This window comes from Adiantum capillus-veneris, chromosome 27, assembly GCF_014529385.1.
Source record: "Adiantum capillus-veneris isolate H3 chromosome 27, ASM1452938v2, whole genome shotgun sequence".
Lineage (NCBI taxonomy): Eukaryota > Viridiplantae > Streptophyta > Polypodiopsida > Polypodiales > Pteridaceae > Adiantum > Adiantum capillus-veneris.
The window spans coordinates 126,604,729-126,676,817 of record NC_140957.1 but is presented as its reverse complement, the minus strand read 5'-3'; the positions used below and the strand labels follow the sequence as shown (position 1 = coordinate 126,676,817).

The 72,089-nt window shown below is 43.1% G+C and overlaps 1 protein-coding gene across 1 annotated transcript; it reads left to right on the top strand.

The window, feature by feature from the left end:
• The first annotated feature begins 30,227 nt into the window (after window positions 1-30,227).
• LOC147422727 (uncharacterized) lies at window positions 30,228-66,600 on the top strand. Its single transcript, XM_086502909.1, has 6 exons — window positions 30,228-30,666; window positions 30,781-30,913; window positions 62,351-62,454; window positions 62,974-63,145; window positions 63,403-63,540; window positions 63,981-66,600. Exons 1-6 carry the CDS (start codon window positions 30,626-30,628, stop codon window positions 66,333-66,335), a joined length of 2,943 nt encoding a protein of 980 aa, XP_086359035.1. The 5' UTR covers window positions 30,228-30,625; the 3' UTR covers window positions 66,336-66,600.
• Window positions 66,601-72,089: the final 5,489 nt, after the last annotated feature.

The window sequence follows — 72,089 nt, the reverse complement described above, 5'->3', positions numbered from 1 at the left end:
ATGGATTGTGATTTTGGTACCTTGTCGGATTGCGACAAGACTTGGTAGGATAATGCCCCTAGGTGTCCTAGACCTCCTCCTAAAGTTTCGTTCCATTTTGAGTCTGTTCGAGTGCTGAAATGGCGTGATGACCTAGAGCTGTGAGAAAGGACGTAGGAAGATTTCCCTAATCATTGAGTGTTGGTTTGCTTGTAGAGTTATTGTGTTTGCTTGTTAAGGTTCACTTCTTGAGATTGACAATCTCAAAGAGTCTCCCTGCCCCACCCGAGTCACTTCCCAGAGTATTGACATTATGTTAGTACCACAAAGCTATGATGCCACGTGCCGTCGTGGTGACCCGCTAACATTGGCATTGTTGCCGAGGATATGATCCTTAGATGGTGAGTGACTTAGTGCGTATTTAGAGTGTTCTTTTATGAAGATTTGTCTTCCATTCCATTTACACTTAGCAATGAAGCAGCTAGACACGGGGTTTAGTGCTTGGTAGAGTCTAGAAGTCGAGTACTTGCTAGATCTATTCTTGATAGGTGAAGAGGGTTGTGAGTGAGATAGCCAAAAGCATTTCATTCTTTGATTTTCTCTTTGCTTTCAAAGCGCTGTTCTATTTTTCGTTTTGACTTTATTTTGTACCGTTTTGTTTGTTTTTATTTCATGTTTCATTTCAGTACTTAGGAGCAGGGTAAGCAAAAACTACCACCATCAAATTTGGGCTAAAAGATTGAGGAAAAAAAGGGTGAAAACCATGTTTTGGCCGAAATGACCATAACTCTGAAATTCCGAAAATTTGATGGTAGAGACCTCAAAAGTGATCCAAATTCAAAAATAAAAACAAACCAAACTTTAGAGCAAAGATGGTTAACTTATCCTCAACCAGAAGTGGAAACGAAGCGTTTGGAAATGTGTAAACACCTCATTGAAACAGCCCAGGCGTTGATGGAACCCAAGATGGTTAGAACCCCAGAACAAGAAGTGTTGATTCACAAAGAGCGAGAAAAACTAAAAATCAATGAACCAAAACAAGTGAACGAACCCAGGCCGAGTGGTGCAAAACACGACTGATAACGCTAAGTTAATGACGATAATGCGAATTCCAGAAGTTGAAGAACAATGGCCACAACACTTATGGAAAACCATTAGAAACAGAAAGAATGGAAGTGCGACATTACAGTCTGCTCCAATTCTTGAGATTAACCTGGATAACGGATTTTATCCAGCCGATATACAATCGCTGTATGGGGATGCGGGAACGGAGCTTTCGGTGGAAAGCAAAGCCCAATCCTTGAAAACCCTGCCTTCATTTATAGGTGAACATGAGGCACAATCGAAGATAAGGTTAGTTCCATCCCAGATGAGAACTATTCCACATATGGTTGACTCAAAAAGTCTTCAAGAGATGCTGTAGACACCTATAACATGCACAATTACGCTGTTCGAACTCTTGAAAGTCAGACCACACTTATGGGAAGACATGGGGAAACATTTGAAGCACAAAGGAGTAAAGATTCCTCTTCCGACAAACCCTACGGGAGAAGAAAACAAACGAGAAGGTCAACCCAAAGCCCAATCAATGCCCATAAACAAGGTCGGAGATTACTGTGAAGGTGAGGAGGGTAATACAACCTTACCTATTGAATATCAGGATATAAAAACGATAGCTATCCTGGACAGTGGAGCGGGAGTGGCGATTGCTACAAAGCAAATCTGGGAGAATGGGACCGTCCAGCTCTCAGGAAAACGAGAATGAAACTATAACTCGCAGATGGGTATGTAGAGAGACCATTGGGAATCCTGGACCAAATAGTTGTAACTTCGTGTGGAATTAACTATGAGCACACCTTTGCTGTGGTGGATTTCGGGAAAACGAACAACTTTGATATTATTTTGGGACGACCATTTATGCGTCAACTCAAAATGATACAAGATTGGGGGTACGACCAAATCTACCTAAGGCAAGAAGACCTAATAACGAAAATCAACATGAAGGATCACAGCTATAGAGACGCTGCACAAACACCAATGCAAAAACTCAATTCAACCACTGTAAATGAAAAAGAAATACCTGCATGGATGCAAACGAAAGCGCATGTCTGGATGTGTGGAGCATCTGATTGTGGCGACATAATCAAAGAGGAATGCGTTTTGGAAAGATCCGTAGAAGACGAGGCGTATTTTCCAGAACCCTTCCCGGAACATTTATTTGAGCCATTTGGGTCGACTCAAATATTGTCAACCTTGGACGTATGTGTTAACGAGTGCACACCTACAAACTTTTGTGACGAAGAAGGATACGACCTAGTAACATTGCAAATGGCTAGCGTCATCCTTGAGTCACGATCGGAGAGCGAGGAACAAAAAGAACCACCATGTGAGACCGAGTGTAAAAGAATCATTGATGAGATATCTGTAGTGAACGATAGGAATCGAACAGAGGAGGAATTCACGGATTCACTAAGGTGTGACCTTCCATCACTGGACGATGAAATCCAACTGATAGATCAAGTGCATCAGAGACGAATAGGAAATACAGGTCGAGGCAGGACAGGTTTTACGAGTTTCCTAACCAAAAACCTAGTCGACAGGAGCGGTATAAGTCCAAGAGAACGAGAAAATCGAGGGCGAATAATCATAATCTGATGCCTCTTATCAATGACAGAACGGGATATCTAAATCTTGTCAAAGCTGATGATTGTGTCAAAGACGAGGTCACTAGCCGGTTTATCAAAACTAAACCGCGAAAGAACAACAAGAAGAACAGACACGAAAAGCAAACAACTAAGTCGCAGGAAAGGGGGACAACAGGGTCTGGAGTGACCAAAACAGAGAGGAAAATGGAATACAATAAACTCAAGCGAACCCTCAGAGACATATGGACGATTGACTTTGAAACAAATGAGGACACGAATTCTGACAAGATGGATGCACCATCCCATTATAAGAAGTATACCATACAAGATAGGAAAATCATAGTGCAACAACCAATGAGGGAATTAAAGGAACCGGGTACATCGTACGACGGTCCTGAGAAAGCCAAATGAATAGATCTAGCAGAGCCAGGAGAAGATCCAAAACCTGCATATATTGCCACGGATCTTACTGAAGAAGAGGAAAAGCTTTTGGTAGCTACTCTTAAACAGTATAGAGATGTGTTTGCATGGTCATACAAAGATCTTAAGGGTGTGGATCCAAGTATCTATCAACACACAATACCCCTTAAGAATGATGCCAAACCCAGCAGACAACGTCCCTATACTTACAATGAAACGTTTGCGAAAAAGATCAAGGAGGAGATAGATAAACTTAAGGAAGCAGAGTTTATTTACAAAATTGAGCACACCGATTGGGTTTCACCGATTGTGGTGGTCCCGAAGAAAAATGAAAAGTTAATAGTGTGTGTCAATCTCAAGAAAGTAAACGCTGCTACGATTCGGGACAACTATCCCCTACCCATTACTGATCATGTAATAGAAAGGGTGGCAGGCAAAGAGGCTTATAGCTTCTTAGATGGCTTTTCGGGTTACAACCAACTCGCGATAAAGCTAGAGGATCAGCATAAAATGGCTTTCGCAATTGAATGGGGTATTTTTGCATTCTGGGTAATGGCTTTTGGCTTAACAAATGCACCAGCCACATTTCAGAGGCTGATGGGTCATGCTTTTAAAGAATATCTAAGACAGTTCTTAGAAATTTACATGGATAACGTGTGCGTTCACTCTCTTGTAAGATTGGAGCACATAGAGCACTTGACCAAGGTATTCGAAAAATGCATACTGTATCAAATTTGCCTGAATCCAGAAAAATGTGTCTTCATGGTAAGACAGGGCAAAATATTCGAACATATAGTGTCCAAAAATGGTATTTCGACAGACATGGAGAATATCAGCGTCATTGTTGATCTACCACGACCAGTAAAGGCGAAAGAGGTACAGGCATTTATGGGCCATTGTGGATATTATCGCAGATTTATCTACTCATACGCTATAATTGTAAAACCGTTGTACGCGCTGATAACTAAATTTGAGTGGATGGATGAGTGCGAGAGAGCTTTTCAAAATTTGAACAGAGATTAATTTTTGCTCCAATTTTGAAGGCTCCGAATTTGGAGAAGATATTTCACATCCACGTAGATGCATTAGCGTATGCAATAGGATGCATACTTGCACAACCTGGAGAGAACAACATGGATTTTCCAATAAGTTACTCCAGTAGACAACTGAACAATGCAGAGAAGAATTACACGACAATTGAGAGGGAGGGATTGGGTATGGTCTATGCGGTGAAAAAGATTAGACACTACTTACTTTTCAATAAATTTGTATTCTTCGTTGATCACCAAGCACTGTTGTACTTAGTGAACAAACCGTGCAGTACGGGGAGAATTGTTCGATGGTTCATCATACTGCTTGAGTTTGACTTCACGGTAGTAGTCAAGAAAGGAACTACACACCAAAGAGCGGATCATTTATCTAGAATGATGCATGGAGAAAACCCTGTAGGAGTTGATGATGATTTGCCAGATGCATATCTTTTCAACATAGAAATGGTTCCAAGATGGAGCAAGGATATAATTTCTTTGCTGACTATCATTGGATTGAAGGTGACAACCAACTACCATTGCAGCATCTAGATCATTGGTAATGTTGGCGGGCAGGCTATACAAACAGGGATCGGATCAAATCCTTAGGCTTTGTGTTGAGTCGAGCGAACGGATATTGTACCTAAACCAAGCTCATGTACAAACAACGGGGATTCACAATGGGCATGCACAAATGTATCAAAGATTGATGAGAATGGGTGTGTATTGGCCAAAAATGCGACATAGTGTTCATATGCATGTCAAATCTTGTGTTAAATGCACGCTTCAAAAGCCATTAGAGCACGCGACTCTATTCAGATTATCTGTCGCACCCCGATGGAGTAACTACATTGTTGAATACCTCACCACCAGGATACTGTCTGAGGGGATGAGTAGATCACGAATCAAAACGATCGTGAAAGAGGCAGAAAACTATGTATTGATTGAGGACACTCTTTACAAGAGGAGAAAAGACAATCAATTGAGAATGCGCGCGACTGAAGAGGAATACATTCCTATCTTAGAGCAAGCACACGGTGGACAAGCTGGTGGATATTTCTCGGCTGACAAAACGGCCAAGGAAATTCTTATTGCAGGCATATGGTGGCCTACACTATTCATGGACGCTGAAGAGTTTGTGAAACGATGTGACGATTGCCAGAAAACAAAAATTCCTAGAGCACGAGAAGATATGTCCTTGAGGCCAATGATGGGGGCAAGAGCGTTTGCGAAATGGGGAATAGATTTTGTCGGACGGATAGCGCCTCCGGGATATAAAACGCACGCTCAATACATTATTGTGGCAACATATTATCTAACAAAATGGGTGGAAGCTAAAGCAACAACCAAACATGATGCAAAACCGATAGCACAATTTTTGTATGAGAACATTTTCACCATATATGGCTTACCAATTGAGCTAGTGAGTGATAGAGGAACTCACTTCATCAATGAGGTGATCGAATTCCTATTGGATGAATTCATGGTAATTCACATCCGCTCCTTATCACCCACAAGCGAACGGCCAAGCCGAAAGTACGAATAAGATTTTGGTGACCATTCTCACCAAAATTGTTGGAGAATCGAGAGCTGACTGGGATCAAAAGCTGCATTCAGCCTTATGGGCATATAGAGTAGCTTACAAAACGTCAATCGGAACGACTCCGTTCAACATGGTTTATGGAATTCAAGCGATTTTGCCACTTGAATTCCTTATCCCCACTCTCTGAGTCGCTAAACAATTAGAATGGACGGGCCATGAATTATCCAATCAGGTGGATGTCCTGGAAAAAATGGATGAAACTAGATTGAGAGCCGTTGCATCAATCTACGTGCAAAAATGAAACATGAAATCATTCTTTGATTAACATGTTATCAGCAAGGAATTTTCTACTGGGGATTACGTCTTAATGTATACCCTGAAACAACATTCCCGGAAACTCAAAAAGCGAGGAAATGGACCCTATGTGATTCATGACATATCATCTAGCGGTTCCATTAAACTTGCGACATTAGAGGGAGAGGAAATGCCTAGCTGGATTAGTGGTTGCAGATTAAAGAAATACAACATACCACTCACCACAGAGATGCTTGCCAAAATACACGTTGCGAAGGAGCACAAGAACAAAGCAAAGGAAACAAAAGCTCAAGCGCAGGAGGAGGCCAAAGTCTGGATTTTAAATCGAAAACAAACCTTACAACAACAAAGACTTCCTCAACTAGCGAATACGGCTCAAATTCCCTTGTCTATAATTCAAACTGATGAGCAATGGGAAACAGGAATCGATGTTCGCATCAATGTCAGACTCTCGCATGGCAGATATCAACGAGCATTGATTGACACAGGAGCAAGAGTCAATGCGGTCAACTTCTCCACTTACAGGATGCTTACAGATGAACCCCTCTTGCAATCCACACGTTATCTACAAGCAGCAAACGGTGCAACAATACCAACATTGGGGATAGTAAACTTACCAATCAATCTTGATGGAAATAGTTGTCCTCATCAATTTTTCGTAATGAAAGACGGAGAAATCAGAGAATCAATATGCTTGGGAGTTCCATGGATGAGAACATACAATGCAGTCACTGAATGGTCGGAACATGCGTTAAGGTACACACACGACTCTAACGTGTACATGACTCCATTTGCCAAAACAGATCACTCGTGGCCGAGCATCCCCATCGACAAAAAGCAACCGGCTAATCAGCCAAATACACCACAAAAGGTTATTCAAAAAGTATGGATAAAGAAAAGATTGCGGACCAACAAACCGAGCAAGATATGGCTAGCTAAGGACAAACTCCAGACAGCAGCAACATCATCTCAAAGACCTTCAAAAGTTACTCCAAAGTGGAAATGGCAACCAAAAATGGAGAAAACTAAAGATTCGGCGACAGAGCTCGAAAGCAAACCCAAAACTCAAAACAAGAAGCCTGAACTTCCCAAATGGCACTGGAAACCTATGCAAACTAAAGCAGAAAATGTAAAGATGCAACAAACCGCATATAGATGGGTTCCAAAAATAGTTACCATCACAACACCCACAATCAAGGAAAGAGCAATTCGACTGCAAGCTCTTCTGTTCCATAAACAACTACCCTCACCATCAAAAGCCACTGAAAAATACATTCAGTTCTTGCATCTTGCACAGCACATTGTTACCCAACGCATTTTCTCAAACATCAGAATAGGGCCACATTACACGGCCATGCATAGACACAGATTCCAAAACCCATGCACATGCACCCAACCTTCGTCCGGGACGACTCAGACAAGGAAGGGGGGAGTAATTGATGAATCTAGAAACAGTCAGGGCCATTAAGGGGTCCAACGTGTATGTATGTACATAATGTGTGTGTTTTTTCATTATTTAGAGTTCAGTTTCGAACATATTCGATCAAAACCTGGCAATTTTAGCGTTTTTGTATCATCCGACCAGCATAATAATGAGCTGTAATGACAAAATCTGGAGCATTGGGATGCTTCTAGAGAAAATATATGCTTAAGGGTGAGTATAATAATTTTGGCTAATTTTTGCCAGTTAATAAGTATTTTCAATTTATTATGTTTGATTTTCGTTAATAAAAAATCAAAAATTAAAAAAATCTCGCTCACAAGTGTCGGAATCAAGTTTTGGAAGCAAACGCCGAAGTATAATGATAAGGTTATCAAGCATGGAAGATATGAAGCTAATCGGAAGATGTCGAATCTCAACCGTAATAATCATGACTACATTTCGCCAAAATCGCATCAAATGGTCATACGACGCCGGAACGACAAGCGGTTCGACCCATAGATGGTATGCAGATTATATCGAGATCAAAGGTGAGGAAAACCAGCCCTAAGTCACAAAAATCTCAGGAAGATATAGGCCAGGTAGGCCAAACTCTAGCTCATTGTTCATTTTCACCTTTTGAGAGAGAAGGAGAGAGCTTTTTGAAGTAGAGCGAGCTGCCATGTTTCTACCGCGTACGGACGGTCGGAGCCAACATTTCACACCAGATTTCACAGGTATGTTCCTTATCAAGTAAAGATCAAGTCTATTACGCATGCAAGCGCGAATCTTTGCACAAATGGGCGAAGGGATCAAATCAAAGTCGGATTGGGTCAAAGAGGTCAAGAGCCCTTAGAGGCATCCAAACAAAACTTTTTTCAGGCACAGAACACATCAATGTGCTCCCCACAAGGTCAGGAACAAAGCCATATGGTCAAATCACAATTTGGTGGTGGTACACCGATCGCGATCGGTGTACCTCACTGACAAAAACTGGGACAGAACATGCAAAACACCTCCCCTCAACCTCGCCTACAATCTGCTGGTGTCAAAATCAATTTTGGCCTCCATGGTACGATCGCGATCGGTGCCCCTAGATGCAGGTTTTGCAACTTTTGATTTGGCCCAGGCTTGGAACTCCATTAAAAGTACACTCTCTTGAATTTTCAAGGAAAATGCACAAATTTTGCTCATGGAATGGGCCTAATTTGTCAAACACAACAGAAAAGGGAAAATTTGACCTACAACTACCAAAATCCGGTTGAAAATAATGTTGGATGGTCTGAAAGGTACACTTGTCCGACTAAGGGTCAGAACAGTTGTAGAAAACCTCGAATGGATCTCAGAATCTCCTACAAGTACAGATATAGTCATTTCAGTCTCGAATGATACCACCAAGATGGAATTGGAGCCGAGCCAATGCCAAAAACCAAAAGGTCACTTAGGGATATTCAAGCATCACATGGATATCCAAGAAATGCCTGAAAAATGCACAAATCTGGAAAACCTCCTAAGACAGGGTATAAAGTGCCTGATAAAGTCAAAATCAGACAATGGAGTAGGCTGATGGTAGCAGAACCTCGTGGAAACAGTGGAAGCTCTAAAACTAACTTCAACTAACTCCAGGATCCAACCAAAGTTCATCAGGAAAACCCAATATGGTTAGACTTAGTAAAATATGGTCAAACAGTGAAAAATTGCGCTAATTTGTTCATTTTAAGTCCAAACTTGGAAAGAAATCATCAATGGGCTAGGCAAGCATAGAGGTTCATGACCATCTAGTTTTCACCAAAAAATACCCAGAACACCGATCGCGATCGGTGTACCTCAGCACTAGATTTGGACAAAAACCTATCAGATCCCTTGTATACATCTTGTCCAGGTCACCAACCTAGTTTCAAGCCATTTGGACATCAAAAACTCATAAAAAGTTAGAGTCTAGTCCAAAACTCCCTTGTAACCCAGAATTGGGACCTATAAACTCAAAAGTGGTTCAAATGAAACACAGAGTGGACCAAAATGACCCTCCAACTATCAGCAACCCACTCATGTGATCAAATCTAATCTTGGCCTCTGTACTACGATCGCGATCGGTGTACCTCAGCTCCAGAATTGGCTCAAATTTTTATCAGTCATAGCTCTAGTCTTCCTAGTCCCACTGGTGAAATATGGACAAGAATGGATGAAATTTGTTCAAGTTGTTATCAATTTTAACTTTTGAACTGTTTTTTGCTAAAAGTCTAAATGTGATTGATTGCGAAGGAAAATCCTGACAGCTTGTGATTCTCCTGACACAGAATGCCTCGCCAAAAGAAAGAAAGGCAGTGGACAGCAGCACCATATGAAGTGGAGGAGCTCGCTACAAATGAAAAGGCTCACATCTTGGATGAAATACTTGCTCAAATCCCTGCCCACATATTCATCTCGAAGTTTAAGGATGCGGATGATGACTTGGTAAAGACAACTATCATGCCACGAGAGATATGGAAACTCCACCGAAGGCCGGAGGTAATAGAGGCAGTGCGAGCTGTACACTTGGAACAATTTTTCAAATTACAACCATGGGGAACAGATTACATGAGGGCCCACGAGCTCATGAGCTCGATACAATATGATGGGCAGGCAATGCTCATGGACAAGGATGGATCGAAGGTGAAAGTAAAGATCACGAAGGAAATCATCAACGAAGCTTTACATTTCCTCCCTGGGCAACACGATTTGCTGGCGAATACAAAGTCACTAGACAATGAGAAGGCATTCGTCAAAGCAAAGGGAAACAAATACAAATACAGTGACATGATATACAGAGAGCTGGAATTGCCGATGCGATTGATCTCCCAGCATTTCAGAGTACATAAGCCTCCTCGCTACACCTAGCCAATCCTGCACATTGCCGTAGTCATGGCTCTAGCGACGGCCAAAAATAGAACCATTCGCTGCGACTATGGTTCTTACATTTTGGAAAACCTGATTGAAGCAAATCTAAAAAGCTCGGCAAAAAACAAAAGCTACATGAATGCAAGGCCGATGCTAACCAGAATAGCATACCAGGATTTGGGAATGATCGAAGATTTGCCAGCTACCAGTTCTCAAACGGCCCTGATCCAAAAAGCTAAGCTAGTTGCTCATTCTATAAGGACGACCCCTGGCGCGACATCATCGCGCTCAGCAAAGGCCACCAACAAAAGCTCGAGTGATGAAGAAAATCCAGAGACAGATGATGAAGGAAAATCTCAAGAGTCGAAAGACAAAGGGCCATCAGAGTTTGAAGAAAGCGAGGAGGAAGACTCCACAAAGCCGCTCGAGAGGAAAAGAGGGGAGAGAAGTGCATTACCCCAATCGGACCTGCAAAAAGCATATGTGGAAGCTCAAAAAAGAGTCAAGGAAAGAAGAACAAAGTTAAGGGCTGATAGACAGGCTAGAGCGGCTGCAACACAACAGGCACAAAAAAGAAGATTCGAAAGGGAGAGGCAAGAAACAATAGATAATGCAACTCACATACGCGCGGAGAAGCAGAGGTTAGAAGCAGAGGAAAAGGCTGTGGAAGTGGACATCTCTTCGCAGTCCACTGAAGGAACGAAAGAGAAAGACGCTGTTGATGAAGCAAACCAGGCAGAGCAATTAAAGGAGATCCAAAGAGAAAGGAATCTGGAAGCGCGACGGGCGGCGGATCTCACCCGCCAAAGAATCATCATAATTTTAAAGAAAAGAAAAGCGGAAGCATCTGCTTCGCAACAAGGGGAAAAGACTTCAAAAAAGAGGCATGTACGACAAGAATCAAGCCCACCTCCTCCCTCGCCCAAATCGCCGCCTCCCTCGCCAAAATCTCCTCCTCCTCCCCCTTTCCCATCGAACAAAAAATAGCCAACTCCTCCCCCTTCAACCTCTCAAAAGGAGTTTATACCTCCTACAAAAGCATTCGGATACCATGAAGCCTACCAAGCAATGGCTGGTTTTAATTACAAGAAAAATCTAAGGGAATTAGAACGACAATTCCAGTGTCAGCACGTGGTGCTAAGTGAAAAGGAAAGGCAGGTACAAGAGGCCCAACAAAAGCAAGCATTTGGGCAAAAGGAGTTAGAAAGCCTGAGGGCGCAACTAGAACGCATTACGAAGGAGAGAGACCTTGAGCGAGGGGAATCCCAAAGTCCGAGCAAGTCTTTCCGAGCTAATGCAAAATCAAGCAACATCTACCAAAGCAGCTTGAATATATCCACATTGTAAAATTGATGAAGCTCATGATAAAGCAAGAAAGAATGGCCATGCACTGTGACTAGCATCGCATATTTTTGCATCAGCCACCACCAGATAGAGGTCAACTATGTGCACAATATAGGTGACAATGTCTAGTTGCCATTACCTTCTTATCTTTGATAGGTCCATATGTACTAAAATTTGTTTGCATCCATCCTCATCAAAGTAAGGATGTGGCTATAGCCTACTAGTTAAAGTATGATGAGTTTGGCATAGTTGCCAAAGCCCCTAGTTCTACTATGCTCACAGCTACAAAGCCCGGGATCATAATTGATGCATAGTTATTTGAAAAGTAACTGAAAACCATGCATCATGTGACCATGCTCTTATGGTGGTCTACTGTAATAGCATACCCTCATGATCAAGGGACATGCTTCAATTAATTGAAGGAATAATTTTTTCCCCAAATTGAAGCTACTCTAAAGCTAACTGACACTAGAGGGAAAATTTAAAGACTAATAAAGGTTTAATACAAGAGCAACATCAAGTCATTGCTAGACTTAAGTAGTGTAGGCTCCTTTTCGCCACTCAAAAAAGCTAAACTCTAACGTGTCCTCTCTCTCTCTCTCTCTCTCTCTCTCTCTCTCTCTCTCTCTCTCTCTCTCTCTCTCTCTCTCTCATATATGTAGTGAAAGACTCAAATGCGATTTGCATTGACGACAGAAAGAAACATGAGAGTATGAATGTAGAAGCCCTCTAAAAAAAATTTCTTGAAAAATCTAGCTTCCTTCTTGTATTTTGTTATGGTCTTGCCACATACACACCTGCAATAAGAGCAGCTTCAATACTAAGTCAATAATGCACCAATAGGTTTTCCTTCTTGCACACTTCCTCTAACAATAGCTTCTCCTTGGGCTCTCTAACGAGCTTCCAAATCACAACACCATCTTTGACGAGCTTCCTGATTGTTCTGCCACATGAAAGTGACTTGGCCATGGAAATCTTGTTGACCTCATATATTGGGATTGAGCCATGCTTTACGTTTCATGCATTTGAGAATGCTGGCCATGAGACACTTTTGTAGCTTGAGAGATCCATGGTCTTCAACCAGGGAGACACCCATCAGTCGTCTACAATGAGAGCCTCTCTCTCTCTCTCTCTCTCTCTCTCTCTCTCTCTCTCTCTCTCTCTCTCTCTCTCTCTCTCTCTCTCTCTCTCTCTCTCTCTCTCTCTCTCTCTCTCTCTCTCTCTCTCTCTCTCGCGCTATAAGATGGTCGAGAGAGGAGGAGGTGAGAAATGGCGTTTCCTGCACAAAGGGAGATATTCGCCTTTGAGCTTCCTGGATAGATGGTTCTGTTGATGGAGAAAGAACAAGCTGAAAGGTAGAGAAAATAGTACCCACATCTCTTCACTGAGCAAATAATGATGTTTTGCATCACTTTAGATGTGTTTGAATGCTACTTACGACATGCTTTGGTTGTTATGCAGGAAAGTTTGGATCCTGTCCTGCCAATGCTCCACTCTTTGAGCTACTTCAGCCCATAAAGCTGTGTCAAGGGACGACACAGGCAAGGAGGGGAGAATGTTAGCAGCAAGCTAACACGGATATCATTTTTCGGAGTTCTCATTGTAAAACACTTATTAATTTGATAAATTGGGAATATTGTAGCTCCTAATTTCTCAGATAAACTCTGTAATTAATGAGCCGGGGCTACAAGCTTCCAGATTGTATCAACCTGTCATTACCCATCTTTGGTAGAACTCCCAGATTATTAGTTTTGACCACCAAAAACCTTGGCTAAGGTATAAAAGCCAACTTTTGTAAGTTATTTTTAAGTTTTGGATAATGAAATACACAACGTGAGCTAACGGCGCTCACTCCTCTCCTTCTCGTGCTTCCTACTCCCTCCCCGGTTGTCACATTGCAGTCGCATTTGTTGCATTGCAACCGCAGGTAAGAGCTCTACGCATTGACGTAAGTAGTTCACAGTATTTCATAGTGTTTGGCATCACCGACCTGCGGCCTAATTTCATCATAACTAGGAATTTACACTTTCAAATCAAAAACTAAGCATAGGTGGGGTATTGGGGCATCATTTGCTAAGCATTTAGACGCATTCTGGGTCGAAAACGATTAGGTCAAAAATCCACTGTTGTTAATAATCGCGATTTTGGAACTTGACCTAAAGTGGGGTTTGGACCATGTGTGCTTAGGTCTTATAAACATATCCTAGAAGTTTCGTTACGTTTGGATGTCATTTGATGCTGTAAAGGATGTGATTTGTTTGGCGATGAGCGATTGGCTTTTGGTGATTTCAATCACTTGAGTGTAGGATGCGAGTTGTTAGTTGTTTTCCGAGAGATTGACAACCTCTTGTAGCCTCTATGCACTAGCCGAGTCAGCTTCATCCCATGGATTGACAATTTAATCGTGGTTCTCACTAATACTGCAATAAGATAGGATGGTGAGGTTAGGCATGCATCCCACACACACACACACACACACACACACACACACACACACACACACACACACACACACACACAGAGAGAGAGAGAGAGAGAGGTGGACCAAGCTTGAGAGGGGGTATACTCTCCCACACACACACACATTCTCTCATGGTGTGGAGTACAAAGTGCAAGAGCTCCATCTCCTTCTCTAAGCTTGTTGAGAAATTGAGAGCCTATACCAATAATCTTGGGTATGGAATGAAAATCCAACCAAGAGCCATGCTTCATGCTTAATCTTGCCATCTTCTTCATCTTCATTACTATGTTATTAGACGATGCTAAGCAAGAAGAGTGATGATAAGTGAGGAACTATTTTTTTCTCCTATGAATGATTCTTCTTCCTCTTCCCTACCCTCATTCCCCGCTAGCTCTCTCCACCTTTGAAGGTGTTTGAGGCCTTGGGACTGAGGCTTGGGATAGTTAATGCTTTTTTCAAAGTTTATGTTATGCTCGTGATGCATGAAGCTTTCCATCTTCATAGCATCACCAAGGTCACAAGGAACACAAAGATTGTATTGTACCAAGTCTCTCTTGATGAGAGAATCTATAATACAAATGCCTTTTGGGAGTGGCTGCAAGTAAATCCGGTCCTCAACTATTGTCATGTACTCTAATACTCTCTCTCTTGCAAAAGTGTTGTTCATGCCAAGTTAATTAAGTACTATGTTCATGTTGCTACCATCAATTAAATTCACCCTATATGTTCTCAAAGTGATCTCACAAAAATTCTCACTTTGATTCTCTTAATTATGCTATTCTCAAAGTTCATAGGCCATTTTCATTACAAAACACCTAGTGTGGAAAACGTGTATGAAGACAGGCTGGAAATTATAGGTCATCGATTCTCAACTTACTTAGGACTAAAGTGTAGTTTAACTCATCGTGAATGCAATGACATAAAGCAAACAAAAACAGATACACGGTTAGAGAGAAAACTCACTTCGAAGCTTGAGGGAGAGCTCTTTGCGAAGAGACCAAAATCGTGCAAGCTTGACATTGAAGCGTAGCTCTCGTCGTTGCTAACGTGATGGTGTAGTCGCCTTCAAAATGTAGCTTCTGTAGTGTGTGTAGAGAGTAGAAGAAGATTTCACTCACTCTCTCACACAAAATACACAATCACCACTACAAGAGGTTGTGTGCTCTTGTGACGCTGTTAGCGACGGAAATACACTGGGTTTTTATAACCCCCGGCGTCGCTAAAACCATCGCTAATAGAGTCTCTACGAGAGCGTCGCTATATGCGTCGCTATATAGAGACGCTCATAGCGACGCATATAGCGACGCATATAGAGACGGTTATAGCGACGTTTAAACAGAAGTCTATAGCGACGCTCATAGCAACGCTACAGAGCCATAAATAGCAACAGTTATAGCGACGCCCGAGAGAATTTTTTTTTGGTGACAGGGCATTGAATGCCCTGCCACCCATCAACCATATTGTACTTGATTCACTTTTTAAAAAAAGTGCAAGGGTAGATAATAGACCCAAAATAGTCACCCACAAGACGCATTGTTTGCAAAATTGACAAGCGTAAAATTGACAATTGTACACATCATAGGCAAAATGAATTGATTGGCAAATGTAATAATGACAATTGTACAACATCATAGGCATAAATAATTGATTGGCAAAATGAACTGCGGTGACAAATGTAATAATATATATGGTTCAAAAAGACGTATAAAATCCGTCTCATGATACATAAGCTATGAGAAACCCTAAACTAATGCTATCTAGCTACGGCTAAACTGACGTCGTCTAGTCAGACATCTCATCGCGTCCAAGCGGCGTATCTGTCGGATTCTGCAAAAAAAGACAATAAGACAGCTTTCAGTAAGTATAAACATATAACGACATTTATAAAACAATACAAAAAATAGAAAAGAGTAAACCCTAATACTAACCATACCGCCACGAGAACTGAGAATGTCCATCAGGGCGTTTAAGCCCTTCCTGCCTGCGTACTCGCGCTCGTACGGTGTGGGATCACGTCCTGTCATCGACCACTGTCAAAACATACAAAGATTTCATTATGTTAGAATTAAAAAACTCATAAACCCTAAACTATCGAACATAAAGAGCAATGCAAAAACACTTACAAAATCGGCCTCAAATGATGCCCATCCACCGCTCCCCAAGTGGTGCGAGCTCCCTGCCTCTACTCGCGCTCTGGCTGCATCCTTTTGTTGCTTCCACTTGTCGGGATTCTTGCGCGCTGCTTTCTTCGCATTCTTCCAATCTTCTTTGGCCAGCCAATCTGGCCTGTTCCACCCATGCTTGATTGCTTTTTGCACTTCGGAACGCTTGTGTTTGCAGTATTCGCGCATTCGAATCTTCATCAGGTCTTCATTGAAGCACTGATCTCGTGTTGGAACGCAAAACTCATCATGAAGTATGCTGATGACTCTGTTTTTTAAATCACTTCCTACTTCACTCCATTTGTTTAGTATGTAGTGTCTAAACAGCTGAGAGCAAAGACCACGCATGCGCGAGATCACCTTCTTGCCGTCATCATCCATGATGATGCCGCCGCTGAAGTCGACAGAGTAAGGCAAGCCCTCTGGCCGGTGACGCGTGAACCTGGGTGTCCCGGTAGGGGTCTCTAGCGGCGTGTCGATGGGGGTACGGACGTCAGGTGTCTCCACTGGCGTCTGGGCCCCGAAGCGAGGAGTGTCGAGCGGGGTGGCTCCTGGCGGAGTAGGTAGAGGTGTGTAGCTGCTAGGAACAGCCAGCCGTGCAAAACCTTGCGTAGATGGCGATGATGTGGCTGGTGTGGGGGCAGGCAAAGAAGGGGAGGGTAAAGAGCCTCGTCGAACACGAGGCGGTGTGGAGGCATCGGTGGCAGAATCCCCACAACAACCGCCACCACCACCACTAGAGCGCCGGTGTCTAGACGAGTGTGAAGCTCGTCTCATCGACGCCGAAGCTTCGGAGCGTGCCGAATGCTCCGAAAGAGAGGGAGATGCGGATGGAGTAGGAACGCGCGATGATGCGCCAGAGCGATGACGCTCCACGTACCACTGTCTCTGCTGCGGTGACAAAGAAGAAAGAAACTCCTCATCATCCATACCTTCATTAAACACACGAATATTTAAAGTTAATATTGAATGAATAGAGTAGACAATGACGCAAAGACCATTAAATACAATGACGTAATGACGCATATAAATACAATGACGCAATGAATTGAGTGATAGAAGAGGCAAGTCGAAAAATCAGAATTTTCAATCAAAAGATGTGAGCGCGAGTAGAAAAGAGCGTTATACACCATGGAAGGTACTTAGAGAGCCAGAGCTTTTACAACACGGAGCAAAATTGTTCAAATACAATATTTGTGGCTTTAAGAGATCTCTCTCTCATCCTCGCATAACTCAGCATAACTTCCTATATCTATATAGAGCTCTCCGTTTAAACACATATCCTCTGTTTCATTTTGTAGCTCCTCTGCATGCACCCCATATAGAGTAGTAGCATCTTGATGCTCGTCTGGCGCCACCGCAGCGGCTTCTAATTGAGCATCTTCTCTGATCTCCTCCATTGATGCCGTTGTGATTGGCACATGGTAGCCTTCATACGTCCTTGCACTACGAGGGGCTACCTCTATGACGTAACACCAGTTTCATGTAGACTTTGTAGGATGAAATATTACCTGCCAGAGCCACATAACTTACATGAGAGCTTTCAAGCACATAACTTGTAAAAGAGGGATGTTAACTATTTACATACTTACTTGTTCACAATGCTCGGGTAGTACGAAAGTGTCTCTTAGGTCAGTCCATTTCTTAGTAGAATCCACCTCAAGAAAACCAGACTCTCCTCTACGCAGAGTCGACCATTGCACCATTGCACGTCGAACAAGTCGACACAAAATCCTCTGTAATCGATCCTCAAAATCTCTTGCAGCGTGCCGAAGTAAGTGAGTTCCGCCACCACAGGATCTGCATCAGAGGAACGTCGTCGACTAGACTGTTCAAATTTTGCCATGATTCCACAATCTTGAGTAAAACGCTTTTTGTCGATTCGTTCCACCCTAAAATGTCGACCTTTACACCATGCTGCTGTGTATGACTTATACTACAACGAACAAAGATTATGAGTGGCCGTTCAAACGTTTAGAAATAAAGTCACTAGCTAGTCGTACATTGCAAACTTACCTTGGTCGCGCAACCCCGAGAGTACTCCCACTCTTCCTCAGTCACTTCGTCACCGCATTGTTGTGCGCTTTTCAATTGGTTGTGCAACCATCTTAAGCTCATGAAGGTTGGTAGGCTCTCCAGAACCGTCGGATAGTGCATCGGTGATCGTCTTCCCCGTCTCCACTCGATTCGTGCCCTTTGTCGCTCTTGCTTTGCATCCTCATATTGTGAAATCCACTTTTGCATCACTGGATTGTGAAGCATGCAAAATTGGTTGATTTTAGCCTCTAGATCTTCCGTCATCTTCTTCTCAACACCGAGATTGCACATGACAATCCCAGATATGCGCTCATCATCTATGGTTCGCCATAGCGTGTCCCATGCTTTATCAAATCCGTCTATCCACTCTCCAATGTACACTAGGGACTCTGATACCAACCAACCTTCTGCCATGCTACCCTCCGGACGTGCCTTTTGACGCACATATCCCTTAAGCGTTTTCATGAAACGTTCTAAGAAGAACATCCATCTGGAATGAACTGTGCCAGCTATTTCCACCTCATCAACTATGTGAACAAGAAGATGCACCTGAATGGTTAGCATGGTAGTAGGAAAATGTTTCTCAAACATGCACAGAAGCTCTGCAGCATTTAGTTTGGCGAATGGTATGGAGTCTACGTTGATCTCCTTTTGTGAGATCCATTTCACCAGCTTTGCAAGTTTGTAGATTGTGTTACGGATGTCGAGAGACAAACATCCCTCAATGGCAACCGGTAAAATAAACTGTAAAGTATGTGCAGCAATGATATTAAAGTCCACATTTTATGCAATGATATTAAAGTCCACTATGAACGTACCTGACACATTTTATGCCAATCGTGTGACTTCAAACCGGTAAGCTTTCCTTCTTTAGTAAAACACGTTCGGAGCGAGTGCATTACGCCAGTGGGGGTCCGCAAAGATCGAATGGTCTCTTTTACTTTGTGTTCTTGGGCTACTGTGAAAATCCATGGTGCTTTAGGGAGTTTTATCAATCCATCAGACGCTATTTGCGGCCAATATTGCTCCATACGATCCACATTTCTAAGGTCAACTCTGGCTCCCAAAGTATCTTTCTTGCCGGTCAGATGGTCCCATAGTAGATTACCCACATTCTTGAATATGTGCATTGGATCGAGCAAGTGATTGATCATGAGTCGGGGCCAGTATGGTAACTCGTACCATAGAGATAGTCTCTTCATCCTTGGAGGCAATCCGTCATCGCACATCTCCTTCTGCTCTAACCATGCTTGTGCAGACATCCTTGGTGGCTCTCTTCCCAAAAAGCCGTCGCGTAACACATGATTCTCTGGAAGATACGCTTGATGACCTTCGTAGATTTGCTTCTTCAGTGAGGGCGCCCTACGTGCATTCAGTATAGGTCCACATGTGACACATGCTCTGTATCCGCTTGTTTGAAGCCCTGCATGTATACACATGATAATAGATCAACTATGGGAAAAAACAAGATTTACAGTGTCTGAGTGAGGAGTGTCAATAGATCACCTGAGCATTCTGTTAGCCCGTGATAGTCATGCATGGTCCACATTAGAATGCCTCTGATCAAAGCATTCCGTCGTCCTGTGTGTCGGCTCATATCCACCACCTCTATGCCAATCCACAATTGTTGTAGCTCTTCCAATAGTGGACGAAGATACACATCCATATTCCCCACTTTATATCGCCCTGGCACAATCAAGCTTAGCCATAGGTGCCCCTTGTTCGTAGTCAACCACGAGGGAATGTTGTAGTTGACGATGACAACGGGCCATACACTGTAAGATGTTGATCTTTGACCAAATGGATTTATGCCATCCATAGCCAGGCCTAAGCGCAAATTTCGAGCTTCCCTGGCAAAATCCAACCATGTTCCATCTATATGTTTCCAGGCTGCACAATCTGCAGGAATTCGTAGCACACCATCCGAAGATTTATTCTCCTCATGCCATGATGCTAGGGCGGCCATGGACTTACATTCGAAGAAATGCTTGATGCGAGGAAGCAGAGGAAAATGTCGCAAAACCTTTTGTGGAATTTTTGTCCCGTGGAGATCTACTCGATATCTTTCGGAATCACATTTCGGACACTTCTCCATGTCTATGTATTCCCCTCTGAAAAGAATGCAGTCATTAGGACAAGCGTGGATAGAATTGTAATCCATCCCCAAGTTTCGCAAAATCTTTCTTGCTTCATCTCGGGAATCTGGCATCACATTGTCAGCTGGTAGTATGTGCTCTTTAAGCAATCTACACAACATAAAAATACGATACAGTCGTGTAAAAATCTATCAGATCATTATACATTTAGAGTTTTATTAAAGTAAAGTAATTGTAATAGATCACCTGAAAAGCGCTGTGACGCTAGTGTCACTCCATCCAAACTTTGCCTGCATGTTGAGAAGAACCAGGAGTGCTTTCAATCTAGACATACGTGCTCCATTATACAATGGCGTATCGGCTTCACTTTTCATATCATCATAGATAAGCCTTTCTGAATCCATGATCGTCTCGATCATTTCATCAATCTCGGGCTCAAACATTGCCTCGTTGGGAATGTGCTCTGCATGATCATCCCCCGAGCTGTCAGAGCCTACATCTTGTGGCCTCACATATACTGCTTGACCAAAGCGCCTGCGAACACGTCTATTGGGTTGCAAGATTGTTGCTTGTTGGCCAGCGTCAGAATCCGACGAGTTATAATTGGCAACAACTCGATCTATAATAGATGGATCGAACTCTCCAAATTCGCGAACGTGCTGCAAAGAAACACGTCTTGTCCGTCGCATAGCATGCTTGCATTGATTACAAGGACATAAGACCCTCATTGAGAGATAGGTGTTTTGGTTGGACAGTCCCACATCCTCGTCACTACTCATAATGAGGATAAAAATCTTATAACCTGGACAACAAATTTAATATTCTATTGGCATTCTTTGTCTTATCTCTCTCTCTCTCTCTCTCTCTCTCTCTCTCTCTCTCTCTCTCTCTCTCTCTTTACCTCACATTCTCTAGTCATGTCCAATCCCCGCACACCTCGGTCTAGAGGTGCACGGAGATCAAAACCACCGGGTTATAATCTCGTCTTTATTGGTCAATACCTATATTTGTGGGTACAAGAAATCTACAGACCCACGTCTACATGATACTGCATGTAGTGGACAAAATCCCTTTGCCTCTTCTCTAGTTGTAGCACTTCACAGCATCTTAACATCTTTTCACAGTAGATCTTTTCACTGTTCGTCTAACTCTAAACCCTAAACCATAAGTAATTCTTGCGTGGACTCGATCTAACGTAAATAAGCGTAAATCTAAATAAACGTAAATCTAACTAAAAATAAACCTAAATCTAATTTAACGTAAGTCTACATCTAACCTAATCTTTAACGTCTTTTGGGATAGTTTCCTACGACGTTAAAACTCTCTTCTTCTTGTGTGTGTGTGTGTGTGTGTGTGTGTGTGTGTGTGTGTGTGGGTAAACCTAAATAAACCTAAGTCTAATCTAATATAACATAAATCTAAATCTAACGTAAATTATGTTATATTAAAAACAAAGAACTAAACTAACAGGGATTATAAGAACCTTAAAACTGATTTAACACATAATTTTTCACATAACTCGGCAAGAGTTGGCATTCTCATCGCTAAAGATGTGAGATTTAACTTCCGGCGGTGACGCTGCCTCATCTCCATCCACATCTGACGACAACAATTGGCCCTTTAGACCGTTCTTGCTCTTGTTACTAACTTTGAAGTTGCTGTTGAATGACTAGAGGTTGTCTAGATGGTCATTGTGTCGGGGATGTAGTGACTCTTGCCGCCCTGAAGATCCACCTTCTTCCCTATCTTCTAAAGACATTTCACCAGTTCTTTTGGATCGACGGAGCCCACCATGAGTGAAGGCAGCAATACCCTATAGTCCATTGAGGGCTTTCTTCACCCGCTTCATGCAGGCATCGCAGTCTATGGAGACCTAAATCTAATCTAATATAACGTAAATCTAAATCTAGCGTAAATAAACGTAAATCTATTTAAAAATAAACATAAATCTAATCTAATTTAACTTAAATAAACCTAAATCTAATTTAACGTAAGTCTACATCTAACCTAATCTTTAACGTCTTTTAGGATAGTTTCCTACGATACGACGTTATAACTCTCTTCTTCTTGTGTGTGTGCGCGTGTGTGGATGTGTGTGCCAATAAAAAGAGATAAATGGTATAACCTTTCTATCACCCATGCCAAGTATGATAGATTGGTTATGCCATTTCCCTCTTGAATAATAGGTCTTGAGTTCAACTCCTCGTCGGCTAGATCTTTAGGTCTTTTAATTTTAATTAGTTTCCTACGACGTTAAATTAGTTTCTCTCTTTTTCTCTCTCAATGTGTGTGCGTTTTTTTGTTTATGCATGTTTTCTCTCTCTTTTCCTCTCTCAATGTGTGCGTTTTTTGTTTATGCATGTTCTCTCTCTCTTTTCCTCTCTCAATGTGTGCGTTTTTTGTTTATGCATGCTCTCTCTCTCTTTTCCTCTCTCAATGTGTGTGTGAATTCTTTGTTTATGTATGTGTGTGTGCGTTTTTGTTTATGTTTGTACTCTCTCTCTCTCTCTCTCTCTCTCTCTCTCTCTCAAAAACACTATGAATGTGTGTGTGAGAGAGAGAGAGGGACAGAGAAAGATGGGAAGGGAACATGAGAGTGAGGAGAGGGAAGAAGCATACCTGGCTCTCCTTCCTCTCCTCGTGTGTGTGTGTGTGTGTGTGTGTGTGTGTGTGTGTGGAGAAGAAAGAGAGAGAGAGAGAGAGAGAGAGAGAGAGCGTTACCTGCTCCTTGCTTGAGGGCGCTGAAAAACTCAGATCTGAGATCTGAGTTTTTAGGCGCTCTCTGTTATTTTTTTAGCCCAGTCGGCGTCGCTATAAGCGTCGCTATGAGCGTCGCAAATTTACAAGTAAATTTGCGACGCTTATAGCGACGCTCATAGCGACGCCGGGATTTTTTTTTTTGAGCGTCGTTGTGTGAGCGTCGCTAATATGAATAGCCTCTTGTAGTGCACGGAACGCTTAGTTGAGCTCAAAAAGATAATTAATTCAAAAGTTGTTCTTAGGGTTACAAAAATTGGCTTATATACCTCAGCTTTGGAGGTACTACCTCATCAAAATTACCTCCTACTTTCTACCATGGGTTTCGCAGATCCGCATATGTAATAATTTACAGTTTGGAAACTCGATTGAGTCTCGAAAAATAGTTACAATTGAGTCCGTCAAATTAAACAATACAAAAAATGGTGTAGCTTTCTCGTGTTCAGTTGTCAACACTCCTCATTGTGTAAGCCCTACCTCACTTGGTTTGGAGTGAGGAGGAAGTACCCCAATCCTTCATGGATTTTGGTGAAACATAAAAATGATCATAAAAAATTTAATCTTTATTCTATCAGTGACCCATGAGTTCTCCCATTGTAAAGCTCTTCACCAATGGATCCATGCGATAAATCCGAAATATCTATGACACACTCCATCACTACCATTCTTCTATGCTTGAAGGATAGAGGTATGTAATAAGGATAGTAACACAAAACAAACACAAAAAATATGACAATCTTAGGAGTAGAGAACCACCAACAAGCTGAAGAAAAGTGGAAATAATCTAGTGTGTAAATATGAACCACTTATAGCTAGCTCTGTGCAGAGCAAGATTTAAGCTCTTGGGACGGAGGTGAAGCTCCTTCTGTATGTAAACATGGTGCATTAAAACCTTCTTCACTGTCTACTTTTCTCCAACAAGTCTGAAGTCTTTCACTCTTCCTTTGCATGACAAGAATGGATTTGTGGGTGAGTCTTTTCTTCTCCTACTTTGTTGCATTATAAGTTGACTACCCTTGGTTACGGATATTGGGATCCACTGGTTGTGCTCGTTTAATGTGATCTAAGTAGTGATGTTTTCAATGGATGTGCTAGGGCATTTAGATCGGGTGGATTGCTTTGCTTGAGGAGAATAGGATGCACAATAGATGAAGGTGAAGAGAGGACAGTAGGAAGAGGAGGGAGAAGGAGGTGGTGAGACAAAGAGAGAAGTGAAAATAGGAAGAAAAAGAAGGCCATGAGAAGATTCAAAAGAACTTTTGGGTCAGTGAAAAAGACCTTCTTGAGGTGAAAGAAGGCTGTGAGAATATTCAAAAGAACTTTTGGATAAGTGACAAAGACCTTCTCGAGGTAAAAGAACCAAGTTACATCAACTTGTGGCTCAAAAGAAATCATTTTAGAAAATCAAAAGCAATTTTCAAAAAGAAAATTCCATAACGGAAGCCCTTCTCTCATTGGATTAGAGCACTCTCTCTCTCTCTCTCTCTCTCTCTCTCTCTCTCTCTCTCTATATATATATATATATATATATATATATATATATATATATATATATAAATAAAAAAAAGAGCCCTCAAAAATTCCTTAATGTGTGAATGTGGTGCACACACAATGCTTCAAGCTTCCTCACATGTGTTGTGCAATTGTCAACGGCTGCATTTCCACGCTATTGGAGTGATACTCCCTTGCTTTAATTTTGTGAAGTTTCAGCGTTGCCTACCCATTGAAAATATGAAATTCCACCTTGCAATTCATGTACGTTAATTTTCTGTTGAAATCCATCACTACCTTTGTTGTAGATCTTGCCTGATTTACCCATGTCACTCCAAAGCTTTGCAAGCCACTAATTTTTCACACAACCTGTAAACACTCCATATTTGAAAACTCCAAGGTACCCCCTTTTGCTAAGGTTAAGCCATTTTTCAAGCTTTCTTGCCTCAATCGTCTAATGTGTGGGGGGAGGGAAACGAGGTTGGGGAATCATCATCCCACCCGGATCTGATACGAGTTGTGAGGGGCAGTGTGCGCATGAGTGCATGCGAGAGTGCAAGTGGAAGAAGGAGAAAGAAGAGAAGACGGAGATGGGGGAAACACCACACTGTAGAAGGAGAGTGCGTGTGAGAGTGCAAGTGCAGGAAGGAGGAAGAAGAGAAGACAGAGATGGGGGAAACACCACACTCTAGAAGGAGAGTGTGTGTATTGTTTATTGAAGATCAAATTAATTAGTGTTAGTGTGTATTAGAGCAAGAACATTAAGTAGGGTAACCAAAGTAGGGAAGTGAAGGAAGAGATACTCAATGGAAATTTATTCATGGAGAGCAACAAAAGTGTAGAGTATTCTCAAGGGAATCTTGGAGAAGGAAAATCAAGGGTGAAGCAAACATAGAGCGGGGTTCAAGCGGAGGAAAACTTTTACATTCGACATTATCAATAGATGCTTCTTCCAAGAAGCCAAGCAGAGGCATTAAGGGGAGAATTAAGTAGTAAAACTCAAAGAAAAATAACATTTAGTGCTTGAGAAGAAGTCAGAGAAGGGATTCAACATAGTACCCTAAGTGTTCAAGGGTATTCAAAGTTAGGGTAGGGATTCAAGGATGAGCAAATATTCAAGCAAGTGATATCCTCGTAGTGTTGAAAGTTGTACAAGTTTTGTTTTAATAAAGCACAATGTTTAAGGATTTCAAAGTGTAGTGTTGAAAGTTGTACAAGTTTTGTCCTAATAAAGCACAATGTTTTAAGGATTTCAAAGTGCAAAGTGTTGCATGTCAATGTATTTTGGTCAATTTCTTTCTCTCAAGTTCACATAGCCAAAGGCTTGACTAAAGTAACACAGCTTTTTTTTACAATATATTATGTCTCTGCCACAACCAAAAAAAAGAAAATTGAGGATGCCTTCGTAGATTCTCTCGCTCTGCCTCTGTTGATTAGAGCTTCTAGCTCTTTTCTATTTTTGGTGTTGACTCTATGTGTGTGTGTGTGTGTGTGTGCACGCGTGCGCGCGCTACAAATAGGAGCACAAAGAGCCCTGCAAAACACTAAAAACAACATAGTGCGATCATTAAACCGACAAAGCTGCATACCTGGAAAATACCATGAACAAAAATAGAAGTCGTACGCGAAGTGAAAGAGATAGAGCACATGGGAGAGTGAGAGAGCACATGTAGACGCACCTCCTAGAGCGGAGTACTACGTCGGCACGAAGAGAGAAGAAAGACAAAAGCACTGGGTGCAATCTCTCACCGTGCAAGAGTGAGCATTTCCCTCTTGCACGTATTTACTTATAGATTTCTTGAATGCTAAAAAATGAGTACAAACTGGCCGATCGGTCATAAATGGCCAAAGCTCATATAGAACACTTAAATAATAAAATGTACATAAAATATATATCCGTTCACATAGGCCTAGCTCTGTCAAGCCTTTTCCACCTGTCAACTGTAGTAAATACCTAAATATCAATTCCATTACATATCTCTCCATTAGAAAGAAATTGTCCTCAGTTGCAATGATAAGAATCTGCAAACCATACTTGTCAAAAACGGTGAGTAGTATGATGTGTCAAAAATATTGCATAGTAAAAGAAAAATTTATGAAACTAAACAATATTGCTTATGCTTGTCGTCATCCACATACTGCCTATTCTAGTGTCCCATACCACTAGGATAAGTAGTATATGTCATACCCTGCTGAATCAAGATATCACTGGTCACACTCATTATTCAATAATCAATTCTCATCAATCTCAAGTTCAATTCCATAAATACTAGCACGACAAAAAATCATCATATACCGAATCCAAATCCAATGTCAAATCCAAATATGTGCCACAAAATCATACTTAGGATAGTGGTGGCCAGCCACTACAGCATGATGTTGTGATCGGTGTTGCCTAATCGACAAATCTACACCAATAAGATGTGCTGCCTAAATCAGTGAATCTGCATGGACAAGTGGTGTTGCCTAAATCAGCAAATCTACACCACGATGAGCATTGACACACTGCCTAAATCGGAAAATATGTGTGCATGTGGCCAATGGACAATACAAGACATAAAAGAGAAAAAAATTCACTATCTATTTGACACCACTTTGGAGTATACCAAATCACTTACAAATTGTTTGTTCATTAGTGCGAAGTATCGTAGCTCGTGGGAGTATCTACATAGCTTAATGTCAAATATTCTCAGTAAAAACTCCATTTAGTGCGGAGTTTAAGCCTCCATATGAGAAATGGCTAGGTTCATAGCTCGAGAAATAAGAAATCAAGGAGATATTGGATGTACGTACCTGGATGGTATATTGCATTTGAAAATATATATATACCAATGTGTGCATGTGGAGAGAGGCACAAGTAAGAGAAAGCTGCAGTTGTAAAACTTACACCAAAGTATAGTTAACAAATCCAAAATGTGTTAAGTTTGTGTTAATAATTGGACATGAAATAAAAGAATATTTTGCCTATCCAGAATTTGATTCGATAGAAGTGTTTGATTGTGCATTTAAAGCGTACAATCTTGGCACCTTGACTTGACAATGGCAATGTTAAAAAAAGTTTATACTGGAACACAAATAAAAGCTATCCATAGCCTTGTTGAAACTGAAATGTGAGACAACTTAGCAAGAAGAAAAACTCTGCAGTTCTAACTTAATAGCATAGATAAAGTAGAGTCACAAACAAAAAATGTAGAAACCAGATCTGATTTGAGTGTATACAATGGAATTGATTGCTCCAACAAATTATGAACAACGTAAAATTAATTTGATCATAGTTGCTCTTTTCTAGAAGTTTCCATTTATGATAGGTATTCCGAGCTAGACATAAAATTATGTAAGGGAATGGAGATTTTGTGTGCATCAAGAAAATTCCTTGCAAAGCCACATACTTAAGCTTCTTGTTTAAACTTGTAGTAGGTAGTATGGGAGTCTGCAACTTGTACAAATGACCTAAACTACGCTAAACAATGCCTTAAAAGTTAGATAATGCAGAACACACGAGGTATAGCCCTGTCATTCAAAATTAGGGCGAAGTAAATGTCTAATTAGCTTGAGTAAAAGAAGAAGGATCCATCAAATAGAGATTCTGGTTTACGCATTGTTACCATATACATGTGGTAGTGATGTGTGTCGACACACTAGGACTGTCGGGGCATTTTTCCCTCTTTAGGAGGTTTTTCCCCCGTGCATTGTATATATGCCCATCACTCTAGGACTATCTATCTTTCCATTGCACACTAAGTAATATACTCTCTGTTGTCTACCTTGAGCTTCCTTCATCTTCTCCAAGTTGTGTGCATTTCCCTGCAACCCTAATTCCAAGAATTGGTATCAGAGCAAGTCATGTCCTCCTGGGCTAAGTCGCTAGCGTCGCCAGAACACCCCTTTCTCATTTTGATACGGTCTCTCTGTAGATATCTACTACTTATACTATATTATTATTATTTACAATAAACTTATTATGAAACCTATTCTACTTGCGTAAGATTTGCCACATGTGCTCCTTTAATCCTCGTATTTTTAATCTTTTTATAATTAAATTCTAAAATAATCTTCAAAAGAACTAGTCACTTCCCTTAATCAAGGGGGTCCATTAGTTGAGTCCCATAACATTCACACTTATAACAAAAACAGAAAGAAGAAAGGAATTGAAGATTAAGAAAAACATCTTGTTAATGATATTAGAAAGAGACTTAACTTTTGTAGTATGATCATCATAACTCTCTTTGCCATTATGATTCTTGCTTTGCCAAGAGCGTTTGTACTAGCTTTGATACCACTGCTACAAACGGGAGCGCAGAGAGCCTTGCAAAACACTAAAAACAACAGACTACAACCATTAAACCGACAAAGATGCATACCTGGCAAATACTGTGAGCACAAAGAACAGAGAGATAGAGCGCGTGAGAGAGCATGTGCAAACACACCTCCTAGAGTGGAGTGCTATGTCGGCACAGCGAGAGAAGAGGGAAGAGGAGAGAAGAAAGATAGAAGCACTGGGTGCAATCTCCCCCCGTGCAAGAGTGAGCATTTCCCTCTTGCACGTATTTACCTATAGATTTCTTGATGCTAAAAAATGAGTATAAACTGGCTGGCCGGTCATAAATGGCCAAAGCTCATAAAGAACACTTGAATAATAAAGTGCACATAAAATATATATCCGTTTGCATAGGCTTAGCTCGGTCAAGCCTTTTCCACTTGTCAGTCGCAGTAAATACCAAAATATCAATTCCATTATACTCTCTCTTTCTCTCTCTCTCTCTCTCTCTCTCTCTCTCTCTTCTAGAAGGAGGTGACTGCTTAGTGGTTATTTATAATTATAAACATAAAGTAAGTCGTCTCACATCCACAAAGATCTTACTTACTTGAAATAAAAAAAGGGTAAGTATGCTCATTTAGCGAGAAGAAAGGGTTGATTTCTCATTGGTTGGTACATTTTGCAAGCTCCTTCTGGTTGGTTACCACCCCACATCTCGAACCCACGTCGATCGAGTGTTCGAGAAAAATCATTTTGGCAACCTGACACAATTCCTTTTTATCGATTTTCCAAGAGGAAATTTTTGAGACTTAAATATAATTTTAACCATTTTAACACTTTTTTTTGCACAAAATCTAAGTAGATTTTTTCCTTTTAATCTCCCTTTGAACTGGCAATTTTGAAGTTCAAAGGGGCACGAACGTCAGCTGAGACACATTTTTCTCGAACACTCCACCTCCTCAACGCTCGTAGCAAGCCATGTGCTCTAACCATCACGTTTGCATGCATTCATTGGAATATAGCGGATTTGAGTGTGTCATATTGTAACTACGAGCCCCATTGATGCCATTTGAAGTGGCCCAATGTTGAGGGAGTGAGACCCGGCTCTTAAGTAAAAATGCGTGTAAACTTCGAAGAGAGCATGTGTAAAGTGAGAGCCCACAGATTACGGCAGGAAAGCAACTAGAACGGCAGGACCGAGCAGGTTCATCTTCACGTAGGTAGTACCTATGTGGAAGAGATATCACATGGCGCAGTCTTGTTGGCTTTTTCCTTTGCAGGCCCAGCTTGGAGCGCGGCAAATAGCCCTCACTTACGCTAGCGCACACGCACATTCTCTGAATCTCTCTCTCTCTCTCTCTCTCTCTCTCTCTCACACACACACACACACACACACACACACACACACACAGTGACGGGCGCATCGCGGATAAGCGGAAAAGCAAAAAGCTGATGCGCTTTTCCCATCCGGTCAATCCACGCAACCAGTTGCTGATGAGCGTCCGCTTGTGAGGAGGACTCGTCCTTGAAGAGTCAAAATCTGAGGACGGGGCCGACGCGTATATACCTTGATCGGAATTTGTCCTTCTCTGCTCCTTCCTCCATAGCCGCCCTTATTGTCCTCGTAGTCAGGTTTTTTCCCCTTTGTTTTCTCAAGTGAAAAGAACCCCACTCTCTTTCCCTGCTGCTTCTCGCTTGTGAAGCACGTACTCATTAGTTCCAAGAGCTCAGCTCATCTTTCTGACAAGAGTATTATCGGGCTCCTGCTGCATTGGCAGAAGGGGCACTTCAAATGAGCCCTTTTGGAAAGAAGAGCTTTGATGCTTCCAAATGGTAATCCCCCCCCCCCCCCCCCCCCCCCCCCCCCCCCCCCCCCTTTCCCGCTCTTTCCGAGAGTGACAGAGAGAGATTGGTTTCTATTCTCATATTGGCGTGCTGTGTTATCAGTGTGTCGTTGCTTGAGGTCACTCAGAAACGTATTGGAATTCTTAGAAAGAAGCGATCCATCATTGCCAAACAATCGCGAGCTGATGTTGCCAAACTGCTCGAGAGAGGCCAAGATGCTAATGCGGCCGCACGGGTACTCTCTCTCTCTCTCTCTCTCTCTCTCACACACACACACACACACACACACACACACACACACACACACACACACACACACACACACACACGTACACATGTCAATTTTGCAACATTAGGATAGGAACGAATCAGGCAGATCAAACCAGATAGGAATCATGAAATAGATAATCTTTTCATGGAAGCTGATTCAACGAGGTTCCTGCACTTTAGAGGATGCAGGTAGCATTCCCTCATCCACTGGAGATTTCAGTGTTTTGGCCATAACGTGTTTACTTTGATCGGATCAGATTCGGAGGAATTTTTCATAGAATGAGATTTTTGAGTTTCTTCAATGTCACTACGATCAGTTTTCTCATTAGTGCTCAACGCCCCTTGTCCATGTAAGATGTGGTGGCCTGCCATGAAATCATACTCTTCTACGGTGGTTGTTATGCCACCTCTCTCTCTCTTCTTCTTCTTCTTCTCTCTACCAATTTGAGAGTTTGGTGTGTTTCTTTTCTCTGTGCAATATAATTAGACATGTCTTCTATAATTTAAATTTTGGCCACCCTATCCTTCAATTATGCGAGTATGTGCCTATCAAGCTAACTTTTTCAAGCATAGTGATTGGTGCTCTAAGAACTAATGGATGAGGAGATGGTGTGCATGTTGCATGGGGTGTCTTGGTGTTTTAGATGAATTTGGGCTTGCTCTTGGATTGATCTACCTTTTGCGCTGTTAAATTATAGAGCAGTGCCACCGGCCTGTGTGAACATAGGGAGTGGAGGTAGTGAGATATGTAAGTCTGCGGCAGGGCTCGTCTGAGCCCAGCCTTCGTCTAAAAACCACTAAACCACTTATGGGTGTCGTTTTTAGATCTAATTTGGTGGGAGTACGCAGAAGCGATTGCAGCAACGCGCACACCACCTCCTCTCTAGTGCAGCTGCTACCCCTCTTAATCACGATGTTAGGGTGGCGGCCCATGTACAGATATCTGTTATGGAAAATTTATTGTGTTTTGGTAAATTTATTGAGAGGATGAATTACGCATCGCATGCGGATGTGCCCCGTTTTTATTACGCTAGTCATTTTATCTATTTGACTTATTAAGTTAACTGGGTTGGGTCAGGCAACTTTTTTATGGGAAGTATATGAGAGCCGTGGGACTATCACTTGTATCCATCTCGTTAGAGTTAATTGGAGCAAATCTCAAGAATGTCTTTGGCTTGCGATTCTGGGCGAAGGTGTAGCAAAGGAGATCATGTGGGAAAGAAGAAGGCAACAAAGGCCTAAATGTTTTGTCTTGGTGGCCCTTAGGTCTTAAGACACCTTTTGGTGAACTGGACTTGAGACCACTCAAAACAATGTCACGACCAAGAGACAAGAATTTGTCTTGCTTGCAGCTTGGTCTACAGAGGGTATTTTTGACCCAAATTTGAAATATGGAATTTAGTCGAGTATGTCTATAGGCTCATCCGGCACTCTCTTGCATAAATGGTTTGTAAATGCATTTGACTGGTGTTGTTACAATTTGGTGGGCATATGGCAACACCACATGTAGGTGAAACCGGCCTGTTCAATCCAAAAAGGGCGGTAGACTTTACTTCAAACCTTGATTTAGCTTTCACCCATTATTAGTCGTCTATTTTACCTGTACTTTCAAGACATAACACGGGGGAAAGGGATACAGGCTGCTAGATTGCACCTGTATGAGTAGACCGACACCAGATTGGCCCCTAACTTAGGCGCCCCTTTCGGTATTTCTTTATTGTTCAACAGAGGGAATAAACGTTGTGGATCCCTACAAGCTGCCCCGCACAAACTCGGCTGAATTTCCACTGTTCCGGCTTGATTTCGGCAGCATGACTGTACTAGGACCCTTCACAGTCAGTATTCCCACGCATTGAGTGACCTTTCCCGACGCATACGGGCACTTTGCAAGACCTGGCGAGAATCTGCAGAACGCTGAATTCTCTGTTTTCAGCCCCGAAAATGCGCCAGATCGCCTGTACAGCGGTCCCCTTGCGTCCCTGAACCTCCTGGGGGTATTAGGGTCCGTTTAGGGCCAAAATCCTAAACCTGCAAAAATACACAGCAGGCTGTAATTCACTGTTTCGGGCTCCGTTTCGCGTGCCGGTCGCATCCGTAGCAAGTCCTCGAGCTCCCGCACCTGTAGGGCTACTTGCCCTTTGAATCGGACGAGATTTCTGGCGTGAAACCTCTCCGAATTCACCTGTACCTGCGGGGGGATTAGTCGCTAGCTAATCCAGTACCTGTGCAAGAGGCTCTTGCCTCGGCAATCGCGCATGAACCCACACAACTGTACATTTGTCAAATGAAGAGCCCACTAGAGGGGCATAACATACTGCCAAAGGGGAGAGAGAGGGCAGTGCGTAGCGTGCAGGGCATCACTCCTGGCACCGCACTGTGCATAAGAGGGAAAGCAAGCACTCCATAGCTCTTAACCTGTGACAGAGACTTGCAAAATGAGCCTCCCAGCTATAAATCACGTTTTTGCCTTCTCTATAAGTAGTAAACTGGCCTCAGAGTGCCAAGTGTCACTCATTTGTGCATTTTCCCGCTTTAGACCCTCGGGTCTAAAAATATCTCACGTGCAGCCTCTGTTGACTTGGCCACAGAGTAACAAAATGATCCCCATGTCAAACTGCATGTAATGATGCGAAGACATTTTCAGGTCCCAAAATAGCAGTTCCCTAAATTTTAGGAGATGCTGCCATTGTATCTTTCTAGGTCATCCGACCCTCTTTGTACACTGCGGCCACATCCAGAACTGAAATGTAGCCTCTGTAGCAAAGGATTCCACTTTGGCTAGTCAATGACCCCACTTGGCTAACCATAGTCCTTGTCCAACCTTAGTGCTCTCTTGCCCTTAGGCCTGGACTCCCTCTGGACAGTTCCACACTAGCTATGCAATGTAGGGCAGTTAGATTTCTCGAGGGGTGTTTCCAAAAAGTGAAAGTAAATAGATAATAAGAAAGAAATCAACAAAAAGGATAGATAGTAGTCACACGCTGGTGACATACCCCCCTCTTGAAATCTCAAATGTCCTCGTTTGCATCTATCGTACATGCTTACTGTCAACACTGATGTATTCAACACCTATCGACACATATACGACACATATACGACACATACATGCTTATTGTCAACCTTGGTGTATTCAACACCTCGTCGACTCATGCATTGCCTGCGTGTGAACCCTGTCCCAATGACATAGTGGTATCTTCGTACTCTGCCATTGCTTTGAGTCACTAACTTTCCAATGACAAAATGGTAGCTGCACATTTTGCCACTGTCTTATAGTACACGTTGGATCCCGTAACACTTTCAAGCATACCCAAACCGACAATTTAAGAATGCAGTTACACATGTACTCTTTAATAGAAGCAATTACTGTATCCTTGACAAACTGACAAGAAATACTCACTTCTATAGCACTAACTAAACTTTTGGACATTCCATAAGAGCAATTGCCAAACTGACAATCTGTACAGCTCTTAACATTCATGTAATAGGTATTTCATTTGAGCTCACTTTAAATACCATGTACATCATTTGTTTCAAAAGCCATTGTCACACTGACAATCCATGTAGCTCTGAAACTCATGGGGTCAAGGTAGGTTGCAAACCGAAGGCTTCAAGGTAAATTGATAACACAGTTGGTGACTCTGCAAGTTCACCTTCTTCCATCCACTTAGCATCCATTGGTGGATAATTTCTGAACTTTACTAAGTAACGCCTAGCAACCTTGCCTTTCACTTTCCTTTCTTTGTGTGCCAAAATCTGTTGAGGGACCAAGATCTCGTCAAGTTTCTCGACTTCCGGCTGATCTTCAACTGACATATCTTCTGGCACATCACCCACATAGGGTCTGAGAAGACTCACATGAAACGCATTGTGAATCTTCCAATTGTCAGGCAATTTCAGTCTATATGCAACATCACTGATTATGTCGCATACTTGAAAAGGCCCATAGTAACGCATGCTGAGCTTTGGAAACAGTCTTTCCTTGCCCTTCATCTCATTTAACCTTGCCTTTTCAAAGCGTAAAAGCACCCAATCACCAAGTGAATATACCACTTCACGACGGTGACGATCAGCTGCTTTCTTTTGCTTTGCCTGAGTCTTTTCTAAGGCCACTTTGACCTTCTTGTACATTTCATCCATGTCTTGAACATACTTATCTGCTTCAAATATCTTGTCCTTTGTATGCAGTATGGGAGGAACTTTCTTGCCACCTTCAACTATCTCAAAAGGTGCCTTGCCAGTTGATGAATGCACTGTATTATTGTATGCATACTCCACCAATGGCAAATACTGCTCCCACTTTCCTTTATGCTCTGACACATAGCACTTCAGCAGATCTAGGACAGTAGAATTTGCCTCTTCTAACTGCCCATCTGTTTGAGGATGAAATGACGAAGAGAATTTGAGCGTGGTGCCCATATTCTCAAACAAGCCTCTCCAGAACAAACTTGTCATGCGTGGATCACGGTCGCTAACAATCGACTGTGGCATGCCATGATACTTGAAAATATTGCTCATAAACAAGCGTGCCATCTGATCTGGCTTTATCTTCTTCCTGACAGGAATGAAATGAGCCTGTTTGCTGAATCTACAAATAATGGTCCAAATACCATCGTTTCCTGTCTGCGTTCTCGGAAGATCAAAGATAAAATCCATAGCAATACTTTCCCATGGTTTATCTGGAATAGGTAGTGGTTGCAATAACCCTGGTGCCTTTTGCCTGTCAAACTTGACCTTCTGGCAAATTAGGCATTCCCGCACAAAGGCATCCACATCTCTTCTTAATGTAGGCCAGTAGAAGAATGTCTCAACCGCTTTAACTGTAGCATCGATGCCATGATGCCCTGCATACGGTGGGACATGACTCTCTTCCATAACTTTGTGTCGCAATGGCTTTGTGACACACAATCTGCCATGCATCATCATGAACCCGTCTTTAAGAAGATAGTGTTCATGACGTTGTCCATCCATTAGCTGCTCGAAGACCCTTGCAAAATCTTCATCATTTGCATACTGTTCTCTCATATCATCAAGTTCATGATGATAAGGAATCGACACAGCTGAAATTTGTGGCTTCCTTGACAAGGCATCAACCACAACGTTCTTCTTGCCTTCCACATGTACAATCTGAAAATGGAACATGGACAAGATATTTGCCCATCGCATATGCTTCTCAGATAACTTTGTCTGTGTCAAGAAGTACCGCAAGGTCTGATGGTCCGTTTGGACAACAAAATCTGCACCTAGCAGGTAGTGTTTCCAACTTAAGAGCGCATGAATCACAGCCAATAACTCTTTCTCATAGACCTGCATAGTCATCTCTGGCCCTTGCAAAATTCTGCTCTCATAGGCTACTACCCTGCCATCTTGCATTAGCACTGCACCAATGCTACTACCGCAGGCATCACACTGGACCACAAATGACTTCCTAAGATCTGGCAACACAATGACTGGATCTGAAGTCATCTTTTCCTTTAAGAGATTAAAAGCTGAAATCTCTTTTTGTGTCCATCTAAAGGTGACTGCCTTCTTTTGAAGAGCATGTAAAGGTGAAGCAATCTCAGCGAAATTTCGGATAAACCTTTTGTAATAGGAGCATAGTCCCAAAAAGCTTCGGACATCATGCACCGTCTTCAAATTTGGCCATGACTTGATCGCTTCAACTGTTGCAGGATCCATTCTGACACCATCCTTTGAGACAATGTGTCCCAGAAAGTGAATCTCTTCCAGAAAAAACTCACTTTTCTTTGCATTGATGAGCAACCTATGACTGCGTAGCTCTTTGAACACAATGGCCAAGTGATGCCTATGCTCCTCTTCATTCTTTGAGTAGACTATCATGTCATCAAAGAATGTACCAACAAACTGCTGGTGTGGACGGAAAATTCTGTCCATCATCCTATTGAACGTAGCAGGAGCATTTGTGAGACCAAAGGGCATCACTAAAAATTCGTAAAGGCCAAACGTCGTTCTAAAAGCAGTCTTGTGCACATCCTCTGATCTAATGATGATCTGATGGTACCCACTCTTTAGATCTATCCTGCTAAACATAGTTGCTCCTTCTAATTTGTCCATAATATCATCAATTCTAGGTATAGGGAACCTATTCTTGATGGTATTCTTGTTCAGTGCACGGTAGTCTATGCACATACGCCATGAGCCATCCTTTTTCTGCACCAACAACACTGGAGAACAGAATGGAGATGAACTGGGCTGAATCAGCCCCTTTTCTAACAGCTCCTGTACTTGGTCCATTATCTCTTTCTGCTGAGCCGCACTAACCCTGTACGGAGGCTTATTTGGTGGACTACTCCCTGGCACCAAATCTATCGCATGGTCCTCGGGTCTCTATGGCGGTAATTGAGACGGTAATGAATCGGAAAAACAGTCACTATACTGTTGTAAAAACATTGACCTTTCTTTATCTAGCAGAGATAAATTTGATTCATCACAATCTGACACTTCACGTGTAAAAACCAAGTACGCAGAAAGATGCTTTTTCATTACAGAAGTAATAGCAGAAGCTGATACAGTGGGAATAGACTCCCCTTTAAGCTTTACATCCAGAATGTGAGTCTTTCCCCTGCTCTGTACAGTGATCTTTTTGTTGTAGGCATCCATGATTCCCTGTACACGAAACAACCAAGGAATACCTAACAACACATCACATCCGTCCAGTGGCATGATGTAAAATTCTTCAGCATCTACATAGGACTGGATATGTAGGCGCAATTTTCCAATGATGGGTGTCACAGCCTCTGTATGGCTAGGACATGCCAAACGTGCCTCTGCTGTATACCCCATCTCTTCAGGTCTGATTCCCAACTTTGAAGCCAATTCTGGGGAAATGAAGTTGGCTTTGGCACCTGGATCAAAGAAGATAAGCACTGTTTGATCCCTGACCTTTCCCCATGCTCTGCAAAGCTCACTTGCATCTGAATTTGGCTTGTCGCCCACCATATCTGACACTAGACCAGCCATGGGCTTTTTTCCTTTCTTGTCTTCCTTGTCATCAGAATCAACTGGCCTTTTCTTTGTAGGACAATTGTAAGCAATGTGGCCAGGCTGCTCACAAATAAAGCATTTGTTCTCTGTCCTCAGGACCTTCTTTTGCTCTTCAGACTTGCGAGGAAAACGTCTTTTCCATTTCTTTGTTGGTCCCTTTTCTGATTCAGTCGTAGCTTTATCTTTCCCTGTGTTCGAGTCCCTTTAGGAGCCTCATTGGGAACATGCTTCTTGGCTAAATTTTTCTTGCCTGATCCTGCCTTGACGCCAGTATTCAATTCACAATCTTCTCCCTTGAGCAAACCATTGCCAGTGTTTGCTACCTCGATGAGCTGCGTCAAAGTAGTGACTTTGGTCTTCGTGCAGTATTTTCTCAATCCTTTGGGTAGGCCACAATAGTATTTTTCAATCTGTTCTGTCAATGACACAAACCTATAGGAAGTTACTGGAAGTAGAGCTTTCCAAAACTTCCGATTGTAATCATCCAGATTCTTGCAAGTGGCAGCATTAAGCTGGTGCCATTCTGTCATGACATCTGCTTCAAAGTCATCAGATAACCATGCTGCTGCAAAAATCTGCTTGAAGTAAATCCATGTGGACGGAGCTTGCCCTTGAAGCAATAAAGTTGTCCACCATTGTCCCGCATTCCTTGTCAAGAAAGTGGCTGCCTTACGGACCTTTGAAGCCTCTGTAAAGTTTCCCCCTGCATAGGCCTTGTCAAACTGCTGGAGGAATGAGAGAGCCTTCTTCCTGTCATCAAACCCTGTAAACGTCGTGAATGACACATCCTTGCCACCTTCTTTGTACGGAGTTGGCCTCTCCAGCGGCGTCAAATTGTCATATGGAAGTGACTGAAACATGGGAACACTGTTAGGGTTCATTTGTGTTCCCTGGCCGCAATTAAATTGACCTGGAAACGCCATATTTGGCTGCTGATTTGTAATTCCAGCCATACCAAAATTTGCTTGTGGCATCCCAAATTGGCCCTGAGTGCTTTGAAAACCTGGTAGCATGCCCGTGACACCATACATGGGGTTAGGCATCATTGTTTGAGCACCCCCGAACACTGTTCCTGGCGTGTAAAAGTGATTTCCAGGTGCATGACCAGCCATGCTCTGGAATACCGATCCACCTCCAAAATAGCCAGGGTGTATTGAAGGTGGTGGAAAGACCTGTTGCATAGCCTGTAGGTTGCTTCCCTGTCCATTAGAACCAGCTATAGGCTGTTGAAAGGTGGCGGGCTGAACTGGTACAACTTGAAAGACTGGCATCTCAGCCACCTGTTCTTGCACCTTAGGCACATGTTGTGGAGACTGCATGTTCTTCGTCAAGTGTACAAGTGTTTCCATTGACTGTGCAGTATGAATCACCTGTGCTCGAGCCTTAAGAGGCTTTTGAATATGATCCAGTGACCCAACTTGCTGAGACGGAACAGAAGGTTGCAGAAAGGCTAAAAACCTCGGGTTCTGCATTACTTGTGTGAACATAGCCACAGCAGTAGCCAACTGGGTCCTAAATATATCATCATCCGTCTGTGGTGGTCTTGAGGACTCACCCACTTCATGTGTCTGTTGACCCTGTGAGGAGGAAACCTCTTCAGTCACATCATCTGGTCTGTCAGCCATAATTACAATTCCCTGTGTCTGGTCTATGATCCCCTATGTCTTCAAGCCCAATCTGACCAAGGCTCACTTCTATGGGAAAAAGTGATTTAGTCCCGTCGATGGAACCATGAAACCGGCCTGTTCAATCCATCGACGATATATGCAACGTGTAGGTGCAGTTCCCAGGTCAAATGCATTACTAGGTTATGCGTGTGTGCCTACATTTCTACTTTTGTGCAAATTGAAAGGAAAAGTCAATTTAGATGCTCCTTGAGGTTTAAGGCCACACAATTCGACTGTTTTCTCTCATAAAACTAGAAGCAAGTGCACGGAATACAAGGGCTGCTTTTCTTTCTCACATTGTTCCCTCATGAGGATTCGGAATTCAAGGTCTAGGCTCTTGCACGAGGAATATGGTCACTTGCGGTCTTCTAGGCCTAAAAATTGTTAGAATTTCATCTTTTGTCCGATGGTGGCTCCAGTATCTTCCAATAGTAGATTATAGAGTGGGGTTTTTTTGTGGCTGTTTCCGGTCATATTTGACTTAGACATACCTTTTCCAGTTGAACAAGCCATGTATGTGCCCACCGAGTAGGCTGGCATGAGGCAAGAAATGTAATTCACCATTTCCGCTGCACCTTTGACATGGTATTAGAGCCATGGCGTGCTCTTCGGTTGGATCGGCGATTTGTACAAGTTTTACGTTGTTCATTTTTTGCAACAAAGAGGGAGTGTATGGTTGGTTGCGGATGTTTTTCATATCTTGGTTGATTTGGTGTTGTTTGTGGCTGATTTGGAGAACTTTCTGTTAAAGTTTATGCATTTCAAGTGAATGTCCAATGTGGTCCCAATGACCATTATTTATTTATGGCTTTTAGGTATTTATTTTACTTATTTGCAATGATTCTAGGTTGGTCATGTAACGGGAGGGCACCGCGTGCCAACTGAAAAAAACAGATTGGAACAGACTTGTGTGTGTGTGAGAGAGAGAGAGAGAGAGAGAGAGAGAGAGAGAGAGAGAGAGAGAGAGAGAGAGAGAGAGAGACTCGCAGACTGCACTAGCCCCAAACCTTGGCACCCCTTTCGGTATTTCTTTATATTGTTTTAACTGGTTATAGGTTGTGGGGGCACTGCTCTGCTTCTCTATAAGTAGATTGCCAGAGAGTGACCCTGTACACATATTTAAAGGCCCTTGGTCCTTGAAAGCATCTCACATGAAAAGAAAACTCTCCCAAGAGAAAGTGGTCAAAAAACTGGCGCCCTTTAGGCTGGCCCATAAAATGCGGGGGTTCGTACAGTGCAACATCATCATCTTTGCAAATTGCGGGTTGGTTGCACATCAGCATTCTCTATGCAAATCTGGCATAACAGGGAATGGCCATTTTCAGGTCCCCGTTCCCATCCCAATTTCCCATTCTGAATCCTCGTTCCGTGTTTCAAACGTGAGTATCCGAAACAGGGAATGGCATTTCATGTATGTTGCCGTTCCCCGTTTCCCGTTCCGAGTATCTATGAAATCTGGTCCTCTGTTAGATTTGTTAGGGTTAGGATTTTTAATCCTAACCTCTTAGTCTTCAAGTTAAGTTTTTAGGCCCCTCGGTCGCCGTCAGTAAGTTGGTTAGGGTTAGGATTCTAGAGTCCTAACCCCCTTCTTCTTCAGTGGTTGACATGTCAGCAGTTTGTGACATACCCTCTCTTGAAAGAAGAGTAATCGTCCACAATTAGATCTGCAAAACTCAATCAAGTTAGTCCAAAAATTCGAGTGTCATTTTGAGGATTATCCAGTATTCTCATTCCGTATCAGAGCCCTTGATATGGAGGAAAAAATTTATGTAGAATCTAGAAGCGCCATCTTTCTCTGTCTGCTCTTCAACGGACCCGTATGCTTTCAAAAAAGCACATGCTTGAAGCTCTGATAGCACTCTAACAAGAGGGCACCGACTGCCAACTGAAAAGAATAGAGTTTAGACTGAAACAGACTTTTACCACTTCAAAACAATTGAATTGAGAGAGAGAAATGAAATGTTATATAAATGTCTTAAAAAGGCCAAAATGGCCTATGAGACCAAAATGATATAATCCTTGTGGATTTAATCCAATGTCTGGGTACAAAAAAAAATGAAGTAAAGTGAAAGACTAAAGACTAAAACTAAAGACTGAAATCATCACCATCATCGTCAATGCTAGAGGATGCCCGACATTAGGCGTTGTCCTAGAAAGTATCGCATTAGTCACTAAAGAGCTTCGTCACTGTCCGCCTCTGTAAATAGTCGTACTTGGCATCTCCCATATCGTGCTAGAATACTCCTGATCCTCTGGTGAAGCCTCCGTCGATGTCGTGGTCGCCCTCGTAGACGTGGGAGTGTTGCCCTCCTGAGCTCAATAGCTCTGTCCACTAATATACCTTTGGTATAAGTGGTGTCACAAAGTGATGACATGGCGGACAGCAGAAACCCTAATTTCTGCCATAAACCCTAAAATTCCTGCAAACCCTAATTTTTGCCAAAAACCCTAAATTCCGGAAATCGCGGAGGCGGATTATTAAAAAAAAAAAAATATTTTGTTTTTTTGTTTTTTTTTGGAAAATGATGAGCGACGCGAATTTTGCTTTTGCTTTTTTTTTATAAAAAAAAAGAGAAAAGACTCTCTAAGAGAGAGAGAGAACTGATGCTTTTGATTTTAAAAGCTTTTGGGGCTCTGCTTTTGGGCATCCCTTGTAACCTTTAAATTAGTGGTGAGGGCCTCACTTCTCAGGGCATCTGGACACAGAGTCTGAGAGTGAAACCCTAACCGCTCTCTTGTACTTTGATGATTGATTAATACAAAAAGAAATACCGAAAGGGGCGCCAGTCTTTGGGGCCAATATCTCTAGGCACGGAACTCCGCCGGGCCAGTGCAAATCTATTGTGATCTGTGAATTGTTTTGAAGTGGTTATTTGGTGCTGTCGCGGTTGATTCTTGACTTGGAGTGTCCAAGTTTGTTACAGTGGTATCAGAGCACGGCCGATTTCTCTTCTACGGGAAATACGATCCCCGAATTTTTTTTTTCCGCGGCACCTATGGCTTCAGGCAATGATCAGTCGACTCCCTCTGCATCTGGAGATGCGGGCTGGGATCACAACGAAGATTCAGACAGAGAGTATGGCCCGCCTCAGCCTACTCAGGCGGAGCAAACAGAGATGGAGCGTCGTCAATTGATTGGCGATGCAACAAAGATGATGCTCAATTTTGCCAAGGACCCGAAGATGGTAAAATATATGAACCAGACCTCTTGGAAAGAGGTACAGATGGAGTGGCAGAGAACCACAACACCACTCCCGAAACCCGCTCTCAAGAAACCTTCTACCTCCAAGAAATATACGGAGAAGGAACTGGAGAACGTGGTTGATGCACGGATTGCTCAGCTTTTCGACGTGCAAAAGAAAGGCAAAAAGCACGGCAAAAAGCAGAACAAAGGTACTGACTTCCCGGGATATTTGGGTCGTCAGTCGACATTCGACAAAGCAAAGAAACGGAAGAAGCGTGTTCGATTTGAAGGAGTACCCAGTTCTTCTTCTTCTTCTTCTGACAGTTCTTCTAGCTCCTCGGATTAGAGCGAAGAAGACAGAAAAAAAGCAAAAAGCGAAGCAAGACACAAAGCTTCGGAACGGGCAAGAAAAAGGCAAAGAAGGCTACATCTCGCCCAGAGACTGACAGTTCTTCTGAGGACTCGTCTGCAGAAAGCTCAGATTCCGATGACGGAAAGTTTTATGCGAACAAGAAGAATTTTTACAAAGCAAACGAGTATGACTTTCTCGAAGATAAAAGCAAGAAAGTCCGAGAGTTTAAGGAAGGTGGCCACTCGATCATGTTTGATACTTTTTCAGGATACTCAGATGCTTCGAAGGCTTTGTCTTTTATACAGCAGTTTGACATCGCTTTCGCGGGAGGACGCTATTCAGAGCACTCCAAGATTCGGAGAGCTGCCTCTTACTTTAAGGGGAATGCCCGTACTTGGTGGTCCACGCTTCTATTAAGCAAGACTGTGCCAGTTACATGGCTGAAATTCAAGAGGCTTTTTATTTCTTCTTGGTTGACTCAAGAGTTTGAGCAAGATATACGAGCTGCTTGGAACCATCTCCGGATGACCAAGAGCGATACAGTGAATTCTTATTGTGAAAGATTCTGGAGCTCTTTTCTACCCGCCTCTTCATTCAAGAAGATCTCATTCAGAGAACAGATTGAGCGGTTTACCTTGGGTCTACCTACAGAGATCCGAGATCACTGCTTGGAACAGAAGTCAGCTTCTATTCAGGAGTTGATGAGTCATGCGAAGCGGGGCTTTGCCATTCACTCTGGCAGTTTGACCTACCCCACAGATGAGGCCATGACACAACGAGCCGAACAGACTTCTGGGAATGAAAGTAGAATGAAAAAGAGCAACCCAGAGAAAAAAAAAAAGGATGCACGACCCAAGCTTACTCCTGAGGAGAGAGCTCGCTTCATCAGAGAGGGGAAGTGCTTTGGATGCGGGGAACATGGACATATTTCCGCGAAGTGCCCTGATACGGCACAGAAAGAACAGCATGATGAAAACGACGACAGGTCTGAGAGTTCGAGAGCAGCTGAGGAACGTGGCAGAAAAGGCAGATAGAAAAGCAGAACTGGTACCACATGGTGTGGGACCTGCACCGAATCTAATGAATGAAAGTACAAACTTTGCCGCTTTCGGGGCAAAGCGAAGGATCAGGAAGCTCTTTTGAAGGAGCCAAGGCCAACTTCTTTTCACTTGGAATTGGCGGCTCGATTTGGAACTACGCCCGACAGACTGACGCCACAGGCGGAGGTAGTTCCACTGGCACCCGGATGGGATGTTGCCATTACACCGAGCATTGGCAAACTTTGTTTGCAATGACAGGGGTGTTCAGGGCACGCGAGTGACGTTCTACTCGGGATCCCTTGGTACCACAAGAACTACGCCGTGGTTGACTACCGGGCCGAGGAAGCGACTTTGATAAATGAAGGGCTTAGAGATTGTACTTGATGAACTTCAGTTTTCTTACTCATTCTTTTGGGAGAACTGAACGATGGATAAAAGTTGAATATGTTTTGACCTGAAGAAAAGAACGCCAAGATTTTTTTTCTCCACGCTCATGCCGATTGCTTTTGAGAGGGCCTGAAGATCATACCATTGATCTGATATCTGGAAACACGCCACCGAATCGGCCACCTTATCGTGTGAGCCGAGTACAGAATGAAAAGATTATGAACTCAGTGAAAGACCTCTTGGAAAAGGGTCTTGTCCAGCCTATTACTTCACCGTATTGCTCTCCAGTGTTGTTGGTTTTGAAGAAAGACGGATCTTGGAGAATGTGTATCGATTATAGCACTCTCAACGAAATCACCATCAAGAACAGATTTCCGATTCCTAGGATCGATGATATACTCGACAGGTTACAGGGATCCTCGTGCTTTAGCAGGATTGACTTGAAGAGTGGATATCATCAGATCAGGATAGCACCAGGAGATGTCTACAAGACAGTTTTTCGGACGACTTTTGGGTTATTTGAGTTTTTGGTGATGCCTTTTGGCTTAACCAATGCTCCTGCGACATTTAACCGGATGATGGATAGGATTTTTCGAGAGTACAGGCTATTTGTTGGCACTTTCTTTGACGACATCATTGTTTTCTCCAAGAATGAGGCAGAACACAGAGATCATCTGCTTCAAGTCTTTCAGGCATTACGAGATCACACATTAGTGATTAATGCTACGAAAAGTGAACTTTTCCTACCAGAGATACATTTTTTGGGACACATTGTGTCAACAGCAGGAGTGCAAATGAACCCGGCCAAGATAGAGACTATCCGTGATTGGCCCGATTTGAGGAATGTCCATGAAGTTAGAAGCTTCTTGGGACAGTGTTCGTACTACAGGCGGTTTATACGAAAGTTTGCAGAGGTTGCTTCCCCTTTGCATACCTTGACACAGAAAGGAGTACCTTTTCCGTGGGGACCCACAGAGGTGACTGCCTTTCAGACATTGAAAGAGAAATTGACTACGGGACCTATTTTGACTTTGCCGGACTTGCAGAAGTCATTCGAAGTATATTGTGATGCTTGTGGTCGTAGTCTGGGTGCGGTCTTGATGCAAGAAGGCCATGTCATAGCTTACGAGAGCCGTTTGTTCTCTAGGCCGGAGATGACAGCACAGATTTATGAGAAAGAGCTTTTGGCGGTTATCCATGCTCTTACTCAGTGGCGGCATTACCTACTCGGAGCGGATTTTATTGTCTTTACAGACCATCAGAGTTTGCGCTACTTCTTGTCACAGAAGCAGCTTTCGGAAAAGCAGATGCGGTGGGCGAACATCTTGTCATAGTTTCACTTCCAGATTGTCCATGTGCAGGGACAGAAGAATGTGGTGGCAGATGCTTTGTCTCGGAAACCGTTGGTTCTGGCTATTTCCGCGATACATCATAGGAGCTTCGAGGATATGGTCGATCAGTGTGCCACAGATACAGATTTTGCAGATATTTTCACACGGATACGGGATGGGGAGACAGTAGCTGGATACTCCCTTCGGGAAGGCTACTTGATGAAAAAGACTATGTTGTGCGTTACACAGCCGTTGAGGGAAAAGGTTATGACTGATTGCCACTGTCCACCTTTTACGGGTCACCGCAGCATTGCTACCACCATGAAAGGGGTAGAGAGAGATTTCTTTTGGCGGAGACTGAAGAAGGATGTGGAAGAGTTTGTGCGCAGTTGCTTGGTATGCTAGAAGGTCAAGTTTGACAGGCATAAGGCACAGGGATTGTTACAGCCTTTACCCATACCCACCCACCCGCCCCTGGGAAAATATTGAAATGGATTTCATTTTTTTTATCTCCCGAGAATACAGAATGATCACGATGATTTTCCGATTACATGGCACGCCTGAGACGATTGTCTCCGACAGAGACCCCAGATTTATGAGTTTGTTTTGGAAGGCAATTTGGGAGAACATTGGGACGCGGTTGCAGTTCTCGTCATCGTTCCACTTGCAGACTGACGGGCAATTTGAGATTGCCAATTCAGTGATTTTAGATTTATTGAAGTCTTGTATCTCGCATCAGAAGACTCAATGGGAAAAGAACTTACCTTTGGTGGAATTTGCCTACAATAACACGATACACTCTTCGACGGGGAAGACGCCATGAGAGATTGTTGAAACTGCTGCGAAGGTTCCATCCTTCCTGAGCACGAAAGATTAGAAATTTGAAGCGGATGAATATTCGCGAGATTTGGATACGGCTTTTGCCAAGGTTCACGAGACTTTACAGAAGTCTCAAGAACGACAGAAAAAGGCAGCGGATCGCCATCGTCGCGACTGGAAACTGAAGGAGGATGATTGGGTGCTCTTACTTTTGAGAAGGCACGCCTAAGAAAAAAAAAAGGGAAAGGAGAGGCTTTTTCCAAAGCTTAGTATGTGATACTACGGACCTTTCCAGATTACTGACAAGATAAATGATGTCTCCTTCCGATTGGACCTGCCAGATACTTGGAGGATTCATAATGCATTGCATGTGAGTCTCTTGAACCCTGTTAAGGGTGATGTGCCTGATGATGGGGAGCCTGATGAGCAACCCGAAGTGGAAGAAAACGAGGAGATCCGTGTTCCTGAACAGATTTTGGCACATAATGATACGAAGAAAGGTAAAGTCCGAAGGCGGTTCTTGGTTAAGTTCAAGAACTTTCCTGCATTTGATGCGAAGTGGATGGAGGAGGAGGACCTAGCAGATACTCCTCGGATTGTGAAACTTTACCTCGATGTTTTGGTTTGGCATAGTCTACTCCAAACGGAACCCAGAACTCAGCTTGGCCGAAGATCTGGTGCAGTGGGATGCACAAGAGGAGAGTTACTCCACTCCTTTGTCAACAGATGCCTCGATTTTGATACTAAAGTCACTGATGTCTCTTTGAGCTTCAGGGATACTGAGAGCTGACAGTATTCTGCTGGATGACTTTATGAAATGGAATTCCTGATTATGATACTGATTTGTTCTTGACTTCTTGTGAGTACAGGAACTGATAGACGAAATGACTGCAGCATTTTGGTCTGATTGATCTCGAATAGACATGGTTGCAATAGGGGTTAGTCAATCGGACATCGATGAGGTCCCGATTGGACCTAGATGTGATTGCTAGCTACATTGCCGATAAATCATGGTCTAAGATCCGAATGAATGTTGAATGTCATGTGATGTCCTGTGATGTCTGGTGATGTCCTGTGATGTCGTGTGATGTGACTGTCGATTTTGTACATGTGCTAGATGTGTGTTCCTAGTACGTAGGTACTAACAGTCAGTGTCTGCTAAGACGGTTTATGGCTTTTGTCGGTTTTGCAGGCGTAATCGCGGTCGATTACAATGCTTTCAAGAGGGGGGTATGTCACAAAGTGATGACGTGGCGGACAGCAGAAACCCTAATTTCTGCCAAAAACCCTAAAATTCCTGCAAACCCTAATTTTTGCCAAAAACCCTAAATTCCGGAAATCGCGGAGGCGGATTATTAAAAAAAAAAAAAAATTTTGTTTTTTTGTTTTTTTTTGGAAAATGATGAGCGACGCGAATTTTGCTTTTGCTTTTTTTTTATATAAAAAAAAGAGAAAAGACTCTCTAAGAGAGAGAGAGAACTGATGCTTTTGATTTTAAAAGCTTTTGGGGCTCTGCTTTTGGGCATCCCTTGTAACCTTTAAATTAGTGGTGAGGGCCTCACTTCTCAGGGCATCTGGACGCAGAGTCTGAGAGTGAAACCCTAACCGCTCTCTTGTACTTTGATGATTGATTAATACAAAAAGAAATACCGAAAGGGGCGCCAGTCTTTGGGGCCAATATCTCTAGGCACGGAACTCCGCCGGGCCAGTGCAAATCTATTGTGATCTGTGAATTGTTTTGAAGTGGTTATTTGGTGCTGTCGCGGTTGATTCTTGACTTGGAGTGTCCAAGTTTGTTACAAGTGGGCTCTGAAGTCTGCTGTGAGGTATGCACATCTGGCTGCTGAGTCCCTGCTCTAAAGAAGTTAGTGATCTCCCTCTGTAAATGTCTCCCACTTCCTGGTCTCCTCAAGAGACTCTCCCTATGTTTGGGCAGTACTAGCAAAAACAACCCGAGGCATCTCTGATCGTGATATCTCATGACTCTAGCCAACAGTCCAAAGCACTCTTTGAACAAACAGTGAAAGCGGCCTCGTATCTCATAGTATACCAAACAATGACAAATGTGGTGTAACTTTGTCTCTGGCTCTATATGCCGCTTCTGCTGGTACTCTCTTAAATCTGCTAGTGTCACGTGACACATCCAACCCTATGTGTCCGTGGACAAGCTACAGCATGATCAGGGTTCAGTCAGTCCAGTCAGTCTAGATTTAGAAGTGATCTGGCACTTTTGTGAGTTTATTCGTAGACCGTGCATGCCCAGTCACTTAGTGTAGATGCATATCCTCTGGTTGCACACAACATGATCATCAGTATTCCCATCAGAATCCATTAGAATCAGTTACGGGAATTTTCCAGTGATTTTAGCCTATTTTCTCTATTTTTGGTATTTTTCACTTATTAATTTAAGCGACTTCTCAACAAAAGTAGGTAGGGCAATTTTGCTAAGAAAATATATAAGCAAACCCAAGTTAGCACTAAATGGCAGAAGAGGCAGCAGGAGCTTCCCGCTCAACAGGCAACTTCTCAGTAGTAGCCCCCCTCAGCACCCCTAGCGCTAGGCCAACCCCCCTTCCCTGGCGTTTTTCCTCACTTGCAGCCGTCGCCAGAAGTCAGCATCCTTAGAGTTTTTGTACACCTACAGAAGCCCAATCCTCAGCGTTTTGGTCGCCAGCAAGGTCAGCCCATTAGCGTTTTTGACCCCAGTGTTTTCAGCCATAAAACGCAGCAGCAGATCTGCAATTTCAGCGTTTTTGGATCAGCAATTTCAGCATTGAAAAACACAGATTTTTCAGCAGATGAATTGCACCAGATCAGCCCTAATTTGGTTGCAGAAGTTCCCCCAATTTCAGCCCTTGAAAATGCAGCCAAAACAGTCATTTTAGCCACCGAAACATTCCCGAAATTCAGCAGATAGAAGATCTCAGATTTCAGTCATCAAGTCGTCGTCGTCATCACCGTCGTCGTCATCGGCATAGTCCCAGATTGCATCAATCCATTGCATCGTCATTGTACCACTTTGTGCAGTCATTAAGTAGACCACTCTTGCCGACGAGAGTGGGGCCTTCGGAGGAGGGTTTTACGTCTCTGGTGTCGTATCTCTCTTCTCTCTCTATCTCTCAGTCTCATACACTTGCACACACATTGTCCATTCACTTTGTTCGTGATCATAGCACTTTCCATTAAGAACGGAAGGCTTTCCCTTCCATAAGAACTAAAAGGAACCTTGAGCACAGTTCGGAGCACTCATCTTGAGCAAAGCGCAAACAATCATTCCGCTGCACCTTACATTGGTATCAGAGCTTTGGAAGTGTTCTGCATTACTCAAGGAAAGAACCACAACAACCACAAGAAATGTTTTTGCTTGTTGAGGTCGCACGAACCCAAGTTTACTTGGGCGTGGCGATTCCTAATCGTGTTTTGTTGAAGAGTGACAAGAATTCCAAGAAAGAAGGGATTGTCCAGCCTCCCCTTGTGTCTCTTTTCACTCATTGAGAGCGGACCGTGCACTTAGCGGCTGGCCAATCGACGTGTGGTGGGAAAAAGGAACCTTGGTGTGAGCGCAAGGCCGCCAAGGGGTGCGCCCGCAGAAAGGAGTAGAACTCAGGTGAAGAGAAGATCCTTCTCAACGCGATTTACAAGCGAAAGAAAACCTCAAGAACCCCAAGAACCCAAGACCCTCAAGACTCAAGAACCTCAAGAAGCTCAAGAACCCAAGATTCTCACGAATCAAGGAGCCCAAGAACCACAAGAACCCACGACTTCAGTGGATGGTCATCACTCGAAGCGGAATGGATACTTCGCTTGGAGGTGATGAGCATGAGAGAGGCGAAGAAGAATTTTCCCCACCGGGAGGTTTTTCGACCCTCCCCCTTCACCATCTACGACAAGGATTGCACTAACTCCTATGGAGGCTTTCGACAAGAGGATGATGGACAAGCAGTTAGAAAGCGAAGAAAGAATAGCAGCCATAGAGCGCAAATACCAAGAAAGAATGGCGACCATAGTGCATGAGAGCGAGCAAGCACGCTTGGAAGCCAAAGAAAGAGAAGCAAGTTTTGATCGAGAGAACAAAGCAAGACAAGCAGAATTTGATCGCGAGAACAAAGCCCTCAAAGAAAAGAGCGACCAACACAACAAAGAGTTCTGGCGACTCTATTCTCAAGTTCTGACACAAATGCAAGAGATTTGGGGAAAGGAGACCCTCTCAGTCTCTTCTTCTCCAAAGCATGATACACAGGATTTGCATGATTGTGTGAAGCATGATGATGGTTTGAATGACAATGATTTGCATGATGGTTTGGTTGACAATGATTGGCATGATGATTTGCATGATCAAGATGTGATTTCTCACAAGCATGATGATTTGCATGATCAAGATGTGCTTTCTCACAAGCATGATAAGTTGCATGAAGATGATGTGATTGTTCACAAGGATGATGTGTTAGTGGATGATTTTTCTAGCGAAGCTAACCTCGTTGTAGATTCGATCAATCACGAAGAATCGATCTTGGCTTTCGAGTTCAGATCCAAAGAACCCCACAAGACGATTCGATCATTCAGGAAGAACCGATCTTGGCTCTCGAGCCTAGGTCCAAAGAACCCTCACAGGAAGTATTATGTGTTCGCACGATTGATACACACGCATTGTTCTGGTGTTTCATTCGTGATCGTTTCTTGTATTTTAGTCAGCGTCTTTATGTGATCCCTTTTATTAGGCATGACATATTGTACGTTGAGCACGTTTCACTCATGGATGAGCGCGAATATATGCGGATTTTTTATGAAAAGCTGAAAAGTATGTATGTACGGAAGTCACATTCCATGTCTCTTCCTTGGCATGACACATTCGTAGAAAGAGCACATGAAAGTATGAGCACCAAGCATGGGCATTTCCGTTGTGAATCGCCACAATTGATTGCTCTAGATCATAAGAGAACGATTCGATCTCATTGTTTCCATGTGTGTGGTGAACGGTTTGGCACTCCGTCTATTTGTTCATCTACATTGCATGCACAGTCTTTTAGGAAGACGAAATTTTTTCCAGTCACTTTACATGGAATAGGTATGTTCATGGTTTTGTGTTGGAAATGGTTTCAGGAATTTTCAGCCATGGAGATTCTTGAAGAAGAAAGAAGCTCGACTCTCGACGAAGTTGAAGCATCGAAGAAGTCACAAGAGACTTTGTGTCGCTTTCGGTGCGGCCCAAAGAAGCAAGCATTGCAGACCTTTATGAAGTTCAAGTACCGCACGATCCACATATCGGAGTGGACCGGCGAAGAGTCCCTTCCAAGATTCCGGATGCTATTGGCGATCTCCCTCGACGCCATACAACTCGGTACGAGTACCTCACTTTTAAAAGGAGGGGATGTCACGTGACACATCCAGCCCTATGTGTCCGTGGACAAGCTACAACATGATCAGGGTTCAGTCAGTCCATTCAGTCTAGATTTAGAAGTGATCTGGCACTTTTGTGAGTCTATTCGTAGACCGTGCATGCCCAGTCACTTAATGTAGATGCATATCCTCTGGTTGCACACAACATGATTATCAGTATTCCCATCAGAATCCATTAGAATCAGTTAAGGGAATTTTCCAGTGATTTTAGCCTATTTTCTCTATTTTTGGTATTTTTCACTTATTAATTTAAGTGACTTCCCAACAAAAGTAGGTAGGGAAATTTTGCTAAGAAAATATATAAGCAAACCCAAGTTAGCACTAAATGGCAGAAGAGGCAGCAGGAGCTTCCCGCTCAACAGGCAACTTCTCAGCAGTACCCCCCCAACACCCCTAGCGTTTTCTAGCGCTAGGCCAACCCCCCTTCCCTGCCGTTTCTCCTCACTTGCAGCCGTCGCCAGAAGTCAGCGTCCTTAGCGTTTTTGTACACCTACAGAAGCCCAATCCTCAGCGTTTTGGTCGCCAGCAAGGTCAGCCCATTAGCGTTTTTGACCCTAGCGTTTTCAGCCATAAAATGCAGCAGCAGATCTGCAATTTCAGCGTTTTTGGATCAGCAATTTCAGCATTGAAAAACGCAGATTTTTCAGCAGATGAATCGCACCAGATCAGCCCTAATTTGGTTGCAGAAGTTCCCCCAATTTCAGCCATTGAAAATGCAGCCAAAACAGTCATTTTCAGCCACCGAAACAGTCCCGAAATTCAGCAGTTAGAAGATCTCAGATTTCAGTCATCAAGTCGTCGTCATCATCACCGTTGTCGTCATCGGCATAGTCCCAGATTGCATCAGTCCATTGCGTCGTGATTGTACCACTTTGTGCAAGCATTAAGTAGACCACTCTCGCCGAAAAGAGTGGGGCCTTCGAAGGAGGGTTTTACAACGTCTCTGGTGTCGTATATCTCTTCTCTCTCTATCTCTCAATCTCATACACTTGCACGCACATTGTCCATTTACTTTGTTCGTGATCATAGCACTTTCCATTAAGAACGGAAGGCTCTCCCTTCCACAACAACTAAAAGGAACCTTGAGCACAGTTCGGAGCACTCATCTTGAGCAAAGCGCAAACAATCATTCCGCTGCACCTAACAGCTAGCCTCAATCTCTACATGATGTGATGATGTGATGATGTGCGCATCTCTGACCAATAGCACATCATATCCCATAGAATAAAAGAGTGCCCATATAGGCGAGTCTGATCACATATCCATCCTTTGTTAGTTGGAGAAGATGCCTCTATAGAAATCCATCTTCGTGCCCAACTCTTATACTGGCTGTATCCATGTGCTTTTGGTATCTAGTTCAATCAATTCCTAACGTATAAGTTTAGTGATCTCTGTCCATGTAAGAGAAAGGGAGGGTGCATCCAAGGAGTACTGGAATGGGGACAGTCTATCCATGCTGAAGCCATGTGGCTGAAACCATGATGTCATCTACCCATACCAGCATGCTGTGTCCCCCTGTAGCGCTAGCTGTTGGGATGACTCAAGGGCTAACTGAGCATATCTATCTCTGGGGAGGTTCCTTAAATGATGCATGAAGTGTTAGGTGCAGCGGAATGAATTGTTTGCGCTTTGCTCAAGATGAGTGCTCCGAACTGTGCTCAAGGTTCCTTTTGTTCTTATGGAAGGTAGAGCCTTCTGTTCTTAGTGAGAGAATGCTATGATCACAAACAAAGTGAATGGACACTGTGCGTGCAAGTGTATGAGACTGAGAGATAGAGAGACAAGAGAGATACGACACCAGAGATGTTATAAAACCCTCCTCCGAAGGCCCCACTCTCGTCGGCGAGAGTGGTCTACTTATGATTTCACAATCTGGTACAAATGGTATGCATGGGACTGATGCAAGTCTAGGCTATGTGGACGATGACGACGGTGATGACGAAGTTGACCTAAGGGCTGAAATCTGCAATCTTTCTACTGCTGTCCAAAAACGCTATGGGCTGAAAAATGCTAATCTTCTATCTGCTGAATTCTGACTCTATGTCGGTGACAATGTCAATGACGACGATGTGACGACGACGCGCTGAAAACGCAGATGCTGAAATCTGCGTTTTCTGGGCTGAAACTGTTAACCTTGCGGAAACTGACCGTGTGGCGAGGAACTGCTGCGGGAAGGTGAGATCTGCGAGGTTCGGGACTCGATCTGTGATGTCTAACTGCTGAAAACTGAAAACGCTGATGGTACTTGACTTTCCGTCGCGATGATCTGCAAAAACGCCGAGGTGGTGTTGCAAATCAAAAACGCTAGTGGCTGAAATTGGTGTTTCTGTCGCGGTGATTCTGCAAATGCAAAAACACTAGGCTGATCTACTGTAGTCTTGTCGCCAGGGATCTGCAAGAGCAAAACGCTGGCTGATTTGCGGTGGTCTTGTCCAAAATCGCTAGCCAAGCTGTTGTCAAGCAAAAACGCTAGGTCTCTTGGGGGGGTTCTGCTGAGAAGGTGCTTGTTGAGCAATTGATCCTGCTGCCTCTTCTGCCATTTAGTGCTAACTTGGGTTTGCTTATATATTTTCTTAGCAAAATTGCCCTACCTACTTTTGTTGGAAAGTCACTTAAAAATAATAAGTGAAAAATGTCAAAAATAGGGAAAATAGGCTAAATGCACTGGAAAATTTTCCTAACTGATTCTAATGGATTCTGGTGATCATGCTGTGTGCAACCAGAGGATATGCATCTATACCAAGTGACTGGGCATGCACGGTCTACGAATAGACTCTCAAAAGTGCCAGATCACTTCTAATCTAGATTGACTGGACTGACTGAACCCTTGTTGTTTTGTAGCTTGTCCACGGACACGTAGGGTTGGATGTGTCACGTCACATGAAGAAAACTGATTTAGTAAGGGTGTCACAAGACGGGCACCACGTGCCAATGGAGAAGAATAGATTGAAAATACTTTTAGTACTTCAATAACAACTAAACTGAAAGAGAGAGAGCACACGCGATACGGAGTGGCGGAATTCCACCCCAGAGAGTATTGGCCCCAAACCTTGGCGTCCTCTTCGGTATTTCTTTATATTGCATCAACACAGTACAAGCTAGTACTCCAGACTTTGCACCTCTTCCAGAAAGCATGCCAGAGAATGAGCCCTTGGCCTCATATTTAAAGGCCCTAGGCCCCAAAAGCAGTTTACATGAAAATCCTTCAAACTCAAAAGCATGTGGCCCAAAAGTAATGCCCAAAAAACTATCTGTGTTATTTACGAAAATCCATATAACTGCCACGTCAGCAGCGCAAATCGTGGAAATCCGTACAGGCTGCCACATCAGCATGTCAACGTAATTTCAGGGTTGTCCGTACAACTGTCACGTCAGCAGTCCACGCGTGTGTGTGTGGGTCTTGCTTTATTTTAATGCCTTTATGTATAGTGGGCCCCATCGAACAGGGTCCCATAAGTTGGTAGGACTTCTTCTTCTGCTGTTGCTTGTTCTTTTTAGGGTGTAGGCCCCTCGGCTGTGATCTGAAGGTTGGCTCTGCTCTTCAGTGACTTGACATGTCAACAGTTTGTGACAAAGGGCCTCAACTACGAGGGGGGGGGGGGGGGGCAGCTAGCTCGGCTCGAATAATCTCATGTGGCACTGAGGCCTTAGCCCGAATCAGATGAGAGATCATAGAGACTAGAGGCCTCTCCATACATCTCCATCCATCAATGCTACCAGATCTTCCATGGTGGTCCACTGAGGGTCCCCAAATCTGAGCCCCATAAAGCATAGCTGAAGTCACTAGAGTGTCAAAAAGCCACATCTTTGTTAAAGAGATCATAGAGACTAGAGGCCTCTCCATACATCTCCATCCATTAGTGCTACCAAATCTTCCATGGTGGTCCATTGAGGGTCCCCAAATATGAGCCCCATAAAGCATAGCTGAAGCCACTAGAGTGTCAAAAAGCCACATCTTTGTTCAAGGTTCCCGAAACTGAACTTGGGAACACATCTTCTCCAATCCTCCCAAGGCTCCATAAGCTCTCGTTAATCTAGTCTTTGCGGCTCTCCTCAATGAAAACACCGGTCCACTGAAGACTACCCCAAGATATCTATGCATTTGTTACTCCACCGTCTCTTGGCGTATTGATGGGTTCTATGTCGACGACGACGAGGTACTGATGGGTTCTATGTCGACGACAATGACGATGACGACGAGGTACTCAGGGGTTCTGTGTCGACGACGACGACGACAATGTACTAAGGGGTATTGAGAGTCCTTATGCTGAGCTAGGCAGGGGCCAAGCCAGAACACAAGGGGTACTAGATGCTGGGGTACTATGTCGACGACGATGACGAGGCTATGGCTGAATGATGAAAGGGCTAGCGATGTCGATTGCTAGGATCTGCAACCATGAAGAGGTTAGGGATGAATGCTATCTTTGAGGACGACGATGGGCTGAAATTTGCTGGCTGTTCTGGCTGAAAACGCTGGGGAGAAAACGCCAAGGCTAGATGGTGTTGCAGGTGCTGCTTGGTACTTTTGCTACCGTGGGTCTTCTGCCTTCCACTAGCGCCCATAGGCTGCCTTTATAGGCGCTGAAAGCTGTGTTGAGCAAGGTCAAATCAGCCCCCACGATCAAGAAGTTGAAAGGTCATAAATTAATTATGCAAGCAAAGAGGTGGTTCACATACAATAAATTATCTACATGCTAAAATGTGGTACTGTGCAAGAGAGGGTATGCAACTATGACCTGCTTGATCATGCACGTCCTTCTAGAGGCTCACAAAGTGCCAAGCTAGGTCCTAAGCTAAGACTCATGCTAGACTGTAGTGGAAGCATGTCCACATGGCGCAAGTGTAGCGCGCACATTACCACAGCTAAGTGAGTGCTAGTTGATCCACTTTCCAAAGCTGAGTTGATGAAGACCATTGCTAGACGCAACGTTGGTATCGATCCTTCACTGAAACACCAGCTACCTTTGCCTTTGTCATCAAAACATTGCCCTGAGGGCTTCTCCATGCCATGCGTTTCAAAACGCTAGGAACAAGAGACTCTACCCGGAACCCTGCTGCCTTTGCTGATGGCCTGGGTTTCAAAATGCCGCTCAGACAAGCTACTCTCAATCTCGCTGCACCAATAGAATCTCAAAATGCTATGGCTGTAGGAGGCTCAGCCGAGTGTTTCAAAACGCTAGGCACATAGCAACCCCCCCCCCCCCCCCCCAGGTTGGACAGTATCTTAAAACGCACAGGATAGAGGCAGAAAACGTTGCAAGCCTGCAGCGAAAAATACCAACAAACCGGTCCTCGCAAGGCTTTCCCCCTCTCCATGCATCTCTTCAAGCGCTAATTCCAGAGAGCCAAGAATGCCAAGGACCTTCGTCTTTCGTCTTCATGCCACCGTTCTCCCACGCACAATCAAGGAGCATCTCTTCAAGCGCTAATTCCAGAGAGCCAAGAATGCCAAGGACCTTCGTCTTTCGTCTTCATGCCACCGTTCTCCCACGCACAATCAAGGAGCTCCATGCTCTGATCTCTAAAAACCTAACCTAACCTAGCCCGCGGTTTGCAGAGACGATGACGTGGCATTGTACGGACTCTTGCGTTTTACGGGCGAACCCAGAGGGTGCCAGATTTTTTACAAGTTTCTTTTGGAAGGGTATGAGATGCTTTTGGGGGCTGAGGGCCTTTAAAAATGTGTAGAGGTGTTACTCTCTGGCATTCTACCTTACGAAGAAGCAAAGCAGTGCCCCTAGAACCTTTAACCAATTGAAGCATTATAAAGAAATACCAAAAGGGCGCTAGGGTTCGGGGCCAATGTAGTTTGGGAGTGGAACTTCATCACTCCGTGTGTTGCATGGATTCTCTCTCTCTCTCTCTCTCTCTCTCTCTCTCTCTCTCTCTCTCTCTATATATATATATATATATATATATATATATATATATATATATATATATATATATATATAGATACACACACACACACACACACACACACACACACACATATATATATATATATATATAGATATAGATACACACACACACACACATATATATATATATATCTATATATATCTATATATATATATATATATATATCTATATATCTATATATATATATATATCTATATATATATATATATATATATATATATATATATATATATATATATATATGTGTGTGTGTGTGTGTGTGTGTGTGTGTGTGTATATATATATAGACATATATACATACATACATGTATACATGTATATATATATATATATATATATATATGTATGTATGTATGTATGTATGTATGTATATATATATGTATATACAACAAAGTGTCCCCGAATTGAAGATGGGTACGATGTGTATATATATATTGTACCCATGTTCAATTCGGGGACACTTTGTTGTGGCTTTCCATTGAGAAGGTACCACTCTAACCTCAGATTTTGTTTCAATTCCTTCTATAAAAGATGGCAAAGTCTGTAGAGAGTGTGGCTTGCTCTCTTCAGATGCTACAGACCCGGAATCCCCCATATTGTGATTGTATATCTCCTTGGAAAAAAACCAAAGACGTCGTAAAACCCTCCTCCGAAGGCCCCACTCTCGATGGCGAGAGTGGTCTACTATTGATTGCACAATCTGATACAATGGCCGATGCGATTATCTAAATGCTTGCTATGTCGATGTCGACGGTGTGGACGACGAGGACGGAACTATGGCTGAAAACTGAATGCTTCGAATCACTGATTTGCTGTTGAAAAATCGCTGTCCTTATGGTGCTTAAAGCATAGTAACAGGGAACAGGCGGAACGGGGCCCTCCCGTTCCCGGAACGCGTTCCCAAGCCCGGCGCCTCCTTGAAACGGGAACAGGACCGGAACGCCGTTCCCTTCCCAGGCATAACCGGAATGGCAGCCGGAACGGGGCCCGGAACGGCAAATCCGGAACACCAAAATTTAGAAAAATGACAGTTTGGGGCAGTTTTTTTGAACTTTTGGGGGGGTGTTATTTCCATCCTCTCCTATGTAAGGAAGGGATTTAAACCCTCTCTCTCTCAAGCTCTCTACCTCACTCTCTCCCTCAAAGCTCTCTCTCCCTCTCCCTCTCCCTCTCCCTCTCCCTTTCCCTCAAGGCTACCGTTCCGGCCTCTGTTCCCGTTCCGCCACCCTAAGGGACTCCCGTTCCGGAAACGTCCCGGAGCCCCCCGTTCCCGTTCCCCATTCCTGTTCCGTGTAACTATGGCTTAAAGGCTGCCCTAAATCGTTGTATTGCTGTTGGCTGCGTTTGTTGCTGAAAAACGCTGTTTCAAAACGTTGGCTGATGCTGTTCAAAAACGCTGGCAGAATTGCTCCTGGAAGCGCCTAGGGCAGGCTGAATTCGCTGATGCAAAAACGCTGGTATGGCTGAAAAACGCCAGGCTGAATTGATGTGCAAAAGCTTCTTCTTACTGAATTTCGCCAAGGCAAAGGTGAGGGTCGTCTTGCTGAGAAGGGTCTCGAGAGGGCTTGCTGCACTTGAGTGCATGATGCTCTCCTTCTTCTTCTGCCAGAAAGTGCTAGCTTTGGTTTGCTTATATATTTTCTTAGCAAAATTGCCCTACCTAGTTCCCAACAAAAGTCACTTAATAAATAAGTGAACAATGTCAAAAATAGGGAAAATAGGTTTAATGCATTGGAAAATTCCCCTAATGGATTCTGATGGGAATGTTGATGATCATGTTGTGTGTAACCGGAGGATACGCATCTAATCTAAGTGACTAGTCATGCACGGTCTGCGAACAGACTCACAAAAGTGCCAGATCACTTCCTATTCTAGACCGACTTGACTGAACTGAACCCTGGTCATGCTGTAGCTTGTCCACGGACACATAGGGTTGGATGTCACATGACATCCCCTCCTTTTTAAAGTGAGGTACTTGTACCGAACCGTATGGCGTCGAGGGGGATCGCCAATAATATCCGGAATCCTGGAAGGGACTCTTCGCCGGCCCACTCTGATGTGTGGGTCTTGCGATACTTGAACTTCATAAAGGTCTGCAACGCTTGCTTCTTTGGGCCGTGCCGAAAGCAACACAAAGTCTTATGTGGCTCCTTCGATGCTTCAACTTCATCTAGAGTCATGCTTCTTTCTTCTTCAAGAATCTCCATGGCTGAAAATTCCTGAAACCACTTCCAACACAAAAACATGAACATACCTATTCCATGCAAAGCGACTGGAAAAAATCTCGTCTTCCTTAAAGACTGTGCATGCAATGTAGATGAACAAAGAGACGGAGTGCTAAACCGTTCACCACACACGCAAACAATGAGATCGACTCTTGTCTTGCTGATCTAAATCAATTAACTGTGGCAAAACACAATGGAAATGCCCATGCTTGGTGCTCATACTTTCTTTGCTCTTTCTATGACTGTGTCGTGCCAAGGAAGAGACATGAAATGTGACTTCCTTGAATGCATACTTTTCAGCTTTTCATGAATAATCCGTATATTTCTGTGCTCATTCATGAGTGATATGTGCTCAACATACAATATGTCATGCCTAGGAAAATGGATCACATAAAGACGCTGGTTAAAATACAGGAAATGATCACGAATGAAACACTCGATCAATGCGTGCTGACGAATCATTCGAACACATAGTACTTCCTGTAAGGGTTCTTTGGACCTAGGCTCGAGAGCCAAGATCGGTTCTTCTGGATTGGTCGAATCTTCCTGTGTGGGTTCTTTGGACCTCGACTCGAGAGCCAAGATCGGTTCTTCGTGATTGATCGAATCTGCAATGAGGTTAGCTTCACTATAGAAAGTATCAACTAACACAAGGAAAAAAAATAAATTCTTGTGATTCTTGTGGTATTTCCTTGAGTAATACAGAACATTGCCAAAGCTCTGATACCAATGTAAGGTGCAGCGGAATGAATGTTGAACTTTGCTCAAGATGAGTGCTCCGAACTGTGCTCAAGGTTCCTTTTGTTCTTATGGAAGGGAGAGCCTTCCGTTCTTAATGAGAGAGTGCAATGATCACAAACAAAGCGAATGGACACTGTGCGTGAAGGTGCATGAGACTGAGAGATAGAGAGAGAAGAGAATACGGCACCAGAGATGTTGTCAAACCCTCCTCCAAGTGCCCCACTCTCTATGGAGAGAGCGGTCTACTTATGATTGCACAAATCTCGACAATGCTTGGACTTGCTGACGATGTCGACGACGATGAGGACGACGATGAGACGGGCTGAAATCTGAAAATGCTAAGAGCTGAAATCTGTAAATCTTTATCGCCTGAATTCTGACTCTATGTTGATGATGATGTCGATGACGATGATGCGACGACGACGCGCTGAAAACACAGATGCTGAAATCTGCGTTTTCCGGGCTGAATCTGTAAACCTTGCGGAATCTGACCATGCGGCGAGGATCTGCTGCGGGAAGGTGAGATCTGCGAGGTTTGGGACTTGTTCTGCGATGTCTAAAGGCTGAAAACTGAAGACGCTGATGCTTCTTGGTGTTCCGTCGCGGTGAATTTGCAAAACGCCGTGGCTGATGTGCAAACCAAAAACGCTAGGGCTGAATCTGTTGTCGACGAATGTCCTGCAAATGCAAAACGCTAGGCTGATCTGCTGTGTTCGTGATGACGCCGACTGATCTGCTGTGCACAAATCGCCAAGGCTGGTCTTGTAGATGAAAAACGCTAGGCTTGTCTTGCTGATGCAGAAAACGCTAGGCCTCTTGGGTTCTGCTGAAAAGTTGCCTGTTGAGCGAGTGCTCCTGCTGCCTCTTCTGCCAAATAGTGCTAACTCTGGTTTGCTTATATACAAACTTAGCAAAATTGCCCTACCTACTTTCCAACAAAAGTCATTTATTATTTATATATACATATACATATATATATATATATACACATATATATATATATATATATATATATATATACACACACACATATATATATATATATATATATATATATATATATATATATATATATATATATATATATATATATATAGAGAGAGAGAGAGAGAGAGAGCAATTTAGCTTGCATCAACAACTGATTACCTTTCTATAGATGTACACACATGTATGCTGCTCCCCCTTCTACCTTATCATAACTTGCTGCATTGAACTTGTTCTACCTTATCGTAACTTGTTATATTGAACTTCCATTGTGGTATTATGAAAACCTGAATCCACATTTTGCATGGAATAATATTGCTTACATTCTTGGCTCAATTTTTGCATGAGCAGGCAGAGCATGTTTTCAGGGAAGAGAATGTTGTGGCGGCCTATGAGCTCCTGGAACAACACTGCCAGCTTGTTATCAAAGGCGTTAGTGCCATAAAATCACACAAGTGAGTCCCCCTACCCTACCCCCATAACAAAAGGATAAAGAAAAGCAGAGGGGGAAAGCGCATGTCTACATGGTTGCAAGCACACATAGTCGCACACAAAGAACTTCTCATTTGCTTACTAAAGAACAATGTGCTTATGTTGTCTCATATGTGTTTGTGTGCGTGTGTGTGTACATGTCCCCGGGTGTGTTTGGTGGTGGTTTTAGGTGGGGGGGGGGGGGATTTGTGCAGGGTGTAGCTTATATGTATTACTCCCAAGCTGCTCTAATAGGTGACATTAATTGGATTCATCATGGGCGATTTCCCAGGTGGAAAGATGCTTGAATAGTGTCCTAAGGTTGAGGGTTCAAGCATGGTTGAGTCTTTCGGATAGATACATGCCTTGGAGAAAGTGTGGTGTCTGTGAGCACCAAGTGGGTGCGTGTGTGCTCTCCAGGCTAATAGGAAAACAACTGATGCTTCAAAACAGATTATTGGACCTGGTAACTCCTGGTTTTAAGCAATAAGTTTCAATTACAGGGAATGTTCTTTGGAGCTGAAGGAAGCAATTGCCAGCTTGATATATGCAGCACCAAGGTGCGGTGATCTTCAAGAGTTGCAGAAGGTTCGTGATATTTTTATATCCAGATATGGAGCGGACTACATTGCTGCTATTTTGGAGCTGCGGCCAGAATGTGCTGTTAATATGCAGGTTGTCTTTTAGTACTAAACTTCTGCCATCATGTATATAATTCAGTGCAAAGACAATTCAGTGGCTTGTTTAATCCTCTGAAAAATGCGTTGTCTTTTGATGTAGTAGTTCGCGCAATTTTCATTTTCCCTCCCCTTTGTTGGAATGACATAAGTTAGAAATTTCCTGCTATCCCCATTTCTTTAATCTGGGTTTGGAAAGCCGCACCTTTATGCACCTAGAGAAAGTCACAAATTTGTTTTGTGTGGATGTTGCAGATTATTCAGAAACTCTCATCGCGTCCTCCTAACTCTGACGTAAGGTTGAATCTACTCAAAGAAATTGCTTTGGAGTACAACATTAATTGGAGCTATCAAAGAGCAGTTGCAGCAAGCTTCAAAAATGCCGAAGCATCTGTAAGTTAAATGTCCTTTTGCCTATCACAGAACTTGACTTTTTTATTCTTGTGGGGCCTTTGGGTTTAAAGATAGAGCATATTCTATGTTACCTTACTTCAAAATAATGTTGTAGTGTTTCAGTGGGTCCTTCACATAGCATTGATAGAGCATATTCCTGTGAATTAGCACACTCCAAATGATTGTCTGTTGTTAGTGTTCTGCTATAATTTGATATTCCTACTGAAGTAACTTGGACTCCATGTAGATATAAAATAGACATGCCAAGATTATCACAAGCTTATGCAGTAGTTTATGATCTCAAATTGTACATTGAACTTGCCACTCTCTTTATCAAGTCTTCCTGGTATGATGCACAGTGCTTAAATATTTGTGTGGTGATGGGTGGACAGGGCCTCCTCTTAACAATATGTATTTCTGAATGGCGTATTCTTATGCAGGAGAAGTCAAATGTTTCTCTTACTGGAAATGTGGCCTCAAAGCAGGGTCTTACTGATGATGCGCTACCGTCAGTTTCTATTGATGCAAAATCAAAGGAGTCAGCTGCAAGCTTGCCAGCTCAAACTGCTACACCAGTAAAAGCAAGTATTGTTAAGTCTGAGGCATCGGAGTCTGTAAAAAAAAACCAACCTTTGGATGTATCTGGAAACTCCACCAATAAGCCTAGAGAGAAGGGCCAAGCAAGCTTTGTTGCGACACACAACGTTGTACCTGTAAGTGTTCATGAAAATAGCTCCAGAGAGAGACATCTCATGGGTGCAAACAAGGGCTCGTCTAAAGGCTCTCCCACAACAGTTGACACGCCTATGAATCAGGATATATCAAAGGGAAATACAAGCTTTACGCCTCATAATTCTTCCTCTTCAACAATTCGCCAAGCTGAGCCTAGGAACAAAGAATTTGTGGATATGGATCATATTTCACCTGTAGACATGCAAAAACAGAGCTCGTCGTCTGTCATGCATCAAGATTCTTCAAGTTTATGGGCTCGTTATGGAGATCATTTTACAAGCTCAAAGGAAGTCCTGGATGTGGGTGCCCCACCTAAAGTGAAGCCCGTTTCTGTATTTCCAGGTCAGGAGTACACATCAGAAAGAGCAGCACTTGGTAACAGAGCATTGCCATCGAGGACAAAAGTAAGTCCAGTCCAATCATCTGACGCAAGCATGTCGGTGCCACCTAGGGAGCTGGATGGGCCCATGCGGCAAACGGTGTCAACACCAGCATTTTACGAGGCAAAGGTGTCCTCATCCAAGCCAGAACCTTATTCTACTGCAAATATTCAGGCTGATGGTATTGGAAAACCATTGGCAGCAAAAGGTCATCAGAACTTTGTCAAAGTGGACTCTATCAAAACAGACGAAGATTCCAGAGGCAAGAACCTCTCTCAGATCAAGTTTCAACCAAAGCAAGGTGTGGTTGATCCAGCTCCTAACAATATAGTTGATGCTCATGTAGAATCAATTTCACATCATCAATCCAAGGACTACAGAAATGCTCACCAACAACCTAAGAGCTTCCTTAAGGCATTGAACAAAGAAGAAGTAAAAAATTCTGGTAAAGATTATGCCGTACATCAAATGAATGGAACAGGCCACCAACGTGTGGTTGGCAGTGTCGAAATCCAAGAGAGGTCAGGAAGGGGGAATGAGGGAGTAAACAGGACTTTACCTTTTGTCCAAGGCAGAAATGAGCATGACAAGAACTCCTCAGAAAATAAAAAATGTTCTACAATTGCAGGGCCTAATACGAGGCATTCTATCCCACCGTCTGAGCTGAGGTCCATGAAGGTGGAAGTGGATGAAGAGTTGGCAGATTTGGAAATTGCTATTGCATCTGCATCCCGTGCTGCCGATAAAGCTATGGAAATGCTACGCACTTGCTCAATAAGGTCGAGGTCAGATAAAAAAGGTTTCCAACGGGAACGTAATTCCCAAATACGCACGAGTTATGGGGATGTTAATTTAGAAACAGGGGTTGAATCAAGGAAAGCTTTCCACAACACCTTGAACCAGCAGGACCATTTTGCTAGAGATAAGTTGTACACAGATACCACTGTGCAAGGGGACCTTGAGCACAAAGAGCCCTTCCAAGAACAGGAACCAGTGTCTTTGGATTCTGAGATGCCCCAGTTTGATGATAGTAGTGATGACTCAACTCCAGAGGAGCTGCCTCCCTTCAGCAAGAGCAGGCTGTCTCTTAGAAATGATCATGTTTGTGTAAACTCGAGAAAAGCATCGAACTTGACCACAAAGTCATCCGGAACTCCCTTTTGGACACAAGGTCAGAATGACCTTAGCAGAGAGAGCTTGCATGTTTTTACCCACAGAAACTTACAAAAAGGGACATTCCGTGATGGTGATTGCGCAGAGTCAGTCGATTCTTTCAGCCCACAAAGCTCATCTAGCTCTCATCAACACCCAAATTCAGATGTCTTCTATGATGTACAGCCTTCTTACAAGACTCAGATTAAGGATTATGAAGAGCCTGATAATGTGTGTGCATGGAGTGCAGTGCTCCAATCAAGAAAGAATGCTTACGCTGTAGATGATGAAAAGGTTTCAGGTCGGTCGCATGGTATTGGAAATAATAGGGTCTCCGACATGAAGATTGCGAATCAGAATGTTGAGAAGGGGGTGTTAAGGTGGCAGGGTTTATCAACAGGTGATGTTAGCAAGAAGATCCAGCAGCCCTCACAACCTTACAAGCAACACGAAGTAATGACTACTCAAAACAGTGGAGAAAAGTTTCAGGGAGTTAGCAGGAGGTCTGTGAGGTCTGTGGGTCGAACATAAACCAGATTGGAGTGGTTGATCTGCTAATCTTCCCAAGACCCTCTTATAGATGAGTTTCACATACACTAAAGGCTTTGAAGGCTTACAAACTAGAATTTTGAGACATGAACGATTCATATTCTGTTGTTTTTTGGCTAAAGATCAATGTCATATCATTAGGTGATAAGAGTGATCTTTATCTTATCCAATAATATTGGACTAGGTACCACCTTGCATTACTTGTAAATGATATATAGTTTTGTAAAAAATAATGGGTGGTTGTTTCTCTCTCTCTCTCTCTCTCTCTCTCTCTCTCTCTCTCTCTCTCTCTCTGGGGTGTTGATACCCATCCTGCTGCATGAAGATGACATTGTGCTCATTTCAGACTATCTAGAGGCGTTACAAAAACATCTAGATGCATTTCAGTTGTTTTGTGTGGATAGAGATCTCAGATTGAATTTTGTTGAAACCGAAATCATGATGTTTAACACTCCATAGCCACATGGAGTCTAGCATCTGCTGCCTCCTTCAAAGAAAATTGTGGTCAATTGACTCCCAAATACAGGTACGATCTAACATACACAACTGGCTGTGCTCTAGAAGCAACAATGCCGGTGACCTGATTAGCCAAGCTTGGGTAGCCTTGGGAGCACTTGAGAGACAGTGTGCAGATCTACAGTTTCAGAAGCCACACACGAAGCTATGGTTGTTTGATACATTGATAACTTCGACTCTCCTCTACGGAGCCCGGGGGGGGGGGGGGGGGGGGGGGGGGGGGGGGGGGGGGGGGCGCTAACCTTTATCATCAAAGGACTCCACTGGCAGAATGCGATGTGCTAGAGAGACCACTATGATGGATGGGAGCCTATGGGGATGCCTTTTGTGCTGATTGCACACATGATTTGGTGTAAGTCATCAGGACGGCCTGGATTGTGAGGGCTGAGATGGGGGTTTCCCCAATGGGCACCGAGGTGCTATTACAAGTTGTGACTTATCTACACGTTATGGGAGCTATCACAGCAATGATATCTCCGTTTTGCTCGCATCTCCTCTAATGAGTAGCTAGCAGGTGAGGCGGCGGTCAATGCTGGTATTCTCAGCCGCGCACATGGCTGGCCTTACATGGTTTGATACCACACTCTTTGATTGCCCTTTCCTCAATTTTAATCGCACAGACATGAAGTGGGTTATTCGGATGGAAACTATGAAATTGGTTCTAGAGTGGACATGGAACAAGCCTTGACAGCTATTGGGAAGGAAGATGCGAATCTTATTACACTATTTGAGATTGGAGATGGCAAGAAGATATCATGAGAGGACACTGCATATGCCAATGTATTAGCAATGTATTAGCATGAGAGGACTGCGTATGTCGTTGCACTGTTTATTATGAGATCAGGGGTATCTTCCGGAGAAGACTTTGGATCTTTGCGAGAGATTATCAACTTTGAGTATTTAGAGGTGTCTAGGGCTCTTGAGAATATAAGGTACCATAGAGAAACTCTTTTCAGAGTATTAAAGAGCGACAGAGCTTCAACCACCAACACATAACTCCTTACACACTTTTTTGGTGTCACTCCAACAACTCCAAACCTTCAGCAGAGTCCACTTGTCTACCCATCATCCATGGATATGCAATGCAGCAGACGCTCCACCCAATCATCAAAGTTAATGACATGTGATTAAAGTTCCAACACCTGAGCCACATCAGATGAAATTATACCAAAGCAACATAAAAGCTAATGAATGAGAAAATTATACCAAAACAGTAAAATCTAATTATTGAGCAAAGTTGATTAAAAATGCATGTGCAGGACCATTGTGGCCATACAACGTCCGTGAGATGGAGTATGTCACCATTTGTGGATGACATATCTCCAACACCTCTTCTTTAGTGCTAGATGGGCGGTTGAAGAAGATAATAGTCCAATAGAGGGCCAGGTAGAGGGTTGGTCAGGTAGCACGATTGTTTGTAGTGGGACAGTACATTACTCCAAGATTGTTTGTAGTGGGACATTACTCCGAGCTGATACAACCATTCTCAATGTTATTTACTTGGTAAGCCTAAGAAGCTTTTTGCCGAAAATGAACGGACAACGCTCCACGTACTCTATATCACTACCCTTGGGCTAGGTTCAGATTGAACCGGTGGAAGTCTCAAGCCTTTAAATGTGCCGCCGCCTAGTGTGACCAGTGTGGAGGAGGAAAAGTGAAAAACTGAAGGGGGCTGAGAGAGGCCATCAACTCTTCTGAGAGGGGGGGAGGGGGGGCGGAAGAAAAATGGAGGGCCCGGCAGAAGAGTGCCTCAACTCCAACCAATCAAATTTCGCCATGGAGGATCAACGCCCCTTTGCATTTTTCTTCCGCCGCCTAATCTGAACCCACCCTTAGATCAAAATCTTAATCAACCACGATGTATAGACTGCTTGCATTGACCATCGATTACCCAACGAGGTTGAGAAAGCTACACTGTGGGCTTATCAGCACTCAACCGTGTTGACCGTCGACTGTCGGATCTCTTTAGAGCTCCGAGTCCCGAGATAGCTACCGGGATTTCTTGCATCCATTGATTTCAATTTTGGTGCTCATATTGAGTTCGATTGGTCCTAGTTTGCTTGATCTCGGCTAGCAAACAAGCACACAAGCCATAACACAAATCAAAAGTGCCATAGAAGAAGTGGTGATGATAGACATTATAGCAGAAGTGAATACAATAGTCGACACGATGGTAGAAATCGCAAAAGAGATGATGATAAAGATCACACAAGACATGATCAACACAATGATGGAGATCACGAAAGACATGATCAACCTATGAGAAGGTATGAAAGACGAAGAGACAATGACAAAGAGGACGAATATAGGAGGAATGGTGATAGGACTACTTGTGAAGAATAGATATGATCGACACATTGGCAGTGAAGACGACAATGAACAAGTGTGCATGTGTTCTAAATTTTCTCATCGCCGATGCAAAAGATGTTATGAAGAGAGTACAAGAGGTATTGGTGTAAGCTTTTTCTATGACTAGGAATAAAATTGGCCTTTCCATGAGGAATGTGGACCAAAAGATACGGCAAGATTTTTTACTGATGAAAGAAGCTCTTTGGATGAAGAATCTAATCTCTTAGTACAAGCTGCTTCAGCCAAAGTGAGGAGAGTAGTGAGAGAGCCAGAAGAGCAACATCTTGAACAGGAACTTCCTCGTGTAGGATTCTGTACGTATGACATGCTGGAGTGGAAGAAGGATGCATTGGATAAGGCACCCACGTTTGGCCTGCGGTCAAGGCCATCAATAGAGGAGCAAATACAAAGTCTTCCCATTTATAAGTTGAAAAATGCCATAAAAACCATGTTTTAGTTGTGATTGCAGAAACGGGTTCAGGAAAAATAACACAGGTTACACAATATCCAGCATAAGCAGCAGCAATACTCAACAAAAGGACAGAGTGAGGGCAATGCCTATAGCAAGGATTGTTGAAGAATTTGGTTGCATGCTTGGTGTCCAGGAGGTTGGTTACGCTATTAGGCTTGAGGATTGCATGATGCCAACCATAATATATGACAGGCAGAATGCTAGAGACGTGCTTGTGGATATCCAGCTCTTCGCGTATTCGACTACTATCATGCTACAATACACACCCAGGTCGTCTTTGCAATGCTAGTATGTGTGAGCGATTTTAGAGAACTCCTTAAAAAGGCGACTGTGTATAAGGTGATGCCTTTGAAAAATCCGCGGGTGGCGGCGAAGCAAGGAGAGAGAGCTTCTCGGCACGTGGGTCTCTCTGCGTGTGTGTGTGTGTACACAAAGGCGGTGGGCGGCGATGCCTGAAAATATGGTGGTCGTAGGGTAGCAGGTGGCGGCCAGTGTTAGAAAAAAACCGGGGTCGTCACCTGCTACCCGAGGTGACATTTTGGACAATTTTAACCGGCTGAAATTATAAAATCCCGGTTAGATTTTGAGCCTGCCTTTAAGAAAACCGGCAAATTTACTTAAGTTTCAGTGTAATTACCGGCAAAAGCTTCAAATTATGACCTAAAAACCGGGAGAAGTTCAAGTTTCCCCTTATTTTGTTCGGTTAGGAGAAATGTATTTTTCTAGCCCTGGTGGCGGCGAAGCAAGAAGCGAGAGGTTCTTGGCAGAAAGGGGGGTATTCGGTGAGAGTTGGGTAACAAGGTCGTCTACAGGAGACAAATGCACTGCCTTTGATTGAGTAAAATATCTCTTGCACGAGCATTAAAGTACATGCATTCCAACGTAACTAATTTAGTGATCAAACATTTTTGTGTCTTTAAACAAAAACATTGAGCTTGTTGGTAATTCTTTGATATATGTATGCGAAATGAGGCAATCCTATCCAAAAGCACAGCGCTTGACGAGCTCCTTGTGTAGAATTTCATCTCTTTGAGTGGGTTGTTGGTTGTAGGATATGTCTGCCCTTGTCGGGAAGCTGTTAGACTAATTTTAGAGAAAGTACAAGTGTGCTTGATGAGCATACTATCCAAAATGTCATCTCTTGGAGTGCATCAATTGCATTAATTCCAATACATCAGGGCTATGAGAATTTGGGTTTTTTTCAAAGGTTGTTGACCTCTTTTCAAATGCAATCACCTATCCTTGCATCTTGAAGGCGTGTGGCATTATGCAAGATGTTGACATGGGTGAAAATAATTGATATGAATATTGCTAGTCAGGAATCTTGGAAAGTGACATTGTGCTTAGGAATGTGTTGGTAGTCCATTGGATTCACCAGATAATGTATTCACAAAGAAGTTGAAGATCCTTTCACAAAATTACTAAAATCATTATCAGCTAGACAAATCAAACAATGGGAGGAACACAATGATGAAGATTTAACATCATTGGGCACTTCATGTATATATGACCTTACAATAAGTGTGTGATATGTATAAAGATTTGTACCAAGCCAGAGGGATACATATTGATATTCGAGATAGTGGACTACTTCAGGAAAGCACAAATTTGGTCAATATTTTTTCATGGGTAAGATATGAAGGGCCTTCTTGACATGCAATCACCTGAGGTTTGTAATGCTGTAGATGTATGCCAAAGGTGATAATTTCATGGAAAAAATAAAAGGTGCCTGATGAGCTTCCTGGTTGAATGTCATCTTTTAGAGTGCATTGATTGCAGGACGTATCCAACAAGGACTGGAGTAGGGCAAGGAAGCTTTATGTTGTTTTCAATGCATGCAAATCAATGGTTGTTCTTTACATGTAAAGACCATTTCAATGATTTGGATTTCAAGGAAAAAAACTTAACGTAAACATGATCAAATATTAAGAAGAGGCGAGTTCCAACATTTGAGCTTGTGAAGGAAACAAGCTTTCACAAGAAAAAGTGATGGAATGGCCATTGAGCGTCACATCATAGGTTGTCTTTACTTGATTCTTTTCGAGGCAAGAAAGATTGAGCACATGAGGTGGAAGCTATCGCTTAAAAAAAGCGAATATGCTAGTTGATGCAATTTGAAATGCTTATAAATTTGTCGTGTGGGACATGCAAAGTCGTTACATGCGGCAGTCAACTTGTGGGGAACATGTTTATTGATATATTTTTGTCGGATGCAATATGAGGACCCTTTTTGAAATGCGATTACTTGTGTTTACAGCTTCACGAATTTTGGCGCCACACAAAAAGCCATCTTCAGCAAACAAATACATGGTGAAACTATTAGTTATAACTCTTGGAAAATGACACATTGGAACTACTTTGGTCTACATGTCCATATGTGCTTCTGCCAAAAGCACATG

Bases quoted from the DNA above. Each gene is read 5' to 3' on its own strand.
- LOC147422727 (XM_086502909.1), top strand. From the start codon at position 30,626: ATGAGCCCTTTTGGAAAGAAGAGCTTTGATGCTTCCAAATG. The intron at 30,667-30,780 runs GTAATCCCCCCC...CTGTGTTATCAG, and splicing joins AGCTTTGATGCTTCCAAATG to TGTGTCGTTGCTTGAGGTCA. The intron at 62,455-62,973 runs GTGAGTCCCCCT...TTTCAATTACAG, and splicing joins AGTGCCATAAAATCACACAA to GGAATGTTCTTTGGAGCTGA.